Source organism: Dendropsophus ebraccatus, chromosome 12 (genome assembly GCF_027789765.1).
Source record: "Dendropsophus ebraccatus isolate aDenEbr1 chromosome 12, aDenEbr1.pat, whole genome shotgun sequence".
Taxonomy (NCBI): domain Eukaryota; kingdom Metazoa; phylum Chordata; class Amphibia; order Anura; family Hylidae; genus Dendropsophus; species Dendropsophus ebraccatus.
Genome location: NC_091465.1, coordinates 91,627,714 through 91,699,802, shown reverse-complemented (window position 1 = coordinate 91,699,802; position 72,089 = coordinate 91,627,714). Strand labels below are relative to the sequence as shown.

The 72,089-nt window shown below is 47.4% G+C and overlaps 1 protein-coding gene across 1 annotated transcript; it reads right to left on the bottom strand.

Annotated features, from left to right (window-relative positions):
- Positions 1-17,215: 17,215 nt before the first annotated feature.
- On the bottom strand, positions 17,216-62,995 carry TYROBP (transmembrane immune signaling adaptor TYROBP). The gene is made up of 5 exons (XM_069947754.1): positions 62,796-62,995; positions 27,107-27,127; positions 25,622-25,753; positions 19,935-19,987; positions 17,216-18,251 (listed from the first exon to the last, which is right to left on the bottom strand). Exons 1-5 carry the CDS (start codon positions 62,839-62,841, stop codon positions 18,195-18,197), a joined length of 309 nt encoding a protein of 102 aa, XP_069803855.1. The 5' UTR covers positions 62,842-62,995; the 3' UTR covers positions 17,216-18,194.
- Positions 62,996-72,089: the final 9,094 nt, after the last annotated feature.

Below are 72,089 nucleotides of genomic sequence, written 5' to 3'. Positions count from 1 at the left end.
CAGAAGATAGAGCGCGCGGGACCCGGGGAGGAGACAGAGCGGAGGACAAGCCCTGCAGCCAGGTAATGTATGATGATGCTGCTGCTGTTTCTTCTCAAATCCTCGGTCGCCCACCGTGCACCGCTATTCAACCGTAGCGATACGCGGTGGGGGAACAATGATTTTAGGTCTGGGTCTAAATGAACGATCAGCCGATCACACGATCATCTGCTGATCGTTCTCTCTATTTCACCGAACGATAATTGGCCGAATCGGGCCAAATGGGCCCGATCCGGCCGATTATCGTTACTGTGGAATAGGGCCCTTACACTGCCTTCCCATGGGAGTGTGCATGATGTGGATGATGGGAGTGTGCATGGTGTGGATGATGGGAGTGTGCATGGTGTGGATGATGGTCCCATCATCCCCACCATTCACACTCTCATCATCCACACCATGCACACTCCCATCATCCACACCATGCACACTCCCATCATCCAGACCATGCACACTCCCATCATCCACACCATGCACACTCCCATCATCCACACCATGCACACTCCCATCATCCACATCATGCACACTCCCATCATCCACACCATCCACACCATGCACACTCCCATCATCCACACCATGCACACTCCCATCATCCACACCATGCACACTCCCATCATCCACACCATGCACACTCCCATCATCCACACCATGCACACTCCCATCATCCACACCATGCACACTCCCATCATCCACACCATGCACACTCCCATCATCCACATCATCCGAACCATGCACACTCCCATCATCCACATCATGCACACTTCCATCATCCACACCATCCACACCATGCACACTCCCATCATCCACACCATGCACACTCCCATCATCCACACCATGCACACTCCCATCATCCACACCATGCACACTCCCATCATCCACACCATGCACACTCCCATCATCCACACCATGCACACTCCCATCATCCACACCATGCACACTCCCATCATCCACACCATGCACACTCCCATCATCCACACCATGCACACTCACATCATCCACATCATGCACACTCCCATCATCCACATCATGCACACTCCCATCATCCACATCATGCACACTCCCATCATCCACATCATGCACACTCCCATCATCCACATCATGCACACTCCCATCATCCACATCATGCACACTCCCATCATCCACACCATGCACACTCCCATCATCCACACCATGCACACTCCCATCATCCACACCATGCACACTTCCATCATCCACATCATGCACACTCCCATCATCCACATCATCCACACTCCCATCATCCACACCATGCACACTCCCATCATCCACACCATGCACACTCACATCATCCACATCATCCACACCATGCACACTCCCATCATCCACACCATGCACACTCCCATCATCCACATCATCCGAACCATGCATACTCCCATCATCCACATCATGCACACTCCCATCATCCACACCATGCACACTTCCATCATCCACATCATGCACACTCCCATCATCCACATCATGCACACTCCCATCATCCACATCATGCACACTCCCATCATCCACATCATGCACACTCCCATCATCCACACCATGCACACTCCCATCATCCACATCATCCGAACCATGCACTCCCATCATCCACATCATGCACACTCCCATCATCCACATCATGCACACTCCCATCATCCACACCATCCACACCATGCACACTCCCATCATCCACACCATGCACACTCCCATCATCCACACCATGCACACTCCCATCATCCACATCATGCACACTCCCATCATCCACATCATCCGAACCATGCACACTCCCATCATCCACATCATCCGAACCATGCACACTCCCATCATCCACATCATGCACACTCCCATCATCCACACCATCCACACCATGCACACTCCCATCATCCACATCATCCGAACCATGCACACTCCCATCATCCACATCATGCACACTTCCATCATCCACACCATCCACACCATGCACACTCCCATCATCCACACCATGCACACTCCCATCATCCACACCATGCACACTCCCATCATCCACACCATGCACACTCCCATCATCCACACCATGCACACTCACATCATCCACATCATGCACACTCCCATCATCCACATCATGCACACTCCCATCATCCACATCATGCACACTCCCATCATCCACATCATGCACACTCCCATCATCCACATCATGCACACTCCCATCATCCACATCATGCACACTCCCATCATCCACATCATGCACACTCCCATCATCCACATCATGCACACTCCCATCATCCACATCATGCACACTCCCATCATCCACATCATGCACACTCCCATCATCCACATCATGCACACTCCCATCATCCACATCATGCACACTCCCATCATCCACATCATGCACACTCCCATCATCCACATCATGCACACTCCCATCATCCACATCATGCACACTCCCATCATCCACATCATGCACACTCCCATCATCCACATCATGCACACTCCCATCATCCACATCATGCACACTCCCATCATCCACATCATGCACACTCCCATCATCCACATCATGCACACTCCCATCATCCACATCATGCACACTCCCATCATCCACACCATGCACACTCCCATCATCCACATCATGCACACTCCCATCATCCACATCATGCACACTCCCATCATCCACACCATGCACACTCCCATCATCCACACCATGCACACTCCCATCATCCACACCATGCACACTTCCATCATCCACATCATGCACACTCCCATCATCCACACCATGCACACTCCCATCATCCACATCATGCACACTCCCATCATCCACACCATGCACACTCCCATCATCCACACCATGCACACTCCCATCATCCACACCATGCACACTCCCATCATCCACACCATGCACACTCCCATCATCCACACCATGCACACTTCCATCATCCACACCATGCACACTCCCATCATCCACACCATGCACACTCCCATCATCCACATCATGCACACTCCCATCATCCACACCATGCACACTCCCATCATCCACACCATGCACACTCCCATCATCCACACCATGCACACTCACATCATCCACATCATGCACACTCCCATCATCCACATCATGCACACTCCCATCATCCACATCATGCACACTCCCATCATCCACATCATGCACACTCCCATCATCCACATCATGCACACTCCCATCATCCACATCATGCACACTTCCATCATCCACATCATGCACACTCCCATCATCCACATCATCCACACCATGCACACTCCCATCATCCACATCATGCACACTCCCATCATCCACATCATGCACACTCCCATCATCCACATCATGCACACTCCCATCATCCACATCATGCACACTCCCATCATCCACATCATGCACACTCCCATCATCCACATCATGCACACTCCCATCATCCACATCATGCACACTCCCATCATCCACACCATGCACACTCACATCATCCACATCATGCACACTCCCATCATCCACATCATGCACACTACCACTCACTTTCATTCATACAATTTGCAAAAAAAACAATCAGCTCATTTCACACATTCACAGAGGAACATAGACTTATACTTAAATCCTGAGTGACCTCCGCGAGGATCGGTGGCGGCCCGGAGGAATCGCACATTGTAGCCCGTCTCCGATGAGACATCTTCGCTGCGCCCGGTACATAGAGCCCACTATGCGTATATGAATATGCCTAGTGGGCGGAGTGGGCGGGACGCGGGGGGTGCTCGGGCCGGAGGGTGACGCCCCAAATACTCATAGGCAGAGAAATTAGGGAATTAATAAAGAATGCGGAGGAGAAGAGGAACGTTGCGGCAGCGGTGTACTCCTAAATTACCGAGCTGCTGCGGCATCCGAGCGGCTTCTCTGGGCAGAACCTGCAGTGCCGCATCAATGATAAACACACATCTCTTGGGGTGCCTTTACACAGACAGATTATCGAAGCCAAAGCCAGAAGTGGACTATAAACAGAGAACAGGTCATAAAGGAAAGACTGAGATTTCTCCTCTTATTAAATCCGTTCCTGGCTTTGGCTTCAATAATCTGTCAGATAAATCTCTCTGTGTAAACCCACAATAAGTTACCTGAGTGAGACCTGCGCCTGCTCCTGTAGTTTCCGCCATGATTTACACCTGTTTGCAAGTAAAGCATCATAAATCACTGCACCTGGCACCCTCCAACTGCAAAAGCTGCAAGCACTACAACTCCCAGCATGTACTGACAGGCCACAGCCCTCAGCATATGCTGGGAGCTGAAGTACAAATGATCAGACACCTCAAGGTCTTCTCCCCTCACAAACCACAACTCCCAGCATACCCTGAGCGCTTAATAGGTGCATGGCATTCTGGGAGTTGTAGTTGTTATTCACAAGGGAGCTGGGGTGACAGATACAGATCAGTCCAGGATGGGAGAATGGGAGCGGGTGAGCGGGTCTCCTCTCACTGGTTCCCTCTGTATGGGCCCTATTACACCAACACATTATCTGAGCGAAAGCCAGGAGTGGATTTGAGAAGAGGAGAAATCTCAGTCTTTCCTTTATTGCCTGTTCTCTGTTTATAGTCCCCTCCTGGCTTTGGCTCAAAAAAAAATCTGTCAGATAATCTGTTGGTGTAATAGAGCCCTAAGTGCCCCCCAGCCTCAGGCCTCCCAGGAGTCCAGGACACAGGTTCCTGATAGGGGGCGCTCTGCAGTCTAGGTCCCCCCCTGGGCCTCACACCTCACAGCAGTGACTGATAGCTGATTGATAATGAAACTGAAACATGCCCCCCTCCCCCACACCTATTAATAATGGTGTGATGTCCTACCACGGGTGTTACTGTTATATACACCCTTTGTAAAATTCTGTACTTATTGTACTTGGTGGTGGTGGTGGTGATGAAGGTAGAACTAAAGTTTCGCCACTAGATGTCACTGTGTTAGATATGTGTATTCAGAAGCTGCACAGCTGAAGTGTGTAAAGCAGTAGGGAAATTAGGGGCCCCCTGCTCCTAAGGGGCCCGCTCAGCTGTCAGATGCCGAGCCCGGCCAGGGCTGGATCTTCTCCCCGCTTCTTCCTCCTACACGCTGCTGCTGCTGGCCCCTCCCCCTCACTGGCTGCAGAGCGTTGTATGAGGGAGGGAGGACATCAGCTCCAGGGATCCTGACCTCTATGGCTGCCATGTGGAGAAGTCCAGCAGCAGCTCTGACACAGTGAGTGACCATCAGTGTCTGTCTGTCAGGCTGCTGGACTGTGGGAGTGAGGACTGTGTGACAGCGCGACTCCCCCCCCCCCCCCCCCCCCCATTGACCAGCAGGACCCCTATACATACGTATATAGCAGTGACCAGCAGGACCCATGTACATGACATGCTGAGTCTTCTAGTCCTCCTGTATATGACATGCTGAGCCCTCTAGTCCCCCTGTATATGACATGCTGAGCCCTCTAGTCCTCCTGTATATGACATGCTGAGCCCTCTAGTCCCCCTGTATATGACATGCTGAGCCCTCTAGTCCCCCTGTATATGACATGCTGAGCCTTCTAGTCTTCCTGTATATGACATGCTGAGTCTTCTAGTCCTCCTGTATATGACATGCTGATCCCTCTAGTCCTCCTGTATATGACATGCTGAGCCCTCTAGTCCTCCTGTATATGACATGCTGAGCCCTCTAGTCCTCCTGTATATGACATGCTGAGCCCTCTAGTCCTCCTGTATATGACATGCTGAGCCCTCTAGTCCTCCTGTATATGACATGCTGAGCCTTCTAGGCCTCCTGTATATGACATGCTGAGCCCTCTAGTCCCCCTGTATATGACATGCTGAGCCTTCTAGTCCTCCTGTATATGACATGCTGATCCTTCTAGTCCTCCTGTGTATGACATGCTGATCCTTCTAGTCCTCCTGTATATGACATGCTGATCCTTCTAGTCCTCCTGTATATGACATGCTGAGCCTTCTAGTCCTCCTGTGTATGACATGCTGATCCTTCTAGTTCCCCCCTGTATATGACATGCTGAGCCTTCTAGTCCTCCTGTATATGACATGCTGAGCCTTCTATTCCTCCTGTATATGACATGCTGAGCCTTCTAGTCCTCCTGTATATGACATGCTGAGCCTTCTAGTCCCCCTGTATATGACATGCTGAGCCTTCTAGTCCCCCCTGTACATGACATGCTGAGCCTTCTAGTCCTCCTGACGAGTGTCAGACGAAAACCCTCAGCACTCTGCTCATCCCAGGTAACAAGGTCTGGGGCCTGTGTCACCCATTAGTACGGTTCAGCCAAAGTTAGTGGGCATAGGGTTTAGTTAAAGGAGAAGTCCGACCAAAATTTTTATTAAAGTGTTGTATTGCCCCCAAAAAGTTATACAAATCACCAATATACACTTATTACGGGAAATGCTTATAAAGGGCTTTTTTTCCCTGCACTTACTACTGCATTAAGGCTTCACTTCCTGGATGACATGGTGATGTCACTTCCTGGATGACATGGTGATGTCACTTCCTGGATGACATGGTGATGTCACGACCCGACTCCCAGAGCTGTGCGGGCTGTGGCTGCTGGAGAGGATGATGGCAGAGGGACACTGAGGGACACAGGACACTGGAGGGACACTGCAGGGCTCCAGATGGCGACCAAAATGGTCGCCAATGCGACTGACATTTTGCAAATGGCGCCCAGATTTATTAATCTGGGCGCCATTTGCGACTGGCCCCGGCGGCGGCGCGCTGTCTCTTTAAGATGCGCGGCTGATGCGCGGCTGCCGGGGGTGTCCCGTCCTATCCCCGGCAGCGCGGCGCATCAGTGAGCTGCCTGGGGCCCTGACTTCCGGCACAGGAAGCGCACGTCAGAGACGCTTCCTGTGTCAGAAGTCACAGCCCCGGCGTACAGAGAGCTCACTGACGCGCCGCGCTGCCGGGGATAGGACGGGACACCCCCGGCAGCCGCGCATCAGCCGGGGACAGTGTCCGAAGAAGAAGAGGATCGCCGGGGGAGCGGGTTGTCAGGTGAGTTTGTGTGTTTGTTTTTTTTAAATATTGCTTAGCATAGAGGAAAGGGGGGGGCTTTATAATGGGGGCAAGAGAAGGGGGGCATCTATAATGGGGGGAGAAGAGGGGCCATCTTCAAGGGGGGGAGAGGGGGCCATCTATAAGGGGAGGGGGTATCTATAAGGGGGGGAGAAGAGGGGGCATCTATAATGGGGGGGGAGAGGGGGCATCTATAAGGGGAGGGGGTATCTATAAGGGGGGGAGAAGAGGGGGCATCTATAATGGGGGGGGGAGAGGGGGCATCTATAATGGGGGGGGAGAGGGGGCATCTATAATGGGGGGGAGGTGGGGGCATCTATAATGGGGTGGAGGAGGGGGCATCTATAATGGGGGGAGGGGGCCATCTATAAGTGTAGGGCAAACTGGCTGCAGACACTGGGAGATAGATATATGCACAATTATTATTATCAGGGCCCCTCAGGTGTCTGTATTGTAGGGGGTCACTTGCATTAGTCACTAGGTGAGAGATATATCTATCTATATACACATCTTGTGGGGGGTCACTATGGCTGCAGTCATAAGTCTAGCTCAGTATGTATAGACTGTTGCAAGCTTTTAAAGGGAACCTGTCTCCCCCGGTGACGGGGTGACAGGCTCCCAACCCCCGTTAGAACCCCCTATACTCACCTCATCGCGCCGGGTCCCGCTTCTGAAGATGGTCGGGTCACGGATATCTCAGCCGCTGCAACCTGACGCGCACACTGAGAGATGAGTCCAACGCTCATAGAGAATGACGGAGCACTGGACTCTCCCGTCATTCTCTATGAGTGTTGGACTCATCTCTCAGCGCACGCCGGGCTGCAGCGGCTGAGATCTCCGTGACCCCGACCATCTTCAGAAGCGGGACCCGGCGCGATGAGGTGAGTATAGGGGGGTTGGGAGCCTGTCACCCCGGCACGGGGGTCGACAGGTTCCCTTTAAGTTCAAGTTCAGAAGAGTAAGCCTCATTAAAAGGCTAGCCAAGTGAGGCTGAAGTACTGAGTCAGACTGGATATGGTTGTCAGACTGTATATGGTTGTCAAGTTGCAAGTTTCCATGTTGAACGTTTTCAAACTAAGAAAAGAGAGAATCTAAAGGAGGAGGAGGAGGAGGATGAGGAGGAGGAGGAGGCTGCCGCGGCCTCTGCACACAGTAAGTCCCATTTAATATAACATTAATTTTACATGGTTTAAAATGTTGGCGACCAAATATTCTATTTGGCGCCTAAATTTTTCAGGTTAGGAGCCAATGGCTCCCAGGTAAATTTTTTAGTCTGGAGCCCTGCACTGAGCATCCCTCTGCCATCATCCTCTCCAGCAGCCACAGCCCGCACAGCTCTGGGACTCGGGTCGTGACATCACCATGTTATCCAGGAAGTGAAGCCTTGATGCAGTAGTAAGTGCAGGGAAAAAAAGCCCGTTATAAGCATTTCCCGTAATAAGTGTATATTGGGGATTTGTATAACTTTTAGGGGGCAATACAATACTTCAATAAAATTTTTGGTCGGACTTCTCCTTTAAGACTATAGGAAAGTCAATACACAGGCACAGGTTATCTTCTTATTCTTCAAGTATTCTTCTCTACACTCCCACCTCCCGGCAGAGCACATTACTACTTGGGATGAGACTCTCACGGCACCCGCCTCTCTACTACGCTACCTCAGTACAACTCTACTACATCCTACTCCGCACTTATCCCACACATCTGGTGGTTTTACTTCTCAGTATTTATTGGAACTTTACCAAGTGTGTATATATATATATATATATATATATATATATATATATATATATATATATATATATATATATATCCGAGCTCATCTGTATCACCTGCTGCACATTTGCAGATAGTAACCAAGTCACCGTTATCCATGGAGTCTGTGATTATTCACCACCACCTGCACAGTATATACACCGTGGGACATCTCTCCTATCTGTGGGTGGGGGTCCGACTATCCGGGAGGGTCATTACACCGCTCTGACCACCTGTGACTATATCACCTGTTACTACACTATTCCAAGGGACCCGGCAGCAACCCGACAGGACACCGACCACAGGGGAGAAGGGTACAACTGGCCTTACACTATAACAGCAGGCGTGCCATCCCACCCGTGTGCCCACTAGGCACTGGCGTCACATGACAAAACCCTAAGGTCCGGCTGTATCTCGGCCATCCCCCACAGTAGTGGCGTCACACTTCCATCTAGCAAGTGACCGACCGTCCCACTGCTACAACATCATCCGGGGGTCACCACAAATATACGTAGCAAATACAAGTAGTGACACCTAGTGGGGAAAGCACAATAGTACAGCACCTCCCACTAGTGTGAACCTGAAGAAGTTACTTGCTCAGGTGCAGTAGACAGCACCCTGTGCTGGGACACACACACACATTATATATATATATATATATATATATATATATATATATATATATATATATATATATATTCCGTCAGGACTCATTCTCACCATCGCTGATGGTTTCTTCCTTAGAATGTTCTCAGTGTGGAAATCCCCTGGGGAAATGTTCCAACCACAAGTTTGATGTATTGCGGCACCACATGAAAGGAGCTCAGCGCCTCGGAGACGCTCAGCTGGAACTTTCACATAACAAAAGGCAAAAAAAAGTATTTATAAAAAAGAGGTGGAAGTGTACGAGAGGCATGGTGTGGGGGGTGGCAGAAGGGTCACTAGATGCCCCAGATTACAGGATAGGGGGGCAGGTTCTAGTCCCATCAGGGCATCTGCGGGAGCTGTGTATCCATGTATAGGGGGGCTGGGAGTCAGGACTGGGGGCCCCCACCATCTGTATGGAATGTGCACATTGTAATCTCCTGTCACCTATACCCCCTCATAGGTCACTTATGATCCTTACTGATGGTCTCCTGCAGAGGGGTACCGCACCCAGTATTACACACAGTCCTTTATTAGAGCCGTTCATATAATATCCAGCCATCTCTGCACAATGTGAGGACAGAAGATTATCAGAGGAAAGCAGCATCAGACAGTAGGGGTCCGATAAGTGTAAACCAGACCGATAATCATTTAACAAGGGCTGCACGGATATCGTTACCGATGTCCTTGCAGCCCTTGCTTAAACTGCATACATTACCCATCCATGGTCCAGGGCTCCCCTTGCCGTGCGCTTCTCCCCGTTCCCGGCCAGTAATTGGCTGAGCGGCCTGTCTCAGCTGACTCTGTCTCTGTCTCTGAAGCTGCGCCGCGGGAGACCCAGGGAGAAGGGGACCGCAAGGGGAGCCCTGGACCATGGATGGGTAATGTATACACTTTGCAAATCGTCATCCGCCGGCCGCACATTGCTATTACACGTAGGCGCCCGACAATTATAGGTCCAAACCTAAATCAACGATGATTGGCATCGGCTGATCATCGTGTTTATTACACGGAACATTAATCGGCCAGATAGGGCTGATTCGGCCAATTATCGTTCTGTGTAATAGGGCCCTAAAACATACATAAGTCCTGACCACATGAGCTTACAATCTATAGCAGGGGTCCTCAACTGGCTGACCGCTTAGGCCAGCTGTCCGGACCCCTGGTCAGACCTCCTAACCTCCCCGGATCCGATCCGGTCCGTCCCGGGGCAGTTAGGAGGTCCCGCTCCCCACCGCACTGTCCTTAGATGTCAGTACACCTGTGGGGCTGGGGGCAGTGCTGGTCCGGCCCCGGGCTGATACGCGCTCTCTGGGGACGTCCCGGGGATTCCCCAGCAGAGCGCGCATCAGTGACCTCAGTGTACGCCGTCGGCCTGCTCTACCGGAAGTACAGGTGAGGTCACTGGTGCGCGCTCTGCTGGGGAATCCCCGGGGCGTCCCCAGAGAGAGCATATCAGCCGAGGGCCGGACCAGGAGGAAAGAAGAAGACAGCCACAGCGGGGAACGAGGTGCTAGGTGAGTTGTGGTTTGTTTGTTTTTTTTTTTTTTTTGTCTGGGAGCCATCTATAAGGGTGTATATACTACTGGGGGCTATATACTACTGGGGGGTGCTCACAGGGAGCTATATACTACTGGGGGGAGCTCACAGGGGGCTATGTACTACAGGGGGGCTATATACTACTGGGGAGACCTCACAGGGGGGCTATATACTACTGGGGGAGCTCACAGGGGGCTATATACTACTGGGGGGCTATATAATACTGGGGGGAGCTCACAGGGGGCTATATACTACAGGGGGGCTATATACTACTGGGGAGACCTCACAGGGGGGCTATATACTACTGGGGGGAGCTCACGGGGGCTATAAACTACATGGGGGAGAGCACAGGGGGGCTATATACTACTGGGGGGAGCTCACATGGGGCTTTACACTACAGGGGGAGAGCACAGGGGGGCTATATACTACTGGGGGGGACCTCCCAGGGGGCTATATCCTACAGGGGGAGAGCACAGGGGGGCTATATACTACTGGGGGGACCTCACAGGGGGCTATATACTACTGGGGGGGCCTCACAGGGGGCTATATACTACAGGGGGAGAGCACAGGGGGCTATATACTACTGGGGGGAGCTCACAGGGGGGCTATATACTACTGGGGGAGCTCACAGGGGGCTATATACTACAGGGGAGAGCACAGGGGGGGGGCTATAAACTACTGGGGGGACCTCACAGGGGGCTATATACTACAGGGGAGAGCACAGGGGTGCTATATACTACTGGGGGGAGCTCACAGGGGGCTATATACTACTGGAGGACAGCGCACAGGGGGCTATATACTACAGGGAGAGAGCTCACAGGGGGGCTATATACTACTGGGGGAGCAACAGGGGGCTATATACTACTGGGGGAGAGCGCACAGGGGGGGGCTATATACTACTGGGGGAGCAACAGGGGGGGCTATATACTACCAGGGCAGTCACCCCTTTTGTACCTAATATCAAAGTGCTGGTGAGAGAGAAAAATGCCAGTTTTCCCAGTAATAAGCAGCAATTCTGTATGTAAATAGTTGAACGTTTGTGAAAAGTAACAAAATACGTTTCATACTGATGTTCAGCTCGGACCTTCACCTGACTATAGACCCCCGGTAAGTGGAGCGTCACCTGACAATAGACCCCGGTAAGTGGAGCGTCACCTGACAATAGACCCCGGTAAGTGGAGCGTCACCTGACAATAGACCCCGGTAAGTGGAGCGTCACCTGACAATAGACCCCGGTAAGTGGAGCGTCACCTGACAATAGACCCCGGTAAGTGGAGCGTCACCTGACAATAGACCCCGGTAAGTGGAGCGTCACCTGACAATAGACCCCGGTAAGTGGAGCGTCACCTGACAATAGACCCCGGTAAGTGGAGCGTCACCTGACAATAGACCCCGGTAAGTGGAGCGTCACCTGACTATAGACCCTGGTAAGTGGAGCCTCACCTGACAATAGACCCCGGTAAGTGGAGCCTCACTGAAAGTTGTGGAGTACCCCTGATCTATAGGGACAATGGTTGGGGGATGGGAAGTTGGAGGGGGTGGTGCCAGAAGAGAATCAGATTGCCTGAGGGAAGAGAGACTAAGGGTGGTATTACACGGCCGAGCAGGGCCCGATAATACCTGTAAACGAGCAGCGATCTGCTAGATCGTTGCTCGTTTACTGGGCCTAATACACGGCCCGATAATCGTTTGACAAGAGCTGCAAGGACATCGTTACCGATGTCCTTGCAGCCCTTGCTAAACTGGCATACATTACCCATCCACGTTCCAGGGCTGCTCCTGCCGTCCGCTTCTCCCGGGGTCCCGTGCGCGCTCTAGCTTCACAGTGGCCTGTCAGCTGGTAGGCCGCTCAGCCAATCACAGGCCGGGACCGCCGTGGCCTGTGATTGGCTGAGCGGCCTATCAGCTGACAGGCCACTGTGAAGCTAGAGCGCGCGCGGGACCCCGGGAGAAGCGAACGGCAGGAGCAGCCCTGGAACGTGGATGGGTAATGTATATCGTTAGTCGCCGGCCACGCACCGCTATTACACACAGCGGTGCGCGGTCGGCGCCCGACGAAAATAGGGTCTAACCTATATCAACGATCAGCCGATGTTCATTGTCATCGGCTGATCGTTGCATTTATTATACGGAGCGATAATCGGCCGAATTGGGCCAATTCGGCCGATTATCGTTCCGTGTAATAGTACCCTTAGGGCCCTATTCCACTGGACGATTATCATTAACAATCTCAAATGACCGCCATTGCGAAAGACCTGAAAACGTTCACTCATTTCCATGGAACGATAATCGTTACTTATGATCGTATTTGCGATCATTTTCTCTTCGCTGTTTCTTCGATATTGCGTTCGTATCTACTGCGAATGACCGAATGACGTCTGATTCAATGCGAACGACTTGCAAACGAGCAACCATAAAAATAAGTTCAGGTCTTATAAAGCGATCAACGATTTCTCGTTCAGTCGTTAATCGTTAACTGCATTTCAACCGAACGATTATCATTTAGATTCGAAAGATTTAACGATAATCTGTACGATAATCGTCTGGTGGAATAGAGCCCTAAGTCCTGAGGAGGAGAGGGAGGAGAGGATAGAAGAGCAGCGGATAGGAGAGAAGAGAGAAGGCAGGAGGAGAGAGGGGGGAAGAGAGGAGAGAAGGGAGGGGAGGGGAGGATAAAAGAGAAGGGAGGGGAGGGGGGGAAGAGAGGAGAGAAGGGAGGAGAGGATAAAAGAGAAGGGAGGATATGGGAGGGGAGGGGGGAGAGAGGAGAGGAGAGAAGGGAGAATGCGGGAGGAGAGAGGGGGGAAGAGAGGAGAGAAGAGAGAAGGCAGGAGGAGAGAGGGGGGAAGAGAGGAGAGAAGAGAGAAGGCAGGAGGAGAGAGGGGGGAAGAGAGGAGAAAAGGGAGGGGAGGAGAGGATAAAAGAGAAGGGAGGGGGGGAAGAGAGGAGAGAAGGGAGGAGAGGATAAAAGAGAAGGGAGGATATGGGAGGGGAGAGGGGGGGAAGAGAGGAGAGAGGGGGGAAGAAAGGAGAGAAGGGAGGATATGAGAGGGGGGAGAGAGGGGAGGAGAGAAGGGAGAATGCGGGAGGAGAGAGGGGGGAAGAGAAGAGAGGAGAGAAGGGGGAAGAGAGGAGAGAAGGGAGGAGAGGATAAAAGAGAAGGGAGGATATGGGAGGGGAGAGGGGGGGAGAGAGGGGGGAAGAAAGGAGAGAAGGGAGGATATGGGAGGGGAGAGAGGGGAGGAAAGGAGAGAAGGGAGGATATGGGAGGGGAGAGAGGGGAGGAGAGGAGAGAAGGGAGAATGTGGGAGGAGAGAGGGGGGAAGAGAGGAGAGAAGGGGGAAGGGAGGAGAGGATAAAAGAGAAGGGAGGATATGGGAGGGGAGAGGGGAGGATATGGGAGGGGAGAGGGGGGGAAGAAAGGAGAGAAGGGAGGATATGGGAGGGGAGGAGAGGGGGGAAGAGAGGAGAGAAGGGGGAAGAGAGGAGAGAAGGGGGAAGGGAGGAGAGGATAAAAGAGAAGGGAGGATATGGGAGGGGAGAGGGGGGGAGAGAGGGGGGAACAAAGGAGAGAAGGGAGGAGAGGAGACAAGGGAGAAGAGAGGAGAGGAGAGAAGGGGGAAGGGAGGAGAGGATAAAAGAGAAGGGAGGATATGGGAGGGGAGAGGGGGGAAGAGAGGAGAGAGGGGGGAAGAAAGGAGAGAAGGGAGGATATGGGAGGGGAGAGGGGGGGAGAGAGGAGAGGAGAGAAGGGAGAATGCAGGAGGAGAGAGGGGGGGAAGAGAGGAGAGAAGGGAGGGGGGAGAAAGGAGGAGAGGATAAAAGAGAATGGAGGATATGGGAGGGGAGAGGGGGGAAGAGAGGAGAGAGGTGGGAAGAAAGGAGAGAAGGGAGGAGAGGATAAAAGAAGAGAGGATATGGGAGGGGAGAGGGGGGAAGAGAGGAGAGAGGGGGGAAGAAAGGAGAGAAGGGAGGAGAGGATAAAAGAAGGGAGGATATGGGAGGGGAGAGGGGGGAAGAGAGGGGAGGAGAGGAGAGGAGAGAAGGGAGAATGTGGGAGGAGAGGGGGGAAGAGAGGAGAGAAGGGAGGAGAGGATAAAAGAGAATGGAGGATATGGGAGGGGAGAGGGAGGAAGGGAAGAGGTGAGGGGAGAAGGAGGGGAGGAGAGGAGGGAGAGTAGGAGAAAAAAGAAGATAGGATAGGGGAAGAGAGAATAGGAGAGTAGGAGGGGGGTAAGGGAGGAGAGGATAGGAGAATAGGATGGGGTAAGGAAGGAGAGGAGGGGGAGAGGATAGAAGAGAAGGGAGGATATGGGGGGGAGAGGGAGGAAGAGAGTAGAGAAGGGAGGAGGTGAGGGGAGAAGGAGGAGAGGAGGGAGAGGAGGAGAAAAGAGAAGGGAGGATAGGGGAAGAGAGAATAGGAGATGGGAGGGTAAGGGTGGAGAGGATAGGGAAGGAGGGGAAGAGAAGGGAGGAGAGGATACGAGAGTAGGATGGGGTAAGGGACTGAAAATAAAGACAAAAAGAGGCACAGGCGCCTGGTGTGATACCAGAGGTAAACGTGGAGAGTGTAGGGGTGGTATTGTGCTCACCTTAAAGCCACTTGGGCTAGTAGCGTATCACCCTAACTAGGGTGTATATCCAAGCCGGGGTCTCTCGCTTGCTAGCTGGATTCACAGGACTGCAAAAGCTGGTGGTACCTCTAAACGGGACGCTCCCAGGGGGGGGGGGGGCCCGTGTGTAAACAAGAGTAAAAAGAAAAATCCAAAAAAATGGTATCATTACCAGCGCTGTCACTGCCAGAAAATCCAATTCACCAGGAGAATGAAGAAAAACTTGTTTATTTGGTTGCACAATGTTAACATGTTTCGGGAGAGTATCCTCCCTTCCTCAGAACCAAAGTGCACTTTGGTTCTGAGGAAGGGAGGACACTCTCCTGAAACATGTTAACGTTGTGCAACAAAACAAACAAGTTTTTCTTAATTCGCCTGATGGGGTAAGGGAGGAGAGGAGGGGGGGGAGGAGAGAAGAGGAGGGAGAGTAGGAGAGAAGAGAAGGGAGGATGGGGGAGGGGAGAGGGGGGAAGAGAGGAGAGAAGGGAGGAGAGGATAGAAGAGAAGGGAAGATATGGGAGAGGAGAGGGGGGAGGATATGGGAGGGGAGAGGGGGGGAAGAGAGGAGAGAAGGGAAGAGGGGAGAAGATAAGGGAGAGTAGGAGAAAAGATAAGGGAGGATAGGGGGAAGAGAGAATAGGAGAGGGTAAGGGAGGAGAGAAAAAGAGAGTAGGATAGGGTAAGGGAGGAGAGAAGAGGAGGGAGAGTAGGAGAGAAGAGAAGGGAGGAGAGAGGGGATGAGTGAAGGGAGGATGGGGGAGAGGAGAGGAGAGAAGGGAGGAGAGGAGAGGATAGGAAAGAAGGGAAGGAGGGGAGAAGGGGGGAATATAATGAAATCACATGTGATACTACCTGATGGGTATAATGATGTCACCTGTGATACTACCTGATGGGTATAATGATATCACCTGTGATACTACCTGATGGGTATAATGATATCACCTGTGATACTACCTGATGGGTATAATTATACATCACCTGTCATACTACCTGATGGGTATAATTATACATCACCTGTCATACTACCTGATGGGTATAATTATACATCACCTGTCATACTACCTGATGGGTATAATTATACATCACCTGTCATACTACCTGATGGGTATAATTATACATCACCTGTCATACTACCTGATGGGTATAATTATACATCACCTGTCATACTACCTGATGGGTATAATTATACATCACCTGTCATACTACCTGATGGGTATAATGATATATCACCTGTCATACTACCTGATGGGTATAATTATACATCACCTGTCATACTACCTGATGGGTATAATTATACATCACCTGTCATACTACCTGATGGGTATAATTATACATCACCTGTCATACTACCTGATGATAACACCTGGTCTCCAGCTTTTGTTGGTTCTAGTGTTGAGCTGGATGCTGTGGTGCTCCCAAAATTTATAAAAGCTTCCTCTAATTTTTGTTTATTTTGCTTACACATCCCCTCATGGGACCAAACTTACAAAAATCAGAAGGAAAAAATGTGATATGTTACTGCAAGACAACTGTCCCCGTCCCCGCTGCCAGGCAGGGAGCACCTGATTGATTGCTTGAGTCTTCCATTGATTTTAATGGGGCTTCCTTTACTGTAATGAACAACAAAGATCACATGGCCAGCGATATTCTGAAGAGGAAAGATCCATCAGCCACACGAGAAGAAAGATGGGGAAGGGGCAGGTTTAGACCTTGGATTATGGCCCGGGGCACCAATTACCCCTCTGACAACAAAGAACCCCGGTATGAATGACATTGCAGCCAGTAATGGTGACATTGTGGCCGCATGGACTATGAGCCACGGGCTGCTTAACAGAGGAGATACTTGGATCTTGGTTTTACTGTCCTTGTAAATAAAACCGTAGAAAACAGTGAATGGGGCAGAAGAGCAGAAGAACCTTCTAGATCATCCTCACTCATTTCTTTTCAATTGGAAGGTTATATTTTGTGTGAAACATTGTAATGGAAGAGACTGAGGCCTCAAATGGTCCTCAGGAGGAGAAGGACTCTGGGGGACCCTCACATGGTCCTCAGGAGGAGGAGGAATCTGGGGGGCCCTCACATGGTCCTCAAGAAGAGAAGAATTCTGGGGAATCACATGGTCCTCAGGAGGAGAACCACTCTGGGGGACCCTCACATGGTCCTCAGGAGAAGGAGGACTCTGGGGGACCCTCACATGGTCCGCAGGAGGAGGAGGAATCTGGGGGGCCCTCACATGGTCCTCAAGAAGAGAAGAATTCTGGGGCATCACATGGTCCTCAGATGGAGAACCACTCTGGGGAGGGCTCACATGGTCCTCAGGAGAAGAAAGAATCTGGGGGGCCCTTACATGGTCCGCAGGAGAAGGAAGTCTCTGGAGCGCTCACATGGTCCTCAGGAGGAGAAGGAATCTGGGGGACTAACATGGTCCTAAGAAGGAGGAATCTGGGGGGCCCTCACATGGTCCTCAGGAGGAGAAAGACTCTTGGGGGCTCACATGGTCCTCAGGAGGAATCTGGGAGCTCACATGGTCCATAGCAGGAGAAGGACTCTGGGAGCTTCATATAGTGCCCAGGAGGAGAAGGACTCCGCGTCTCCTTAGAAGAGCCCAGCAGTTATTGGCGTAATGAATTTAGATCATTGTAGACGTGCAACTTTTGTCCATGCAGCTCCTGAGAAGAGGACAAAACATAGTCCTGCATTATATACGGCTACTCCAAAAATGGGGTCACCTACCTCCACCACACACACACCGTATACTTCATAAAGTAATAGGGGGGCACGTATATATTCAACTTTATGACTGCTTATTAGCTGTGTCCTGGGCTAGGAACCCAACTGTTCACACCAACACTACCTGGAATACCACCACCTCCTGACCACCACCACTACTACCCAAATACCACCACCACCTGAACCATCACCAGCACTTCCAGACCATCACCACCACTTCCAGACCATCTCCACCACTTCCAGACCATCTCCACCACTCTCAGACCATCTCCACCACTCTCAGACCATCTCCACCACTCTCAGACCATCACCACCACTCTCAGACCATCACCACCACTCTCAGACCATCACCTCTACCAGAATACCACAACTCCCAGCATACCACCACCATAACAATAGCAGAGTACCAATAGCATCACCACCACTTCCAGACCATCACCACCACTCTCAGACCATCACCACCACTCTCAGACCATCACCACCACTCTCAGACCATCACCACCACTCTCAGACCATCACCACCACTCTCAGACCATCACCACCACTCCCAGACCATCACCACCACTCCCAGACCATCACCACCACTCTCAGACCATCACCACCACTCTCAGACCATCACCTCTACCAGAATACCACAACTCCCAGCATACCACCACCATAACAATAGCAGAGTACCAATAGCATCACCACCACTCTCAGACCATCACCACCACTCTCAGACCATCACCACCACTCTCAGACCATCACCACCACTCTCAGACCATCACCACCACTCTCAGACCATCACCACCACTCTCAGACCATTACCACCACTCCCAGACCATCACCACCACTCCCAGACCATCACCACCACTCCCAGACCATCACCTCTACCAGAATACCACAACTCCCAGCATACCACCACCATAACAATAGCAGAGTACCAATAGCATCACCACCACTCTCAGACCATCACCACCACTCTCAGACCATCACCACCACTCTCAGACCATCACCACCACTCTCAGACCATCACCACCACTCTCAGACCATCACCACCACTCTCAGACCATTACCACCACTCCCAGACCATCACCACCACTCCCAGACCATCACCACCACTCCCAGACCATCACCTCTACCAGAATACCACAACTCCCAGCATACCACCACCATAACAATAGCAGAGTACCAATAGCATCACCACCACTTAAACCAGATTACACAACCACTCCCATATTACCATCACCACCCTTTGAAGTATCACCACCCTTCCACAGACTACCAGTACCAGGCCACCATTATCATCACCATCCCCAGACTACCAGCACTCCGCTACACCGAAACCATGACACCTCCCCCACTTCCTGGACCATCTCACTTAGAGTATCCACCCCCCCCCCCCCCAGACCAACACCATCAACACCGCAATCAGACCTCCAACACCATGCCGACAGATCACCACCACCACCAGGCTGCTATAAGCAATGCCGGGATTAACACCACTACCTACAGACTGCCACCATTGCTCTGCATAAAACCGCCATCAGCATCACCATCCCCAGACCATCGCCGGAGCACAGTGTCTCCCTCCCATTCAAATTTCATTTTATATTTCTTTTCTCAAAAAACAGCGAACTCACCTCATATGCGGATTCATTGGTTGGAGAAGTGTTCTTCAATTTCTGCAATTTATCTAAATATAAAGATATAATAGTTATATCCCTGTATATAGGGGCAGTATTATAGTAGTTATATCCCTGTATATAGGAGCAGTATTATAGTAGTTATATCCCTGTATATAGGGAGCAGTATTATAGTAGTTATATCCCTGTATATAGTAGCAGTATTATAGTAGTTATATTCCTGTATATAGGAGCAGTATTATAGTAGTTATATCCCTGTATATAGGAGCAGTATTATAGTAGTTATATCCCTGTATATAGGAGCAGTATTATAGTAGTTATATCCCTGTATATAGGGAGCAGTATTATAGTAGTTATATCCCTGTATATAGTAGCAGTATTATAGTAGTTATATTCCTGTATATAGGAGCAGTATTATAGTAGTTATATCCCTGTATATAGGAGCAGTATTATAGTAGTATATCCCTGTATATAGGGACAGTATTATAGTAGTTATATCTCTGTATATAGGATCAGTATTATAGTAGTTATATCCCTGTATATAGTAGCAGTATTATAGTAGTATATCCCTGTATATAGGGAGCAGTATTATAGTAGTTATATCCCTGTATATAGGGAGCAGTATTATAGTAGTATATTCCCGTATATAGGAGCAGTATTATAGTAGTTATATCCTGTATATAGGAGCAGTATTATAGTAGTTATATTCCTGCATATAGGAGCTGTATTATAGTAGTATATCCCTGTATATAGGGAGCAGTATTATAGTAGTTATATTCCTGTATATAGGAGCAGTATTATAGCAGTTATATTCCTGTATATAGGAGCAGTATTATAGTAGTATATCCCTGTATATAGGAGCAGTATTATAGTAGTTATATCCCTGTATATAGGGAGCAGTATTATAGTAGTTATATTCCTGTATATAGGAGCAGTATTATAGCAGTTATATTCCTGTATATAGGAGCAGTATTATAGTAGTATATCCCTGTATATAGGAGCAGTATTATAGTAGTTATATCCCTGTATATAGGAGCAGTATTATAGTAGTTATATTCCTGTATATAGGAGCAGTATTATAGTAGTTATATCCCTGTATATAGGAGCAGTATTATAGTAGTATATACCTGTATATAGGGACAGTATTATAGTAGTTATATCTCTGTATATAGGATCAGTATTATAGTAGTTATATCCCTGTATATAGTAGCAGTATTATAGTAGTTATATTCCTGTATATAGGAGCAGTATTATAGCAGTTATATTCCTGTATATAGGAGCAGTATTATAGTAGTATATTCCTGTATATAGTAGCAGTATTATAGTAGTTATATCCCTGTATATAGGAGCAGTATTATAGTAGTTATATTCCTGTATATAGGAGCAGTATTATAGTAGTATATCCCTGTATATAGGAGCAGTATTATAGTAGTATATTCCTGTATATAGGAGCAGTATTATAGTAGTATATTCCTGTATATAGGGGCAGTATTATAGTAGTATATTCCGGTATATAGGAGCAGTATTATAGTAGTTATATTCCTGTATATATGAGCAGTATTATAGTAGTTATATTCCTGTATATAGGAGCAGTATTATAGTAGTTATATCCCTGTATATAGAAGCAGTATTATAGTAGTTATATCCCTGTATATAGGAGCAGTATTATAGTAGTTATATTCCTGTATATAGGAGCAGTATTATAGTAGTATATTCCTGTATATAGGAGCAGTATTATAGTAGTTATATCCCTGTATATAGGAGCAGTATTATAGTAGTTATATCCCTGTATATAGGAGCAGTGTTATAGTAGTTATATTCCTGTATATAGGAGCAGTATTATAGTAGTTATATCCCTGTATATAGGAGCAGTATTATAGTAGTTATATCCCTGTATATAGGAGCAGTATTATAGTAGTTATATCCCTGTATATAGGAGCAGTATTATAGTAGTTATATCCCTGTATATAGGAGCAGTATTATAGTAGTTATATTCCTGTATATAGGAGCAGTATTATAGTAGTTATATTCCTGTATATAGGGAGCAGTATTATAGTAGTATATTCCTGTATATAGGGGCAGTATTATAGTAGTTATATTCCTGTATATAGGAGCAGTATTATAGTAGTGATATTCCTGTATATAGGAGCAGTATTATAGTAGTTATATTCCTGTATATAGGAGCAGTATTATAGTAGTTATACCTCTGTATATAGGGGGCAGTATTATAGTAGTTATATCTCTGTATATAGGGGCAGTATTATAGTAGTTATATTCCTGTATATAGGAGCTGTATTATAGTAGTATATTCCTGTATATAGGAGCAGTATTATAGTAGTATATTCCTGTATATAGGAGCAGTATTATAGTAGTATATTCCTGTATATAGGAGCAGTATTATAGTAGTATTTTCCTGTATATAGGAGCAGTATTATAGTAGTTATATTCCTGTATATAGGAGCAGTATTATAGTAGTATATCCCTGTATATAGGAGCAGTATTATAGTAGTATATCCCTGTATATAGGGAGCAGTATTATAGTAGTATATTCCTGTATATAGGGGGCAGTATTATAATAGTTATATTCCTGTATATAGGAGCAGTATTATAGTAGTATATTCTTGTATATAGGGGAAGTATTATAGTAGTTATATCCCTGTATATAGGAGCAGTATTATAGTAGTTATATTCCTGTATATAGGAGCAGTATTATAGTAGTTATATTCCTGTATATATGAGCAGTATTATAGTAGTTACATCCCTGTATATAGGAGCAGTATTATAGTAGTATATTCCTGTATATAGGAGCAGTATTATAGTAGTTATATTCCTGTATATAGGAGCAGTATTATAATAGTTATATATGCACAAGCCAAAAAGACAGAAATGGCTGCACATCGCACCCATGGCTGACATGAAAGCTTATTCAGCTACATTTAAAACCAACATCAGAAGTTAGTATATAATTTGGCCAAACCATATTGCCTCATGTACCACGTGCAGGTCTTCTGATACACATGAGTCCCTAACCAAAAAACATCACTGTGCCGGTCAGCGACCACAATCCCTGCAAAACGTGCGCAAGCAGAGAAGGGGGGCCACGGAATGGCCCTGCAACCCCATTGTCACAGGACCAGACCCTAAAGGGCCCCCCGGACCCCGCAGGCGCCACCGGCGGAAAAAGTGGACGCCAAGCAACACAAGTGTGAACGCACTCGTGCTTTGTAAGACCCATGTGATCCAAATTAGCAGGAAGCACCTGTGTACATAAGGGGAGGATCTCCTAGTATTCTCCCATTCTACCTGCAGAGGAATGGAGAGAGAGGTAAGAGCTTGTTCACACTTGTGTTGCTTGGCGTCCACTTTTTCCGCCGGTGGCGCCTGCGGGGTTCGGGGGGGCCCTTTTGGGTCTGGTCCTGTGACAATGGGGTTGCGGGGCCATTCTGTGGCCCCCCTTCTCTGCTTGCGCACGGTTTGCGGGGATTGTGGTCGCTGAGCGGCACAGTGATGTTTTTTGGTTAGGCACTCATGTGTATCAGAAGACCTGCACGTGGTACATGAGGCAATATGGTTTGGCCAAATTATATACTAACTTCTGATGTTGGTTTTAAATGTAGCTGAATAAGCTTTCATGTCAGCCATGGGTGCGATGTGCAGCCATTTCTGTCTTTTTGGCTTGTGCATATTATAGTAGTTATATTCCTGTATATAGGAGCAGTATTATAGTAGTTATATTCCTGTATATAGGAGCAGTATTATAGTAGTTATATCCCTGTATATAGGAGCAGTATTATAGTAGTATATCCCTGTATATAGGAGCAGTATTATAGTAGTTATATCCCTGTATATAGGGAGCAGTATTATACTAGTATATCCCTGTATATAGGAGCAGTATTATAGTAGTTATATTCCTGTATATAGGAGCAGTATTATAGTAGTTATATTCTTGTATATAGGAGCAGTATCATAGTAGTATATTCCTGTATATAGGAGCAGTATTATAGGAGTATATCCCTGTATATAGGAGCAGTATTATAGTAGTTATATTCCTGTATATAGGAGCAGTATTATAGTAGTATATTCCTGTATATAGGAGCAGTATTATAGTAGTTATATTCCTGTATATAGGAGCAGTATTATAGTAGTATATTCCTGTATATAGGAGCAGTATTATAGTAGTTATATTCCTGTATATAGGGATTAGTATTATAGTAGTTATATACCTGTATATAGGGGCAGTATTATAGTAGTATATTAGTGTATATAGGGGCAGTATTATAGTAGTTATATCCCTGTATATAGGGAGCAGTATTATAGTAGTTATATCCCTGTATATAGGGAGCAGTATTATACTAGTTATATCCCTGTATATAGGAGCAGTATTATAGTAGTATATCCCTGTATATAGGAGCAGTATTATAGTAGTTATATCCCTGTATATAGGAGTAGTATTATAGTAGTATATTTCTGTATATAGGAGCAGTATTATAGTAGTATATTCCTGTATATAGGAGCAGTATTATAGTAGTATATTCCTGTATATAGGAGCAGTATTATAGTAGTATATTCCTGTATATAGGGGCAGTATTATAGTAGTATATTCCTGTATATAGAAGCAGTATTATAGTAGTTATATTCCTGTATATAGGGAGCAGTATTATAGTAGTTATATTCCTGTATATAGGAGCAGTATTATAGTAGTGTATCCCTGTATATAGGAGCAGTATTATAGTAGTATATTCCTGTATATAGGGGCAGTATTATAGTAGTATATTCCTGTATATAGGAGCAGTATTATAGTAGTATATTCCTGTATATAGGAGCAGTATTATAGTAGTCAGGCTTGTGCTGATTAAATGAATTGCTTTCTCATTTACGCTGAGCACCACTATGATGCATGAATGTCACTGAGATTACTCAGTCAACAAAGACTACAACGCTCCTCATCTCACAAAGTCACTTAACCTGAATACACAAACAGCTCCATACAAATTACGGGTTACTGATAGTGCCAACACATCTATTTGCTTGTGCTTATAGTAGTTATATCCCTGTATATAGGAGCAGTATTATAGTAGTTATATTCCTGTATATAGGAGCAGTATTATAGTAGTATATTCCTGTATATAGGAGCAGTATTATAGTAGTTATATTCCTGTATATAGGGGCAGTATTATAGTAGTTATATCCCTGTATATAGGAGCAGTATTATAGTAGTTATATCCCTGTATATAGGAGCAGTATTATAATAGTTATATTCCTGTATATAGGAGCAGTATTATAGTAGTTATATTCCTGTATATAGGGAGCAGTATTATAGTAGTATATTCCTGTATATAGGAGCAGTATTATAGTAGTATATTCCTGTATATAGGAGCAGTATTATAGTAGTATATTCCTGTATATAGGAGCAGTATTATAGTAGTTATATTCCTGTGTATAGGAGCAGTATTATAATAGTTATATCCCTGTATATAGGAGCAGTATTATAGTAGTTATATCCCTGTATATAGGAGCAGTATTATAGTAGTATATCCCTGTATATAGGAGCAGTATTATAGTAGTATATTCCTGTATATAGGAGCAGTATTATAGTAGTTATATTCCTGTATATAGGGAGCAGTATTATAGTAGTTGCTGTTAGGATATTTATATGTTCTCAGATCTCTTGGCTGTTGACTTACCCTGGAATTTCTTCTTTTGGATCCGGTTAGATATCCAGAATGCCATTCCTGCGATCACCAGAGTGATCAGTGAGTCACAGATCACAATTCCTATTATTGTCCCAGTATTGAGTTGAAAACAACTTCCACATGCTGCAAATAATCAGAATAATCACATTCTATTAATCCACATCTATCCCAGCCAGTATAAAGGTCCAGCAGCGTACGGACTGTAATGTGGGGGGTGCCAACCATCTCAGATCCCAGCCAGTCGGTAACCCCGGAGTGTCATGGTATATATCCATACACTGTGAGCACTGACTGCAGGTTCTTATATATAGGACATCATTAGAGGTTATATACAGCTGCATTTTATACTGCCATGTTTTTCTTTTGTTTCTCCAAAGGTTGCACAGAATTGATTCCGACCAAAAAGAAAGGAAAAGTTGTGTATAATTATGACGCACATCAAACCACAAAATCTCCATAAATAAATACAATTAATCAAGAAACATATAAGCCGGCTAATGAATCCCTCCACCGAGATTAAAAACACTTAAAAATCCCTTTCCACAACATGGGAAGCTGTCAGTAAGGAGTTTCCCTTGAACCCTCAGTTACAATATACGTATACTCCTCCCTGTACAATCATGAGTCTATGAGATAACCAATGCTGAGTATACACCGTATACACTCTATACCCCGGGGCCCGGATACAGTGCTGCAGTGCTATATATACCGCTATACAACATACGTATGACGTATATACCGCTATACAACATAATGACGTATATACCGCTATACAACATAATGACGTATATACCGCTATACAACATAATGACGTATATACCGCTATACAACATAATGACGTATATACCGCTATACAACATACGTATGACGTATATACCGCTATACAACATAATGACGTATATACCGCTACACAACATAATGACGTATATACCGCTATACAACATAGTGACGTATCACAGAATCAATATCAAACAAGTGAGTCAAAAAAGAAATGATAAACGGATAAAGTGTAACCCAATGGTAATCCGGACCCCTAAGCAAGATGTACAGGGTAAGAGGGTCCAACCAGGTCCCACGAGTTACGCTCCCCTGACAAAGCACGGTATCCGGGCCCCGGGGTATAGAGTGTATACGGTGTATACTCAGCATTGGTTATCTCATAGACTCATGATTGTACAGGGAGGAGTATACGTATATTGTAACTGAGGGTTCAAGGGAAACTCCTTACTGACAGCTTCCCATGTTGTGGAAAGGGATTTTTAAGTGTTTTTAATCTCTGTGGAGGGATTCATTAGCCGGCTTATATGTTTCTTGATTGATTGTATTTATTTATGGAGATTTTGTGATTTGATGTGCGTCATAATTATACACAACTTCTTTTCCTTTCTGTATGTGTGGAAGCACCTACCTATCTCAGGCCGTACTTACCTTTTCTTTGGTTTTCTGACAGAATTAATTCCAAACATCATCACTTACCTTCCTGTCCTAATGCAGAACCTGGAAGAGAACAGAGATGGAGTTATAGAGCAAATAAGATGGAATATAGAGACAGATAGATAGATAGATAGATAGATAGATAGATAGATAGATAGATAGGAGATAGATAGGAGATAGATAGGAGATAGATAGATAGATGATAGATAGATAGATAGATAGATAGGAGATAGATAGATAGATAGATAGATAGGAGATAGATAGATAGGAGATAGATAGATAGATAGATAGATAGATAGATAGATAGATAGATAGATAGGAGATAGATAGGTAGATAGATAGATAGGAGATAGATAGATAGATAGATAGGAGATAGATAGATAGATGATAGATAGATAGGAGATAGATAGATAGATAGGAGATAGATAGATAGGAGATAGATAGATAGGAGATAGATAGATAGATAGGAGATAGATAGATAGATAGGAGATAGATAGATAGATAGGAGATAGATAGATAGATAGGAGATAGATAGATAGATAGATAGATAGGAGATAGATAGATAGATAGATAGATAGATAGATAGATAGATAGATAGATAGATAGATAGGAGATAGATAGGTAGATAGATAGATAGGAGATAGATAGGTAGATAGATAGATAGGAGATAGATAGATAGATAGATAGGAGATAGATAGGAGATAGATAGGAGATAGATAGATAGATAGGAGATAGATAGATAGGAGATAGATAGATAGGAGATAGATAGATAGATAGGAGATAGATAGGAGATAGATAGATAGGAGATAGATAGATAGATAGATAGGAGATAGATAGATAGGAGATAGATAGATAGATAGATAGATAGGAGATAGATAGATAGATAGGAGATAGATAGATAGATAGGAGATAGATAGATAGGAGATAGATAGATAGGAGATAGATAGATAGGAGATAGATAGATAGGAGATAGATAGATAGATAGATAGATAGATAGATAGATAGATAGGAGATAGATAGGAGATAAATAGGAGATAGATATAGATGAACGGCAAGAGGACAGCTTGTTTCCAGCAGGGCCGAGGAGTCAGACAGGGCTGCAGCCTGAGCCCAACGCTCTTCAACATCTACATCAATGAACTGGCTGCAGCTCTGGAGGACTCCTCAGCCCCCGGCCTCCTCCTGCATGACCGTGAGGTGAAGTTCCTGCTGTACGCTGATGACCTCCTGCTGCTGTCCCCCACAGAGAGCGGCCTCCAAGAAAGCCTGTCAGTCCTGGAGAAATTCAGCAATACATGGGCACTACCCATCAACTCTAAGAAGACCAAAGTCATGGTGTTCCAGAGGAAGGGTCAGAAAAAAGCCTCCATCTCGTCCTCCTTCACACTAAACGGGTCAGTACTGGAGAACACCAGCAGCTACACATACCTGGGCCTGGAGCTTAACCAATCAGGGAGCTTCAAGTCTGCCATAGAGGTCCTCAAAGGAAAAGCCAGCAGAACCTTCTATGCCATACGAAAGCGACTGTACCACCTCAAACCAACAGTGAGGGTCTGGCTAAAGATCTTTGATGGCGTCATTGCCCCAATCCTGCTTTATCGCAGTGAGGTTTGGGGTCCGGCCACTTACCCAGACCAGTCAAAATGGGATCCAAGCCCAACAGAGACCTTTCATCTGGAATTCTGCAAGTACCTCCTCCAGGTCCATCGCAGCACCTCCAACATGGCGTGTCGGGCAGAGTTGGGCAGGTTCCCACTATGGTTCCAGGTACAGAAGAGGGCGCTTTCATTCTGGGCGCACTTACAGAGAAGCAACCCAGACTCCTATCACCACAAAGCCTCCCTGAGCCATGGAGCCCAATGTGCCCCCCAACAGGGCATCCACCACCAGTCCTGCCAAACCCCACAACATGCCCTGACAAAAGCCCAAATAAAGGGGGCGATAGAGACATACCAGGGGCAATATACAGAGAGATACCAGGGGCAATATACAGAGAGATACCGGGGGCAACATACAGAGAGATACCGGGGGCAATATACATTGAGATACCAGGGTCAATACACAGAGAGATACCGGGGGCAACATACAGAGAGATACCGGGGGCAACATACAGAGAGATACCGGGGACAATAAAAAGAGAGATACCGGGGGCAATACAATGAGAGATACCCGGGGCAACATACAGAGAGATACCCGGGGCAACATACAGAGAGATACCAGGGGCAATATACAGAGAGATACCGGGGGCAACATACAGAGAGATACCGGGGGCAATACACAGAGAGATACCGGGGGCAATACACAGAGAGATACCGGGGGCAATACACAGAGAGATACCGGGGGCAATACACAGAGGAATGGAGGAGAGAAATAAGTAACTCCCAGAAACTCACCATCTACCAGTCACTACAGAGAGACTACACCATGGCGCCATACCTAGAGAGGCTGCACCACCCCAAACACAGGCAAACCCTTAGCCTCTATAGACTGAGCGCCCAAAGCCTGGAGATAGAGACAGGGTGGCACAGACAGACATACAAGCCGCGGGAGAGCCGACTGTGCCGGCACTGTGAGCAGGGAGACCTGGAGGATGAGGCCCACTTCTTGCTACACTGCAGCAAATACTCATCCCCCAGGGTCACCTACTTCCAGAGACTCTCCACCATCATCCACCAGGGACACCTACTTCCAGAGACTCTCCACCATCATCCACCAGGGTCACCTACTTCCAGAGACTCTCCACCATCATCCACCAGGGACACCTACTTCCAGAGACTCTCCACCATCATCCACCAGGGTCACCTACTTCCAGAGACTCTCCACCATCATCCACCACCGGGGTCACCTACTTCCAGAGACTCTCCACCATCATCCACCAGGGACACCTACTTCCAGAGACTCTCCATCATCATCCACCAGGGTCACCTACTTCCAGAGACTCTCCACCATCATCCACCACCGGGGTCACCTACTTCCAGAGACTCTCCACCATCATCCACCAGGGTCACCTACTTCCAGAGACTCTCCACCATCATCCACCAGGGACACCTACTTCCAAAGACTCTCCACCATGGACACCTACTTCCAGAGACTCTCCACCATCATCCACCAGGGTCACCTACTTCCAGAGACTCTCCACCATCATCCACCATGGTCACCTACTTCCAGAGACTCTCCCCCATCATCCACCAGGGTCACCTACTTCCACAGACTCTCCCCCATCATCCACCAGGGTCACCTACTTCCAGAGACTCTCCACCATCATCCACCATGGACACCTACTTCCAGAGACTCTCCGCCATCATCCACCAGGGTCACCTACTTCCAGAGACTCTCCGCCATCATCCACCAGGGACACCTACTTCCAGAGACTCTCCACCATCATCCACCAGGGACACCTACTTCCAGAGACTCTCCACCATCATCCACCATGGACAGCTACTTCCAGAGACTCTCCACCATCATCCACCAGGGTCACCTACTTCCAGAGACTCTCCACCATCATCCACCATGGACACCTACTTCCAGAGACTCTCCACCATCATCCACCAGGGTCACCTACTTCCAGAGACTCTCCACCATCATCCACCATGGTCACCTACTTCCAGAGACTCTCCACCATCATCCACCATGGTCACCTACTTCCAGAGACTCTCCACCATCATCCACCAGGGTCACCTACTTCCACAGACTCTCCCCCATCATCCACCAGGGTCACCTACTTCCAGAGACTCTCCACCATCATCCACCATGGACACCTACTTCCAGAGACTCTCCACCATCATCCACCATGGACACCTACTTCCAGAGACTCTCCACCATCATCCACCAGGGTCACCTACTTCCAGAGACTCTTCACCATCATCCACCAGGGTCACCTACTTCCAGAGACTCTCCACCATCATCCACCAGGGACACCTACTTCCAGAGACTCTTCACCATCATCCACCAGGGTCACCTACTTCCAGAGACTCTCCACCATCATCCACCAGGGTCACCTACTTCCAGAGACTCTCCACCATCATCCACCATGGTCACCTATTTCCAGAGACTCTCCACCATCATCCACCAGGGTCACCTACTTCCAGAGACTCTCCACCATCCCCCACCGGGGACACCTACTTCCAGAGACTCTCCACCATCATCCCGGACTTCACCTCCATAGATGAGGAGAGGAAACTCCACATTCTGCTGGGGGAAGAAGAGGCCACCATGGAAGTAACGGCCCAATATGTCTCCACCTGCCACCGGCTGAGAGGAAGATACCATGGACTGTTATACACCCTATTATCCCCCAATCCTGCCCCTCACCCCATATCCACCCTGCTCCCCACACGCCCCCCCCCCCCCCCTACTCCATCTATTATACTCTGTTGCTTTGGTAATACTAAATGTTTATTTTATTTTGGACCTGCCAATAAAGCTTTTTTGAATTTGATAGGAGAGAGATAGATAGATAGGAGATAGATAGATAGATAGATAGGAGATAGATAGAGATAGATAGAGATAGATAGGAGATAGATAGATAGGAGATAGATAGATAGATAGGAGATAGATAGGAGATAGATAGATAGATAGATAGATAGATAGATAGATAGATAGATAGGAGATAGATAGATAGGAGATAGATAGATAGATAGGAGATAGATAGATAGATAGATAGATAGATAGATAGATAGATAGGAGATAGATAGATAGGAGATAGATAGGAGATAGATAGATAGATAGATAGATAGGAGATAGATAGGAGATAGATAGATAGATAGGAGATAGATAGAGATAGATAGATAGATAGATAGATAGATAGGAGATAGATAGATAGGAGATAGATAGATAGGAGATAGATAGATAGATAGATAGGAGATAGATAGATAGGAGATAGATAGATTAGAGATAGATAGAGATAGATAGAGATAGATAGAGATAGATAGATAGGAGATAGATAGGAGATAGATAGATATATAGATAGGAGATAGGAGATAGATAGATAGATAGGAGATAGATAGATAGGAGATAGATAGATAGGAGATAGATAGGAGATAGATAGATATATAGATAGGAGATAGATAGAGATAGATAGGAGATAGATAGATAGATAGATAGATAGATAGATAGGAGATAGATAGAGATAGCTAGAGATAGATAGAGATAGATAGATAGGAGATAGATAGATAGATAGATAGATAGGAGATAGATAGATAGATAGATAGATAGATAGATAGATAGGAGAGAGATAGATAGGAGATAGATAGATAGGAGATAGATAGATAGATAGATAGATAGATAGATAGATAGATAGATAGATAGGAGATAGATAGATAGATAGGAGATAGATAGATAGATAGGAGATAGATAGATAGATAGATAGGAGATAGATAGATAGATAGATAGATAGATAGATAGATAGATAGATAGGAGATAGATAGGAGATAGATAGATAGATAGATAGATAGATAGATAGATAGATAGGAGATAGATAGGAGATAGATAGATAGATAGGAGATAGATAGATAGATTGATAGATAGATAGATAGATAGGAGAGAGATAGATAGATAGATAGGAGATAGATAGGAGATAGATAGGAGATAGATAGGAGATAGATAGATAGATAGATAGATAGGAGATAGATAGGAGATAGATAGATAGATAGGAGATAGATAGGAGATAGATAGATAGATAGATAGATAGGAGATAGATAGGAGATAGATAGATAGATAGATAGATAGATAGATAGATAGATAGGAGATAGATAGGAGATAGATAGATAGGAGATAGATAGGAGATAGATAGATAGATAGATAGGAGATAGATAGGAGATAGATAGATAGATAGATAGATAGATAGGAGATAGATAGGAGATAGATAGATAGATAGGAGATAGATAGATAGATAGATAGGAGATAGGTAGATATGCCTCCCTATCTCTCCCTATCTCTCCCTGCCTCTCCCTATCTCTCCCTATCTCTTGATTTCTCAGCCTCTTTCCCTATGTATCAGCTTATCTTCTATATCCAGCTTTCCCTGGATCTTGCTATTTTTTTTTTTCATCCTCTCTCCTGCTTCTCTCACCAACACTTTCTATTCCTTCTCTATGTCTTCATGTATCTAGTTGTTTGGCTATCTACCTATCTATCTATCTATCTCTTTTCCCTCTCTATCTGATACGGAGCTCCTCTCTCTCTGAAGCTGTGGCCACACACTGAGAAGCTGCTGGGACGCTCAGGCACTTCCTGGTGCTGTGGGGTGATGTCACACATCTTGATGTTCACAGAAAACCAGGATACAAGGGATTATAGGAGTAATAATCCCTTGTATCCTGGTCTATTCTGTGAAAAAAGTACAGTTTTGCGTCACAGTTGTTATTTTAACCAGATTCGTAACGAACTTTCTCAAAGTACCAAACCAAACTTTTTGCAAAGTTCGTAACGAATCTGGTTCGTTACGGTTCGGTTCGCTCATCCCTAATAGTAACTATAGAATGGTCGGACCGCACCCCAATTGCAGTGAAAATTTCAGACCTTCACTCGCCTAACACAAACACAGTCTGGCGACTGAACAATTATGTTCTTTGCAACCCTACTTATAAAGCACACATACTAGAAACACTTCAAGAGTACTTCTCTATCATTGACAATGGACAAATAACAGATACCATCCTGTGGTGTGCCCATAAGGCACTAATACGGGGACATTTTATACAACCATCCTCGTTTGACAAACGACAAAGACAACAACAAATCCTAGAGCTACAACATAAACTTGCAGAACTCCGCAGACTTAACACAACACGACCCCGAGAGGGCATTAGAGATAGTACTTGTTACGCAGAAACTCCATGAACACAATGCCTGTAAATTTGAACTTGCTCTAAGCAGAATCAGGTTGCAGCACTATTGGTATGGAAACAGACCTTCGGCTCTATTAGCAAAACAATTAAACAAATGGCTAAATCCCAAATTCAATTTGTATATGATGCACTATTAACAATAAGGTCCCTAAAAGCAAACAAATCCCGAGGCCCAGATGGACTAACCAATGACTATTACAAGGTTCACAGCGGCAGGACCAAGTGGGGTTTGTTACGGGGCGCCAAACCTGTGACGGAACCCGACGGTTCATAGACCCCTATAGCGGTAACAGAGGTCCGGCGAACGCCTTCTCTGCTCCTTACCCTGGATGCGGAGAAGGCGTTCGACCGGGTCCATTGGAAAAACTTGGAGGCAACGCTGAAAAAATTTGGGATTACTGGTCCACTTCTCAAGTCCCCAATAATATTCGTGCTTGCAATAGAACCCCTAGCAAAAATAATCAGAGAGGCCACATCCTTAAAGGGCATACAAGTGGGCACAAAGGGACAGCGCATTGGGTTGTTTGCGGACAATATAATTCTTGCCATCCCAACTGGAAACATCATTACAATCAGTGATGCAAATTCTTAATGAATTCGGGAACATAAGCTACTACAAAGTCAATTCCTCTAAATCACAAATATTAAGCCTGGGCCTACACCAACCTCTAGTGCTGCAACTAAAACAAAACTTCCCCTTCTAATGGTCAGACAAGGCTATCCCATACTTAGGTATCACGCTCACGTACCCCATACGAAAACTAGCAGTGACTAATTCCAACAACTTATTAAGAACAATACAAACCGACATAACCAAATACACTTCTCTACCAATCTCTTGGGTTATACGAATATCTACTATCAAAATGATGATTCTTGGTGATTGTTGATTGTTGGGAGATTACTATAGCTCCTTATATGCCCCCCCCCCCCCCCTCGGATCCGGGACCCCTGTCTACTTTTCTGCGCGACATTCGGCTGCCCTCCTTGTCAGAGGAACAACAAGAAATCGCAGAAATCACTGAGGCGGAGGTGCGCTCGGTCATCAAGTCGCCCATAATGGGAAGGCTCCCGGACCTGATGGGTTCAGTGGGGAATTTTATAAATCCCTAGTAGATCAAGTCACCCCAGCCCTGGTCAGTCATTTTAATGCCATGTTTGAAACAGGGAACATCCCGGCTGGAGCCAAATTAGCGTATATCAAAGTCCTACCTAAGCCGGGCAAGGATCCTTTACACCCGGGATCTTAGCGTCCCATTTCCCTGATCAATCAGGACATTAAAGATCCTTGCTGATAGGCTAGCGGTTCATTTACCGGAGATAATAAGCGATAATCAAGTGGGCTTTGTCAGGAATAGGGCAGCGGTGATTAATATCCGTAAAGTGTTGGCGGTACTAGATAGGGTCCGACACCGTCCTCACCCAGAAGAAACCCCAGCATTGTTAACCCTGGATGCCGAAAAGGCTTTTGATGTAAGATGGGACTGGCTGTGGGCGGTGTTAGACAAAGTTGGGATACTAGGTAGATGGCAGACCTTTCTCAGGGGCCTATATAGAGATCCCATAGCCAGGGTCCACACAGCGGGGATACTATCGGCCCCGATTCCCCTAGCTAGGGGCACCCGGCAAGAGTGCCCACTCTCACCCTTGCTATTCGATCTCGCGATCGAACCTCTTGCCAGGCACCTATCTGAATCGGATTTGTATGAAGGAATCAGGGTGGGGGACCAAGAAGTGCGCTTAACACTTTTTGCTGATGATGTACTCTTATTTATAAATAATCCCCATATTGGCGTTCCAAAGATCTTAGCCTTTTTAGAGGATTACGGTAAACTCACCGGGTATAAAGTAAATCCTGGGAAGAGTGAGATCATACCTGTAGGATTATCGCCCCCCTCTTGGCAGAGGTCTATAGCTTCACTGGAGGTCAGAGTGACTACTAGCCACATCACATATTTAGGAATCAAGGTGGGACGGACTCCGGACACCCTTTATTCCCTGAATTATCCACCCCCTTATAGATAAAATTCTTCTTGAGCTGAAAAGGTGGTCGCAACTGCCATTAGCCTTCTTGGGCAGATGTCACTTAATTAAGATGGTGAGCTTTTCTATCCGCTTCAAACACTACCATTACTGTTAAAGCACACAGATGTTACTAAACTAAGGCAAGCATTTTCTAAAGTCATATGGGCGGGCAAACGCCCGAGGCTCGCTTTCCCCAAGCTGGCATTATGCAAACCAGAAGGGGGATTAAATTTCCCGAACATCAGGGGATACAATGTAGTGTGCCTATTTCGGCACGTCATAGACTGGATCCACGGATCGTCCTTCCATTCTAATGTTTCTATAGAGAAGGCCTTTGCCCACCCATGGAACCTTACTGCTATTTTGCATTCCTCCCTGTCGCGCTTGCCAGCCTTTATTAAAAGCTCTGTCCTTATGCGTGACACCATCATGGCCTGGAGGGAGGTGCGCAAATTGTCACACTTACCCTTTCTACTATCTAAGTGCATGCCGCTGTTTGGCAATCCTGACACACCATGGAGTTGTCACCCCTCCTGGGAACCGCTTTGGGTGGCTAAGGGGATAACCACTGTAGGGTCCCTAATCAATACTGAGACTAAAAAATGGCTCCCCCCGTCTGATATCATGGTTCGATTCTCTCTCCCGGCTACTCATTTCCTCTTTGTTCAGCAAGTCTACTCCTTTTGCTCGTCACGGTTGCGTGACCTAAACTCCGAAGCACTCCCCCACACATTAGATGGTATCATAGGGGAAGCTGCACGCAAGGTGTCTATATCAGAACTGTATAATGCCTTGAGGGCCACATTCCTGAAAATTGATCCCAAGTCTATTTTCCCTACTTGGGCTCGATGGACTAATGACCCTCAAAATCAGGACTGCATTCTTAAGGGGTGGACGGTGGTGCGTGCATGTATCCTAAACGAGAGATGGAGGGAAACATCATTGTGCCCTTTATGGGTTTAATATTCGGCCCTCACCCAACTTCCCAGATCGGATAACCGCATGCCCAAAATGCAAGGAATCACTAACTAATTTATGGCATGGAGTATGGGAGTGTTCACACACTAAAGCTTACTGGCGTTCTGTAGCTTCTTACATTGACACTCACTGGCGGATCACCTTCCCAGACACGCCGCAGGCGTTCCTCTTTCATCAACTACGACCCCCTGATGATGAGTCTCCTGCGACAAAAATCCCTGAAATGATCCACATAGCCTTACATGTGGCCCTCCGGTGTCTGTTTCATGAATGGCTGGCGGAGAAGGTGCCGGAGATGTCCATGATTGTGTCTCAATTAAAACTGCTTTTTAATGTTGATAGGATCTATGCAGAACAACATAAACGTACGGGCACAAAAAGGTTCTTTAAGAGATGGAAATCCTTTCTGGAACCGCACGAGATGAGAGATATTGTCTTTCCATTCAGATGCACTGATTGGTATTGTAGAAGCGACCTGGCAGGTACACTGGGATCCCTCCGCCTTTCACCGTCAGCCATGAGGGGTCGTACTGATTTTACCAACATTTAATGTGACATATTAGCGAGAGGATCTGTAGGGAAGATGGGGGTGAGGAAAGGGGGGATGGGTAAGGATGGGAGGGAAGGGAGGGAGATGTCTTGGTATAGAACCAGCAAGGTGAGACATGTGATCTCCAGAAAAGAGGCCAATGTCTATTAATATTAATATTGCTTTTTGTATTCACAATCAGTGACTTTATTTGTACATTCTTCAATGGTAATATGGTGTATACCCCATTATTGTTGGTCCTATGTTTGGACCTTTGTATTGTTGGTTTGTTCTGTTTTAAAAAAAACTGATAAAAGATTGAATAAACATATATTTAAAAAAAAAAAAAAAATGATGATTTTTCCTAAAATAATCTACTTTTTTAGAAACCTACCTATACACCTATTAGTGACCCTTTTAAAAAACATACAAAGGCGATAATTGGGTATGTGTGGTTAGGGCAACGTGCTAGAGTATCCTATAGGATCCTTTGTTTGCCAGTCAAGATGGGAGGTTTGGGGTGCCCAGACTATTATTGCCCAGACGTTACCATTATTACGCATCTATAATGGACCAGACAAAACAATGGTGCACAGTGGGTTCAACTAAACAGTGGGTGGAATTAGAATCAGCTCTTGTACCAGGAAAAAAAATGTACCGGCATTGTTATGGGCCTCGAGATTGTCACCTGTGAGACAAAGCAATCTGCCACCACCAGTAATGGAGGGAATTTCCATATGTAACAAAGATATAGTTAAAAATCTGTTAATACCTACACGGGCATCTCTAATCCCTCTACCGACCCTAGAAAGAATCATACCCGACCACAATAGCGGACTTATACACCAACAACACTCTGATACCATTTGCAGATCTGGTCAAACAGTACAACACCTCTAAGAAAGACTTTTACAAATACTTGCAGCTCAGGCACTGCTTGACCGATGGGAAATTTGAGGTATTCCTCAAGGACACAACAGGGAAACTTAGAGGCCTTGCTTTAACACATCAATCCCCATCAGCACAGAATATGGAGTTCCCTTTCATTGAAAATGGGAAGTGGACCTTAAGAGATCATTCTCCGCACAACGATGGTCGACTCTATTTGATCTCCTTTCCAAAGTTTCACACTGCATCAGCCACTTAGAAGCCTCCAGAAAATTACTTTACCGGTGGTACATGACGCCTTACCCCACATCATCGCCATTGTGCTGGAGGTACGGGCATAGGAACTCTACTACACGTATGGTGGGACTGCCCGCTGATTACGCCGTTTTGGAACAAGATTCATGACTTTTTAGAGGCAATTCTGCAATACCCACTACCTTGGGGACCGAGCATGGCACTGCTCTCCCTAGATAATGATCATGTCCCACATGAGGACTTGACAATACTGATTCACACCCTAATGACAGCAATGAATGCGATTGCTCTAAAGAGGAAATCAGCAGCACTTCCTGAAATTAGGGAAAGGTTCAATACAATTACAGAATGGAAAGGTCTATAGCTTTAAGGAACAATAACCTTCCGCGAATGGAAACATTGTGGTACAAATGGACTGAGTTGGGTCTAGATGCTTGAGGCTGTCAGTTCAGCTTTTTCTTAAATAACCTTGGTTGGCTGATTCTTACTAAGCACTAAGGAGCTAGGTGGCATTACTTAATGGATAACTAAACCATACTACAAGCAATGTATTCTTTTATTGCAGGACTGTACGTTGCGGAATCTAACGTCGTTAAACTACATGTTTGTGTTTAGGCCGATTATTTCTCGGCCATGTTTGTAAATTTTATATGAAAAATTTGTAATAAAAACTTTAAATCAAACAAAAAAAATAAAAAATTTTAACCCGAGGGTCACAGGAAAGACAGCCTAGCATAAAGTCAGCCATGTGCGCCAGGGTCCCAACACACAAGATTTCCCTCTCCTAAATAGGCTGACTGTCAATTTCCTCCTCCTCCTCCTCCTCCACTAATTCCTCCTCTTCAGGCCATACACGCTCTACAGCTAAGGATTGAGCATGGGTTCCCTCTTCAGTCGCGGCACCAGTCTGCTCCTCTATCTCCTCTTCCTCCTCTTCTACTGGCCCTGAAACTGACGTCAGGGTGGTCTGGCTATCTATCAGCGGATGTTCTTCCCCCGTCTCCTGAGAAGAAGGCAAAGTGTCAGACTTCAGCCTGAGCAGGGAGGTTTGAAGCAGACCCAGCAGCGGGATGGTGAGACTGATGATGGCGGCATCGCCGCTGACCATTTGTGTTGACTCCTCAAAGGGGCGCAGTACCTGACAGATAGCAGACATCCACATCCACTCCTCATTGTAGATTTGAGGAAGCTGACTGACCTGACTACCGCTTTGCACCGAGGTTGACATCTGGCATTCCACATTGGCTCTGCGTTGCTGGTAAACCCTGGCTGCCATCTGGAAGGTGGAATTCCACTCGTGGGCACGTCGCACAGCAGTCTGTGAGCCGGCAGTTGCAAGCGCCTTGGCACTGCCCTAAGGGGCGCAGCATCCGTGGTTGACTTGTGGAAATGCGCACAGATGCGCCGCACCTTGGTGAGCAAGTCAGCCAAATTGTGGTAGGTCTTAAGGAACCGCTGCACCACTAGTTTAAAGACGTGGGCCAGGCATAGTACATGTGTGAGGCTGCCGAGTTGCAGAGCCGCCACCAGGTTCCGCCCATTGTCACACACAACCATGCCTGGTTTTAGGTTCCACAGCGCGAGCCAAAGATCGGTCTGCGCCGTGATGCCCTGCAACAGCTCCTGGGCCGTGTGCCTCTTGTCGCCTAAGCTCAGCAGTTTCAACACCGCATGTTGGCGCTTACCCACCGCAGTGCTGATGCAGCTAGCGCTACGAAATGGAGGCGACGTGCTCATGGAGGGTAATAGAGAGGAGGAGGAAGAAGAGGAGGAGGAGAAAGAGGTTTTGGAGGAGGGAGATGTATAGAAATTATGAGAGACCGCGACCAAGGTAGGCCTAGAAATGAGCGAACCGGTTCGACTGCTATGGGATCCGGTTCGGATTTTTCCAAAAGTCCGAGTCTGGTCGGGTTTGGATTTTTGGAAATCCGCTCCAGATTATTTTTTTTTTCTTGCTTTCTAAAATGGCAGCCGCCAATTTAGAAAGCAGGAAGTGTTATGGGCGGGAAAAGCGCTTTCCCATGATGCCCGGAACACATCCAATCAGCAGGGATCTTGCACTAGCCCACCCCCTGTGTGACGTCGGTATAGCTTTAAGGGGACGATGCAGTCTGCAAAGAGAGAGGAAGGAGACTGTTAGCAGTGCACAGAGCTCGTCAGTGACAAAACGCTGCTGCTGCTGTACTGACTACTGAGAAGATATTGTACAAAAGCAAACACCAAAAGGTTATTAGGAAAGCGGAGAGGAGAAACATATAGTGATTGAGACAGAAAAATAGAGAGGGCAAAAGATAGATAGATTAGGCATAGGAGAGCAAAGGGTGCACAGAAGAAAAACGTGCTATACAGATATATAAGTACTATACTGTCACCCTTGTGAGAGTGTATATGACATAGGTGTTATCCTAAGACACAAATATACCTTGTGCATTTGTGTAGAATAAAACTCTAAATAAAAGTGCTATACAGATATACAAGTACTATAGTTGGACCCTTTTTCCTGCATAGACAATGTAATGGGGAATATTGAAGTTTAAAAAAAAATAATAATTGACTTTGAGATATTGAAAAGATAATGATGTTACTGACATGTAGAGCCCTAAATTCAACCAAATACACTACCCCCGTATTATATAGATGATTTAAACTATGAAATCTGAAGAAATCCGAAATTTGGTCGAAACAAACTTTTCCAAAAAATCCAGAAGTCCAGTCGGAACGAAATTTTAAAAAGTTCACTCATCTCTAGGTAGGCCCCGCAATCCCCGGTGTGGGCAGCACATGAGCGGAACCAGGGTCAGACTCTGTCCCAGCCTCCACCAAGTTGACCCAATGTGCCGTCAGGGAGATATAGTGTCCCTGCCCGCCAGCACTTGTCTGTGGTTAGGTGGACCTTGTCGCTGACCGCACAATGATGTTATTCGACATGTGCTGGTGTAGGGCTGGGATGGCACACCGTGAAAAGTAGTGGTGGCTGGGGACAGAGTACTGAGGGACAGCCACCGCCATGAGGTTCCTAAAAGCCTCTGTCTCTACCAGCCGATAGGGCAGCATCTCCAAGCTCAGCAGTTTGCCTATGTGCACATTTAGGGCTTGTGCATGCGGGTGAGTGGCCGTGTATTTGCGCTTCCGTTCAAAGGTCTACTGCAGGGACAGGTGAACGCTGCGCTTGGACACCTTGCTGGAGGGTGTGGAGCGGAGTGGAGGTGAAGGGGTGCGTGTAGGGCGGGAGGCGCTCATTCCTGGGGCCTGGGCGGGGGGACTGACAGAGCCAGCACCTGACACAGGGGAGGAGCAGGGGTGCGACTTGCAGTCACTGAACGGCCTTGGTTCCATTGAGTGGGGTGTTTAGCACTCATATGCCTGTGCATGCTGGTAGTGGTTAGGCTGGAAGTGGTGGTTCCCCTACTGATCCTGGCGTGGCACACGTTGCACACTACAGTCCGTCGGTCATCCGCAGTTTCTTCCTCCAGACTTGGGAACATCTAGGCCTGGCCACGGGAGTTTGACTCTGTGAAACAGTTGCTGATCTAATCACTCTGCCCCTGCTTCTCCCTCTGCCCCTGCCTCTCCCTCTGCCCCTGCCTCTCCCTCTTCCAACCGGTCCTGCGGGTGAACTTGCCTCCCCTCAGAAGCACGGTCTACACTAGGCTTATCCTCCCAGCTCGGGTCAGTCACCTCGTCCTCATCCACCAGCTCCTCACTCTCCTCCTCACTTAGAGTTACATCCATGACAACAACCTCACTGTCTGACAACCGGGTCTCATCATCATCATCAGACACCTCTTCCAACCCCGCTTGCAGGTCCTCACTCTCATCACCCACTGACTGCCTGAGCTGCATAGTTTGGGCATCAGGACAGATCGACTGCTCCGGTTGCTCTGACTCAGGGAAGGGTCCAGAAAAGAGTTCCTGGGAGCCTGGTGGTGGTGGTGGATGGAGGGGCCAGGCTGTGGGGAAGGAGGCGGAGCTGGTGGTGGTGGTGGTGGATGGAGGGGCCAGGCTGTGGGGAAGGAGGCGGAGCTAATGGAGCAAGGGTTCCTCTCCCTTGGGTAGCGTGGGCGGACTGCGTGGAAGACTGGGTGGTGGATAAGTTACAGGACACATTATCCGCTATACACGTCATGACCTGTTCACACTGCTGCAGTTTCAATAGCGGTGTACCCTAAGTTGCGAGAGGAAGCTAGGGAGTGAATGTCTGCATTGTGCCACTCAGGGCCGTTTCTAGGGCTGGGCGAGCCAGGCCACCGCACGGGGCGCCCACAGCTAGGGGGCGCCCTGCGGCATCTGACAGTACCCGGCCCGCAGCCCCTGCATCCTCAGGGCTTGCCGGGGACCTGGAATCTAAGCATACCTCCCAACTGTCCCGGATTCCGTGGGACAGTCCCGTTTTCGGGGTGCTGTCCCGCATTATATGTGGCCTTACCAGAAAAACAATAAACCAGTAACTCACCTGTCCGCCGGTCCCAGCAGCTCCTCTCCCGGCAGAGCGCGCACTCGTGTCAGTGACTCTGTACCCCGCTGCCCGCCCCAGAGGATGACGGGAGTGCGCGCTCTGCCGGGAGAGGAGCTGCTGGGACCGGTGGACAGGTGAGTTACTGGTTTATTGTTTTTCTAGTCGGGCCACACTAATGGGGGATTGGCTACTATGTGGGGCGCTATATGGGGGCATTGGCTACTATGTGGGGCGCTATATTAGGGTTTGGATACTATGTGGGGCATATATGGGGGCATTGGCTACTATGTGGGGCACTATATGGGGGGATTGGCTACTATGTGGGGCACTATATGGGGGGATTGGCTACTATGTGGGGCACTATATGGGGGGATTGGCTACTATGTGGGGCACTATATGGGGGATTGGCTACTATCTGGGCACTATATGGGGGGTTTGGCTACTATGTGGGGCGCTATATGGGGGGATTGGCTACTATGTGGGGCATATATGGGGGCATTGGCTACTATGTGGGGCACTATATGGGGGATTGGCTACTATGTGGGCACCATATGGGGATTGGCTACTATGTGGGGCACTCTATGGGGGATTGGCTAGTATGTGGACACCATATGGGGGATTGGCTACTATGTGGGGCACTATATGGGGGATTGGCTACTATGTGGACACCATATGGGGGATTGGCTACTATGTGGGGCACTATATGGAGGCATTGGCTACTATGTGGGGCACTATATGGGGGATTGGCTACTATGTGGGGCATATATGGGGGCATTGGCTACTATGTGGGGCATATATGGGGGCATTGGCTACTATGTGGGCACCATATGGGGGGTTGGCTACTATGTGAGCACCATATGGGGGATTGGCTACTATGTGGGGAACAATATGGGGGATTGGCTACTATGTGGGGCACTATATGGGGGCATTGGCTACTATGTGGGGAACAATATGGGGGATTGGCTACTATGTGGGGCACTATATGGGGGCATTGGCTACTATGTGGGGAACAATATGGGGGATTGGCTACTATGTGGGCACTATATGGAGGGATTGGCTACTATGTGGGCACTATATGGAGGGATTGGCTACTATGTGGGCACTATATGGAGGGATTGGCTACTATGTGGGGCACTATATGGGGGATTGGCTACTATGTGGGCACTATATGGAGGGATTGGCTACTATGTGGGGCACTATATGGGGGATTGGCTACTATGTGGGCACTATATGGGGGCATTGGCTACTATGTGGGGAACAATATGGGGGATTGGCTACTATGTGGGGCACTATATGGGGGGATTGGATACTATGTGGGGCACTATATGGGGCATTGGCTACTATGTGGGTTACTATATGGGGGATTGGATAATATGTGGGGCATATATGGGGGCATTGGCTACTATGTGGGGCATATATGGGGGGATTGGCTACTATGTGGGGCACTATATGGGGGATTGGATACTATGTGGGGCACTATATGGGGGATTGGATACTATGTGGGGCACTATATGGGGGATTGGATACTATATGGGGGATTGGATACTATGTGGGGCACTATATGGGGCATTGGATACTATGTGGGGCACTATATGGGGGGATTGGATACTATGTGGGGCACTATATGGGGGATTGGATACTATGTGGGGCACTATATGGGGGGATTGGATACTATGTGGGGCATTATATGGGGGGATTGGATACTATGTGGGGCACTATATGGGGGATTGGCTACTATGTGGGGCACTATATGGGGCATTGGATACTATGTGGGGCACTATATGGGGGATTGGATACTATGTGGGGCACTATATGGGCATTGGCTACTATGTGGGGCACTATATGGGGGATTGGCTACTATATGGGGCATATATGGGGGCATTGGCTACTATGTGGGGCACTATATGGGGCATTGGATACTATGTGGGGCACTATATGGGGGATTGGCTACTATATGGGGCATATATGGGGGCATTGGCTACTATGTGGGGCACTATATGGGGGCATTGGATACTATGTGGGGCACTATATGGGGGATTGGATACTATGTGGGGCACTATATGGGGGATTGGATACTATGTGGGGCATTATAATGGGGGATTGGATACTATGTGGGGCACTATATGGGGGATTGGATACTATGTGGGGCACTATATGGGGGATTGGATACTATGTGGGGCACTATATGGGGGATTGGATACTATGTGGGGCATTATAATGGGGATAGTGATGTCACGATAACAGAATTTTGAGTTCGATACTCAATACGAGTTCGATACTTACTAAAATATTTAAAAACAAAACGATAGAAATATTATTCCCCCTAGACAGCGAATATAATAAACCTGAAATGTTTTCTATACTCTTCAGGCCGCACTATTACAGAGATACCAATTTATGGACTTTTTTTTAATTTTATTACGTTAAAAATAAAGGTTTACGTTTTTTAAATAATTGTGTACAGAGTACAGTGATCACTTAGACAGCTCCGCTATACCGCATACAGCGATCATGGACAGCTCTGCTATACACTGCCCACTCGGCTCTGCTATGCACTGCTCACTCGGCTCTGCTATGCACTGCCCACTCGGCTCTGCTATGCACTGCCCACTCGGCTCTGCTATGCACTGCCCACTCGGCTCTGCTATGCACTGCCCACTCGGCTCTGCTATGCACTGCCCACTCGGCTCTGCTATGCACTGCCCACTCGGCTCTGCTATGCACTGCCTACTCGGCTCTGCTATGCACTACTTATACTTATGCTGATGTCGGCACCTCACAGCCCCCGCACCTCCCCCACCTGCAAGCCGGCTGGATCCTCACATGTGTCCTCTCTCCCGGACCTCCCGCTCTCCCTCTCCGTCCTCTTCTCCCTCTCCGTCCCTCAGCTGCAGGCTGACAGGTGAGTATCTGGTGGGGGAATCCTGCACAGAGGGAGCCCCGATATGTCCCGATAATCCCGCCGCCCCCCCCCCCCCCCCCCGGTGCCAAAGTTTACATGTCATCCAGCTCTCCCAGCATCCTGTGTGTCAGTGTAATGGAGGTCACCCAGCTCTCCCAGTATCCTGTATGTCAGTGTAATGGAGGTCACCCAGCTTTCCCAGTATCCTGTATGTCTGTGTGTAATGGAGGTCACCCAGCTTTCCCAGTATCCTGTATGTCAGGGTAATGGAGGTCACACAGCTTTCCCAGTATCCTGTATGTCAGTGTATAATAGGTCACCCAGCTCTCCCAGCATCCTGTATGTCAGTGTATAATGGAGGTCACCCAGCTCTCCCAGTATCCTGTATGTCAGTGTAATGGAGGTCACCCAGCTCTCCCAGCATCCTGAATGTCAGTGTATAATGGAGGTCACCCAGCTCTCCCAGTATCCTGTATGTCAGTGTAATGGAGGTCACCCAGCTTTCCCAGTATCCTGTATGTCAGTGTGTAATGGAGGTCACCATCTCTCCCAGCATCCTGTATGTCAGTGTATAATGGAGGTCACCCAGCTCTCCCAGTATCGTGTATGTCAGTGTAATGGAGGTCACCCAGCTTTCCCAGTATCCTGTATGTCAGTGTATAATGGAGGTCACCATCTCTCCCAGTATCCTGTATGTCAGTGTATAATAGAGGTCACCCAGCTCTCCCAGTATCCTGTATGTCAGTGTATAATGGAGGTCACCAGCTTTCCCAGTATCCTGTATGTCAGTGTGTAATGGAGGTCACCATCTCTCCCAGCATCCTGTATGTCAGTGTAATGGAGGTCACCCAGCTTTCCCAGTATCCTGTATGTCAGTGTGTAATGGAGGTCACCATCTCTCCCAGCATCCTGTATGTCAGTGTATAATGGAGGTCACCAGCTTTCCCAGCATCCTGTATGTCAGTGTGTAATGGAGGTCACCATCTCTCCCAGTATCCTGTATGTCAGTATAATGGAGGTCACCAGCTTTCCCAGCATCCTGTATGTCAGTGTATAATGGAGGTCACCAGCTTTCCCAGCATCCTGTATGTCAGTATAATGGAGGTCACCCAGCTCTCCCAGCATCCTGTATGTCAGTGTGTAATGGAGGTCACCCAGCTCTCCCAGCATCCTGTATGTCAGTGTATAATGGAGGTCACCAGCTTTCCCAGCATCCTGTATGTCAGTGTATAATGGAGGTCACCCAGCTCTCCCAGCATCCTGTATGTCAGTGTATAATGGAGGTCACCCAGCTCTCCCAGCATCCTGTATGTCAGTATAATGGAGGTCACCAGCTTTCCCAGCATCCTGTATGTCAGTATAATGGAGGTCACCCAGCTCTCCCAGCATCCTGTATGTCAGTGTGTAATGGAGGTCACCCAGCTCTCCCAGCATTCTGTATGTCAGTGTATAATGGAGGTCACAAGCTTTCCCAGCATCCTGTATGTCAGTGTATAATGGAGGTCACCCAGCTCTCCCAGCATCCTGTATGTCAGTGTATAATGGAGGTCACCCAGCTCTCCCAGCATCCTGTATGTCAGTATAATGGAGGTCACCAGCTTTCCCAGCATACAGTTTGGGACCTTATAAGTGGGAAAAGGGGAAGTTGCTGGAAGTGCGGAGCCTGAGATGTCTGTCTGGCAGGTCCTAAAGAGATGAATTGTAGCTGCAAGAAACCGTCATGGAGGCCGGGGCCGGATGCAGAGGAAAAGGGACCCGTCAGATCAAAGAAGACGTCACCTGGGAGTCCCTGTATAATGATTTTGTATTCAGTGGAACATTATTTGGCAGGGGTGCAACACCGATCTATGCCGCAATACACACACTGCTTCTTTCTAATAACCCGAATCTTGATAAAAGCCCCCCCCCAGGGCTGAACTGAGTGAGGGGGGGGGGGCGCTTTTATCAAGATCCACCCTGTTGCCAAAATGACCTAGAAACTGCCCTGGTGCCACTGCTCCCTCCTCAACAGGTGCTGGTGTGTCACCCTGCCCTGAACCACGGCCTCTGCCCGCTGCATTGCTTGGAACCCCACCCCCTCGTCCTCGATCCTTACCCCTGGGCTTCACCGTTTTATGGACACTGCGCAGTTAAAGGAAACCTGTCACCCCCTGTGCTGGGCAGACAGGCTCCCGACCCCCCGTTAGAGCCCCCTATACTCACCTGATCCCGCCAAGTCCCGCGTCCTGAGCCGGTCGGGTCACGGAGATATCAGCGCCCGAAGCCCGGCGCGTCCGCTGACATGAGAGTCAGATGCCCATAGAGAAATAATGGGGAGTCCAATGCTCCGTCAGGTCCTCTTTAAGACTGAAATAGCTGGACTAAAGATCACAGCAAGCGAAGAAAATATATTACTCAGACTACTTTTGGAGGTAGTCGTATAGAGTCTGTGTGTAAGTGGTGCTATGTGGTGTATGCCACCCTCTTACACAGGACAATAAGCAGTGAGCTTGGATATGGCTACACTATATAATAAAGCAACCCTGATGGCTGGCTGCAGATGAGAAAATATACTGGTCACACTAGTATTCAGAGGTTGTCCTATAGTCTATGTGTAAGTGGTGGTATATGGTGTATGCCACCTGTTACACAGGACAATAAGCAGTGAGCTTGGATATGGCTACACTATATAATAAAGCAACCCTGATGGCTGGCTGCAGATGAGAAAATATACTGGTCACACTAGTATTCAGAGGTTGTCCTATAGTCTATGTGTAAGTGGTGGTATATGGTGTATGCCACCTGTTACACAGGACAATAAGCAGTGAGCTTGGATATGGCTACACTATATAATAAAGCAACCCTGATGGCTGGCTGCAGATGAGAAAATATACTGGTCACACTAGTATTCGGAGGTTGTCCTATAGTCTATGTGTAAGTGGTGGTATATGGTGTATGCCACCTGTTACACAGGACGATGAGCAGTGAGGTTCTATGCAGCTGTACTACAAATCACAGCAATATAATGTAGTACAGCAGCAGCACCAGCCACAAAATCATATAAAAGTACTGAGGACTACTTTGGGGTGTGTATGCAACACCTAATGTCCCCTTTCTGCCAGCAGCCGATCACCACAGTGTGCTGCTGAAATCGTGGTAGCTGCACTGCAAGTCCCAGCCAGCAGTCTGGAGTACTCCCAAAAAATTAAGATTTAAGCCCTTACAAGGGCTGTTTGGTTCTTTCTCTAGTTTTTTCTGCCTACTGGAACGCTAATTCCCTCCCTAACGCTCTCCCTGACAGACAGCAGCTCTCTCCCTAATCGCTTGCAGCTTACATGTGAGCCGAAGCCCCCCGGGCGAGATTTTTATATGGCAGGGTCATCTGATCTGGCCAACCAATCGCTGCTATCGACATGTATGGGTCCCACGTCATCACAGGATGTACCAAAGAGTCTCCTGCATGTTGATTGGCTGAGAAATAGCGCCCAAACTTACAGGAAATGGATGATGCCATTTTCTCGAGTTTTGCGAGAAGCTCGTCCAAGTAACGAGTACCATCAAGTACCCTAATACTCCATCCAGTACCCTAATACTCGAACCAGCACCAAGCTCGGACCAGCATGCTCGCTGATCACTAGTCCCTTGGGATCCTGTCACGGTAGTCCTGCGTGAAAAAAAAATTACCCACCCAGACTATTGGTACCGCCACCCACAGAAAGGGGAAAATGACCTAAGGTGTGTAGGTGCTGGTGTAATAAGGACTGAGTCCCAGTAGAATGAATAGAACAGCTTTACTGAACAGTCTCTTAGAAATACAGAACACTATGATGATAAATAGCTTATCTGGATGCAGAATGGTGTTCACTGGATCTATGCTGGAAGACACTTGCTGATATAAGAGAGGTAGCTGTAGCGGTGCTTGTGTAGTTTAGAGTTGAGCATTGAAGAGAAAAGGAGTTTGTCAAAGGAGTCCCCACCCAAAGTAGTTGTGTGTGCTCTGCCGGAACTTTAGAGAGATACTTGAGAGATACTTGTGCCTGTGTTTAGACTGTGTTGTCTGATCACCTTTTTCACTACAGTGTCGGGGGACCCGTCCTTATAGGGTGACACAAGCCCCAGTCGTTGTTACCAGGGTTTAGCTAAGTGTCTGAAATTATCCGGTGTCACCTGCGCAGCAAGATAGAGTACATAGACCTTTGCTCTATTCGAGTCAGTTCCCCTTGTAGCCTAGGATACTGCCCTGCACTTTGTGGAGTGGTTCTCATCGTGGACTGTGTTATTCCCCAACTTTTCCTCCTTGTAGTATCTAGAACAGCATAGTGAGAGCAGTAGATAGACTGAAGAAGTGGAGTGTGCCTAGTTGCTTCATACGCGTGTGTCTCAACATTACTTCACACTAGACCACACTGAACTGATTTCCTGTCCACACGGGGCTAACCAGCTATACCCCCCCCCCCCAGCAGCAACTATTGTATCAGTCATTGGTGTATACACTGCACCTGCCCTGCTATACCCCCGCCCCCTAGCAGCCACCATTGTATCAGTCATTGGTGTATACACTGCACCTGTCAGGGTATACCCCCCCACACACACATACACAGCCACCATTGTATCAGTCATCGGTGTATACACTGCACCTGTCCTGCTATACCCCCCCCCCCCCTAGCAGCCACCATTCTATCAGTCATCGGTGTATACACTGCACCTGTCCTGCTATACCCCCCCCTAGCAGCCACCATTCTATCAGTCATCGGTGTATACACTGCACCTGTCCTGCTATACCCCCCCCTAGCAGCCACCATTGTATCAGTCATCGGTGTATACACTGCACTTGTCAGGGTATACCCCCCCACACACACATACACAGCCACCATTCTATCAGTCATCGGTGTATACACTGCACCTGTCCTGCTATACCCCCACCCTTGCAGCCACCATTGTATCAGTCATCGGTGTATACACTGCACCTGTCCTGCTATACCCCCGCCCCCCTAGCAGCCACCATTGTATCAGTCATCGGTGTATACACTGCACCTGTCCTGCTATACCCCCGCCCTTGCAGCCACCATTGTATCAGTCATCGGTGTATACACTGCACCTGTCCTGCTATACCCCCCCCCCCCCCAGCAGCCACCATTGTATCAGTCATCGGTGTATACACTGCACTTGTCCTGCTATACCCCCCCCCCCAGCAGCCACCATTGTATCAGCCATCGGTGTATACACTGCACCTGTCCTGCTATACCCCCCCCCCCAGCAGCCACCATTGTATCAGCCATCGGTGTATACACTGCACCTGTCCTGCTATACCCCCGCCCTTGCAGCAACCATTGTATCAGCCATCGGTGTATACACTGCACTTGTCCTGCTATACCCCCCCCCCCCCCCCCCCCAGCAGCAACCATTGTATCAGTCACCGGTGTATACACTGCACCTGTCCTGTTATACCCCCCCCCCCCAGCAGCCACCATTGTATCAGTCATCGGTGTATACACTGCACTTGTCCTGCTATGCCCCCCCCCCCCCTAGCAGCCACCATTGTATCAGTCATCGGTGTATACACTGCACTTGTCCTGCTATACCCCCCCCCCCCCCCCCCCCCCCACACACATACACAGCCACCATTGTATCAGTCATCGGTGTATACACTGCACCTGTCCTGCTATACCCCCCCCCCCCCAGCAGCCACCATTGTATCAGTCATCGGTGTATACACTGCACTTGTCCTGTTATACCCCCCCCCCCCAGCAGCCACCATTGTATCAGTCATCGGTGTATACACTGCACTTGTCCTGCTATACCCCCCCCCCACACACATACACAGCCACCATTGTATCAGTCATCGGTGTATACACTGCACTTGTCCTGTTATACCCCCACCCTTGCAGCCACCATTGTATCAGTCATCGGTGTATACACTGCACTTGTCCTGTTATACCCCCACCCTTGCAGCCACCATTGTATCAGTCATCGGTGTATACACTGCACTTGTCCTGTTATACCCCCCCCCCCCCCCTTGCAGCCACCATTGTATCAGTCATCGGTGTATACACTGCACCTGTCCTGCTATACCCCCCCACACACACATACACAGCCACCATTCTATCAGTCATCGGTGTATACACTGCACCTGTCCTGCTATACCCCCCCCTCCCCCCAGCAGCCACCATTGTATCAGTCATCGGTGTATACACTGCACCTGTCCTGCTATACCCCCCCCCCCCCCCTAGCAGCCACCATTGTATCAGTCATCGGTGTATACACTGCACTTGTCAGGGTATACCCCCCCCCACACACATACACAGCCACCATTGTATCAGTCATCGGTGTATACACTGCACCTGTCCTGCTATACCCCCCCCCCAGCAGCCACCATTGTATCAGTCATTGGTGTATACACTGCACTTGTCCTGCTATACCCCCCCCCTCCCCCCAGCAGCCACCATTGTATCAGTCATCGGTGTATATACTGCACTTGTCAGGGTATACCCCCCCCCACACACATACACAGCCACCATTGTATCAGTCATCGGTGTATACACTGCACCTGTCCTGCTATACCCCCCCCCCAGCAGCCACCATTGTATCAGTCATCGGTGTATACACTGCACCTGTCCTGCTATACCCCCCCACACACACATACACAGCCACCATTGTATCAGTCATCGGTGTATACACTGCACCTGTCCTGCTATACCCCCGCCCCCCCAGCAGCCACCATTGTATCAGTCATCGGTGTAGACACTGCACCTGTCAGTGGTTTGATGTCGTGGCCGGTCCCGCTCGCAGAGCTCACACATTTGCTGTCATCTGACTTCCCCTGCCGGTGTGTTCTGTGTGAGAAGAAGCTGAACAGGAAGCGTTACCCCTGGGAGCGACATGTGGTGTCCAGCCCTGTGGTTATCTGCTGACCCAGATATATCGCACCAGGTCCGTGCACCCCAGACACTAGATGACTCTCCTACTAGCCTGATATAACACATGTTAAGGCTATGTTCACACTACGTATATTTCAGTCAGTATTGTGGTCCTCATATTGCAACCAAAACCAGGAATGGATTAAAAACACAGAAAGGCTCTGTTCACATAATGGTGTAATTGAGTGGATGGCCGCCATATAATGGCAAATATTTGCTGTTATCTTAACACAACGGATGTTGTATTGAAATAATGGCCGTTATTTACTGTTATATGACGGCCATCCACTCAATTTCACCATTGTGTGATCAGAGCCTTTCTGTGTTTTTAATCCACTCCTGGTTTTGGTTGCAATATGAGGACCACAATACTGACTGTAATATACGTAGTGTGAACCCAGCCTAAAGGGGAACTCCACCCACAATGTATGGTGAGCTCATCTTCTGCCTTATGACCCTGGGATTCCCGCACTTCTTACTATCATAGAACTGCAGTGTAATATAGGATGGCAGTCACTTCAGTCACGTCTAGGGGAATGTGTGTAATTTGGATATATGTGTGTGTGTGTATATATATATATGCGATGCCCTGGCCCCTAGGGGCCACTTCCGCAGTGCAGATGTTGTGAGGGTGCAGGAACCAGGGCAGCTGTAGGATATAGTGTGGTCACGGTGTAGGCACGAGGGTGATACAGCTGAGAAGCTGGCTCCTGACCCTGCGGGAATACTGGGCATGCGATTCTTCGTTGTCCTTAGTCAGGGCACCAATTATCTCACCAATGCCAAGGGTCAGAAACAACGGTAGTTGTATATTTATTGTAACGGTGGTAACTAGTAGCAACAGTCTCTCCGGATGCAACCGGGAATAAGGCAGAGTAATGGGTGATGCTGCAATAGGCTGTGAGAGTAACGTGCTGGATGATGGGAGTAGTAGTGATACTGAGGATAAGATGCTGGGTGGAATGGAACTGAGATGAATACTTGCTGTTGATGATTAGAGAAGATGATGATGAGAGGAATGACTGAAGAACGGCACCCAGATCTGGAGAATAGATGAGAATCTTGAGGACTTGAGAACAGAGCACAGCCAGGAACACTTCTGGTAATGCTGCAGCAGATACCGCAGGGCTGCGGCCTTGTGACACAGGAGCAACAGCAACACACAACCTATCCCCCCTGTGGTAGGAGATAGACTGAGGTAGAACAGAAAGTCACATGGTAACCCCAGCCAAAGCTCGATGGCCATTGGGGTTACCATGGAGGCAGGGGCAGTCACGTGACATCCAGCCATTGCATCATCACACCATTAGGCACATACAGAGAAATATACATGAGAAGTACCATACTTGAACACTAGGAGGCGACATGATACCTTTAGGCACTGATACCTGAATATACATACAATAAATGAATGGAATAGCAGACCTGAATACTGAGAAGGGGGACACAATACACGCAGTTTGCAGTGGGCCATAGCTTTCCAGAACAGAACTGGTTATAATAAAAGTGTGAGGATAAGAAGGCCTGTTCTGGGACACTGTATGTGTATATATATATATATATTTGTTCTAGTCACTGACAGACAGCAGGTACTGAGGGGTATGTAAGGGTAAATGTGATATCTGCTGTCTCACTGTGCCATCGGCCTGTGTAGAGTCAGTAGGTCTGGTCACCCCCCTTTCCCGGGCCAATCAGCTTCTACCAACTGTCTCCTCATTCCCCAGAGCCAATCAGAGCTCAAGTTACCTCAGGCCTCTCTCTGCCAATGGGAAACACTTCCTGCAATGTGTATATAGGGGGATAGTGCAGGTCTGGTCCTTCTTTCAGACTTTTTGTGTTTTCAGCGAGAATTATCTGCCCTGTATAACAGCTAGTCACTGCTCATGCCTGTCCTGTATAACAGGTAGTCACTGCTCATGCCTGTCCTGTATAACAGGTAGTCACTGCTCATGCCTGTCCTGTCCTGTATAACAGCTAGTCACTGCTCATGCCTGTCCTGTCCTGTATAACAGCTAGTCACTGCTCATGCCTGTCCTGTCCTGTATAACAGCTAGTCACTGCTCATGCCTGTCCTGTCCTATATAACAGCTAGTCACTGCTCATGCCTGTCCTGTCCTGTATAACAGCTAGTCACTGCTCATGCCTGTCCTGTCCTGTATAACAGCTAGTCACTGCTCATGCCTGTCCTGTATAACAGGTAGTCACTGCTCATGCCTGTCCTGTCCTGTATAACAGCTAGTCACTGCTCATGCCTGTCCTGTCCTATATAACAGCTAGTCACTGCTCATGCCTGTCCTGTCCTGTATAACAGCTAGTCACTGCTCATGCCTGTCCTGTCCTGTATAACAGCTAGTCACTGCTCATGCCTGTCCTGTCCTCTATAACAGCTAGTCACTGCTCATGCCTGTCCTGTCCTGTATAACAGCTAGTCACTGCTCATGCCTGTCCTGTCCTGTATAACAGCTAGTCACTGCTCATGCCTGTCCTGTCCTATATAACAGCTAGTCACTGCTCATGCCTGTCCTGTATAACAGGTAGTCACTGCTCATGCCTGTCCTGTCCTGTATAACAGCTAGTCACTGCTCATGCCTGTCCTGTCCTATATAACAGCTAGTCACTGCTCATGCCTGTCCTGTATAACAGGTAGTCACTGCTCATGCCTGTCCTGTCCTGTATAACAGCTAGTCACTGCTCATGCCTGTCCTGTCCTATATAACAGCTAGTCACTGCTCATGCCTGTCCTGTCCTGTATAACAGCTAGTCACTGCTCATGCCTGTCCTGTCCTGTATAACAGCTAGTCACTGCTCATGCCTGTCCTGTCCTATATAACAGCTAGTCACTGCTCATGCCTGTCCTGTCCTGTATAACAGCTAGTCACTGCTCATGCCTGTCCTGTCCTATATAACAGCTAGTCACTGCTCATGCCTGTCCTGTCCTGTATAACAGCTAGTCACTGCTCATGCCTGTCCTGTCCTATATAACAGCTAGTCACTGCTCATGCCTGTCCTGTCCTGTATACCAGCTAGTCACTGCTCATGCCTGTCCTGTCCTGTATAACAGCTAGTCACTGCTCATGCCTGTCCTGTCCTATATAACAGCTAGTCACTGCTCATGCCTGTCCTGTCCTGTATAACAGCTAGTCACTGCTCATGCCTGTCCTGTCCTATATAACAGCTAGTCACTGCTCATGCCTGTCCTGTCCTGTATAACAGCTAGTCACTGCTCATGCCTGTCCTGTATACCAGCTAGTCACTGCTCATGCCTGTCCTGTCCTGTATAACAGCTAGTCACTGCTCATGCCTGTCCTGTCCAATATAACAGCTAGTCACTGCTCATGCCTGTCCTGTCCTGTATAACAGGTAGTCACTGCTCATGCCTGTCCTGTCCTATATAACAGCTAGTCACTGCTCATGCCTGTCCTGTCCTGTATAACAGCTAGTCACTGCTCATGCCTGTCCTGTATAACAGCTAGTCACTGCTCATGCCTGTCCTGTCCTATATAACAGCTAGTCACTGCTCATGCCTGTCCTGTATAACAGCTAGTCACTGCTCATGCCTGTCCTGTCCTATATAACAGCTAGTCACTGCTCATGCCTGTCCTGTCCTGTATAACAGCTAGTCACTGCTCATGCCTGTCCTGTATAACAGCTAGTCACTGCTCATGCCTGTCCTGTCCTATATAACAGCTAGTCACTGCTCATGCCTGTCCTGTATAACAGCTAGTCACTGCTCATGCCTGTCCTGTCCTGTATAACAGCTAGTCACTGCTCATGCCTGTCCTGTCCTGTATAACAGCTAGTCACTGCTCATGCCTGTTCTGTCCTTTATAACAGCTAGTCACTGCTCATGCCTGTCCTGTCCTGTATAACAGCTAGTCACTGCTCATGCCTGTCCTGTCCTGTATAACAGCTAGTCACTGCTCATGCCTGTCCTGTCCTGTATAACAGCTAGTCACTGCTCATGCCTGTCCTGTCCTATATAACAGCTAGTCACTGCTCATGCCTGTCCTGTATAACAGCTAGTCACTGCTCTTGCCTGTCCTGTCCTGTATAACAGCTAGTCACTGCTCATGCCTGTCCTTTCCTGTATAACAGCTAGTCACTGCTCATGCCTTTCCTGTCCTGTATAACAGCTAGTCACTGCTCATGCCTGTCCTGTCCTATATAACAGCTAGTCACTGCTCATGCCTGTCCTGTATAACAGCTAGTCACTGCTCATGCCTGTCCTGTATAACAGCTAGTCACTGCTCATGCCTGTCCTGTCCTGTATAACAGCTAGTCACTGCTCATGCCTGTCCTGTATAACAGCTAGTCACTGCTCATGCCTGTCCTGTATAACAGCTAGTCACTGCTCATGCCTGTCCTGTCCTATATAACAGCTAGTCACTGCTCATGCCTGTCCTGTCCTGTATAACAGCTAGTCACTGCTCATGCCTGTCCTGTATAACAGCTAGTCACTGCTCATGCCTGTCCTGTCCTATATAACAGCTAGTCACTGCTCATGCCTGTCCTGTCCTGTATAACAGCTAGTCACTGCTCATGCCTGTCCTGTCCTGTATAACAGCTAGTCACTGCTCATGTCTGTCCTGTATAACAGCTAGTCACTGCTCATGCCTGTCCTGTCCTGTATAACAGCTAGTCACTGCTCATGCCTGCCCTGTCCTATATAACAGCTAGTCACTGCTCATGCCTGTCCTGTATAACAGCTAGTCACTGCTCATGCCTGTCCTGTCCTATATAACAGCTAGTCACTGCTCATGCCTGTCCTGTCCTGTATAACAGCTAGTCACTGCTCATGCCTGTCCTGTATAACAGCTAGTCACTGCTCATGCCTGTCCTGTCCTATATAACAGCTAGTCACTGCTCATGCCTGTCCTGTCCTGTATAACAGCTAGTCACTGCTCATGCCTGTCCTGTCCTATATAACAGCTAGTCACTGCTCATGCCTGTCCTGTATACCAGCTAGTCACTGCTCATGCCTGTCCTGTCCTGTATAACAGCTAGTCACTGCTCATGCCTGTCCTGTCCTATATAACAGCTAGTCACTGCTCATGCCTGTCCTGTCCTATATAACAGCTAGTCACTGCTCATGCCTGTCCTGCCCTGTATAACAGCTAGTCACTGCTCATGCCTGTCCTGTCCTATATAACAGCTAGTCACTGCTCATGCCTGTCCTGTCTTGTATAACAGCTAGTCACTGCTCATGCCTGTCCTGTCCTATATAACAGCTAGTCACTGCTCATGCCTGTCCTGTCCTGTATAACAGCTAGTCACTGCTCATGCCTGTCCTGCCCTGTATAACAGCTAGTCACTGCTCATGCCTGTCCTGTCCTATATAACAGCTAGTCACTGCTCATGCCTGTCCTGTATACCAGCTAGTCACTGCTCATGCCTGTCCTGTCCTGTATAACAGCTAGTCACTGCTCATGCCTGTCCTGTCCTGTATAACAGCTAGTCACTGCTCATGCCTGTCCTGTCCTATATAACAGCTAGTCACTGCTCATGCCTGTCCTGTCCTATATAACAGCTAGTCACTGCTCATGCCTGTCCTGTATAACAGCTAGTCACTGCTCATGCCTGTCCTGTCCTGTATACCAGCTAGTCACTGCTCATGCCTGTCCTGTCCTATATAACAGCTAGTCACTGCTCATGCCTGTCCTGTCCTGTATAACAGCTAGTCACTGCTCATGCCTGTCCTGTCCTATATAACAGCTAGTCACTGCTCATGCCTGTCCTGTCCTGTATAACAGCTAGTCACTGCTCATGCCTGTCCTGTCCTGTATAACAGCTAGTCACTGCTCATGCCTGTCCTGTCCTGTATAACAGCTAGTCACTGCTCATGCCTGTCCTGTCCTGTATAACAGCTAGTCACTGCTCATGCCTGTCCTGTATAACAGCTAGTCACTGCTCATGCCTGTCCTGTATAACAGCTAGTCACTGCTCATGCCTGTCCTGTCCTATATAACAGCTAGTCACTGCTCATGCCTGTCCTGTCCTGTATAACAGCTAGTCACTGCTCATGCCTGTCCTGTCCTATATAACAGCTAGTCACTGCTCATGCCTGTCCTGTATAACAGCTAGTCACTGCTCATGCCTGTCCTGTCCTGTATACCAGCTAGTCACTGCTCATGCCTGTCCTGTCCTATATAACAGCTAGTCACTGCTCATGCCTGTCCTGTCCTGTATAACAGCTAGTCACTGCTCATGCCTGTCCTGTCCTGTATAACAGCTAGTCACTGCTCATGCCTGTCCTGTATACCAGCTAGTCACTGCTCATGCCTGTCCTGTCCTGTATAACAGCTAGTCACTGCTCATGCCTGTCCTGTATAACAGCTAGTCACTGCTCATGCCTGTCCTGTATAACAGCTAGTCACTGCTCATGCCTGTCCTGTCCTATATAACAGCTAGTCACTGCTCATGCCTGTCCTGTCCTGTATAACAGCTAGTCACTGCTCATGCCTGTCCTGTCCTATATAACAGCTAGTCACTGCTCATGCCTGTCCCGTGTACTGCTCTATGCCCCCCACATGTAGTGACAATTACCATCTATGGGCAGGTACTCTTACCTTGTGGGGTTGGGCAGTGTATCCTCCTGACCTGTGACTGGTTGCTATGGGAGCTGTGATTGGTTAGTATGTTAGCTCGTACTGGTTGCTATGGGAGCTATGATTGGTTAGTATGTTAGCTGTTACTGGTTGCTATGGGAGCTGTGATTGGTTGCTATGGGAGCTGTGATTGGTTAGTATATTAGCTAATACTGGTTGCTATTGGAGCTGTGATTGGTTGCTATGGGAGGTGTGATTGGTTAGTATGTTAGCTAATACTGGTTGCTATGGGAGCTGTGATTGGTTAGTATGTTAGCTGGTACTGGTTGCTATGGGAGCTTTGACTGGTTGCTACAGAGATTCTTCCCCTTCATATTCATATTTAGGTGATGGGGCCCGGTCTTCGAGGATCGGGCCGGTCTGGTGACTCTGGGGATTTCACAAGATTTTGTTGCGTAATTTCTCTAACGTTGTAGATTAGGGAAGTGAGAGGACGATGCAGAACGTCCATTATTTCCTCACCAGGATCCGCCTTCCCTATGGTGGATACACTCCGCAGTAAGAAGTACCCAACAAGCAGCTGCCCCCTCACAACCTCCAGGCTTGAACTTGTCCCAAGATGTTCATCCACGGCTGCCTCACCCCAAAATGGTGGACAACAAGGACCTTCTGAGCAGGGGCCTAACTAGGACTTATGGGGCCTCATACCCTGCTTCCCCGAATATAAGGCATCGCCGAGGATTTACAGGATAGTTTAAAATAAGACGCCCCCCCCCCGAAACTACTACACAGTATATACATATATAGTAAATGTTCTCCCTTTTGTAAATTCTTCTATATAGAAATATAACGCCCAGCGCAGCTACCGGAGCGAAAATTAATAAAAGACACGGTCTAATTTTCACGGAAATGCGATAGCAAAACAATATAGGCCCCATGGATGCTAGTGTCTGCGTATGAAACCCTACCCCCATCCCGAGGCGCACTATCCGCAGCACGTTATCTGTAGTGCACTATCCGCAGCACGTTATCTGCAGCACATTATTCACAGCACATTATCTGCAGCACACTATCCACAGCATATTATATGCGGGAAATTATCTGCAGCACACTATCCACAGCACGTTATCTGCAGCACATTATCCACAGCACATTATCCACAGCACGTTATCCGCAGCACGTTATCTGCAGCACATTATCTGCAGCACGTTATCTGCAGCACATTATCCACAGCACGTTATCCGCAGCACATTATCTGCAGCACATTATCTGCAGCACATTATCTGCAGCACATTATCTGCAGCACATTATCTGCAGCACGTTATCTGCAGCACATTATCTGCAGCACGTTATCTGCAGCACATTATCCACAGCACATTATCCACAGCACGTTATCTGCAGCACGTTATCTGCAGCACATTATCTGCAGCACGTTATCTGCAGCACATTATCCACAGCACGTTATCTGCAGCACGTTATCTGCAGCACATTATCCACAGCACGTTATCTGCAGCACGTTATCTGCAGCACGTTATCTGCAGCACGTTATCTGCAGCACGTTATCTGCAGCACACTATCCGCAGCACATTATCTACAGCACGTTATCTGCAGCACATTATTCACAGCACGTTATCTGCAGCACGTTATCTGCAGCACATTATCCACAGCACGTTATCTGCAGCACGTAATCTGCAGCACATTATCCACAGCACGTTATCTGCAGCACGTTTTCTGAAACACATTGTTCCACATTTACTAAAGCTTCTTACATGCATGCTATAATGTACTGGAGTTATCAGCCAGACTCCCCCACAGCACCTATAGCCCCCCCAGTCTTGTCTCTATAATACTATACACTTCTGGGTCTGCTATAAGAGGGAACAGAAGGATGGATAGATAGAAGGATGGATAGATAGATAGATAGATAGATAGATAGATAGATAGATAGATAGATAGATAGATAGATAGGAGATAGATAGGAGATAGATAGGAGATAGGAGATAGATAGATAGGAGATAGATAGATAGGAGATAGATAGATAGATAGATAGATAGATAGATAGATAGATAGATAGATAGGAGATAGATAGATAGGAGATAGATAGATAGGAGATAGATAGGAGATAGATAGATAGATAGATAGATAGGAGATAGATAGGAGATAGATAGATAGATAGATAGATAGATAGATAGATAGATAGATAGATAGATAGGAGATAGATAGGAGATAGATAGGAGATAGGAGATAGATAGATAGGAGATAGATAGATAGATAGGAGATAGATAGATAGATAGATAGATAGATAGATAGATAGATAGGAGATAGATAGATAGATAGATAGATAGATAGGAGATAGATAGGAGATAGATAGATAGATAGATAGATAGATAGATAGATAGATAGGAGATAGATAGATAGGAGATAGATAGATAGATAGATAGATAGATAGATAGGAGATAGATAGATAGATAGATAGATATATAACAAGAATCTCCACGGCACTCCAAAGTGATCAAAAAAAATTGTGATTTATTCCATGGTGAAACAGCACAGCAAAGTGTCAAATAGCGACGTTTCAACAACCTCCGTCGTCTTTTTCACGCTTGAAAAAGACGACGGAGGTCGTTGAAACGTCGCTATTTGACACTTTGCTGTGCTGTTTCACCATGGAATAAATCACAATTTTTTTTGATCACTTTGGAGTGCCGTGGAGATTCTTGTTATATACCTAGCCAAGTCGTGGTCTCGACTGTCCGCTGGCACCCAACACACCGTGGAAAAGGTGGTGCCGCTCCAAGATTCGATATATCTAGATAGATAGATAGATAGATCGATAGATAGGAGATAGATAGATAGATAGATAGATAGATAGATAGATAGATAGATAGATAGGAGATAGATAGATAGATAGATAGATAGATAGGAGATAGATAGATAGATAGGAGATAGATAGATAGATAGATAGATAGGAGATAGATAGATAGGAGATAGATAGATAGATAGATAGGAGATAGATAGATAGGAGATAGATAGGAGATAGATAGATAGATAGATAGATAGATAGATAGATAGATAGGAGATAGATAGATAGATAGATAGATAGATAGATAGATAGATAGATAGATAGATAGGAGATAGATAGATAGATAGATGGTAGATAGATAGGAGATAGATAGATAGATAGATAGGAGATAGATAGTAGATAGATAGATAGATAGATAGATAGATAGATAGATAGATAGATAGATAGGAGATAGATAGGAGATAGATAGATAGATAGATAGATAGATAGATAGATAGGAGATAGATAGATAGATAGATAGATAGGAGATAGATAGATAGATAGATAGATAGATAGATAGATAGATAGATAGATAGATAGGAGATAGATAGATGACATATCACTTACTGGATATTAGGAGGGTCAGGCAAATGACGGGGAGCGGCCAGGTCATGGCTCCTCAGGTATGATAAGTGTTGGGTGGTCTTGTTGGGGTCTCTGGAATGGTATTGCCCAGTTGTCACCCACCATGAAGTGCTGGTTGATGGATCTGCCTGGTGTCCTCTTCCTCCGCTCTAGAGTTCAGTCCTCATTGTGAAACAGATCTGTGTCCTTCTCTAAGAGGAAGTGAGAGCGTTCACGACGAGCCCGGTCCGTGCACCAGGTCATCAGGCCAGAAGAGGAGGCAGGGAAACCACACACCAAGCCTCGTCACCAACTCAGCTACCGGTGCAGGATGGGTATCGTCCAGGCTAGAAGCCAGGAGGCCATGCTCTACAGGCCCCGATATGGCGCCATATTATCAGCGGTGTCTGTAGATGTATCCGCCATATTATCAGCGGTGTCTGTAGATGTATCCGCCATATTATCAGCGGTGTCTGTAGATGTATCCGCCATATTATCAGCAGTGTCTGTAGATGTATCCGCCATATTATCAGTGGTGTCTGTAGATGTACAGTATCTGCCATATTATCAGCAGTGTCTGTAGATGTACAGTATCTGCCATATTATCAGCAGTGTCTGTAGATGTATCCGCCATATTATCAGCAGTGTCTGTAGATGTATCCGCCATATTATCAGCAGTGTCTGTAGATGTATCCGCCATATTGTCAGCAATCACTGTAGATGTATCCGCCATATTATCAGCATTGTCTGTAGATGTATCCGCCATATTATCAGCGGTGTCTGTAGATGTATCTGCCATATTATCAGCAGTGTCTGTAGATGTATCCGCCATATTATCAGCGGTGTCTGTAGATGTATCCGCCATATTATCAGCAGTGTCTGTAGATGTATCCGCCATATTATCAGCGGTGTCTGTAGATGTATCCGCCATATTATCAGCAGTGTCTGTAGATGTATCCGCCATATTATCAGCGGTGTCTGTAGATGTATCCGCCATGTTATCAGCAGTGTCTGTAGATGTATCCGCCATATTATCAGCAGTGTCTGTAGATGTACCCGCCATATTATCAGCAGTGTCTGTAGATGTATCCGCCATATTATCAGCAGTGTCTGTAGATGTATCCGCCATATTTTCAGCGGTGTCTGTAGATGTATCCGCCATATTATCAACAGTCACTGTAGATGTATCCGCCATATTATCAGCAGTGTCTGTAGATGTATCCGCCATATTGTCAGCAATCACTGTAGATGTATCCGCCATATTATCAGCGGTGTCTGTAGATGTATCCGCCATATTATCAGCGGTGTCTGTAGATGTACCCGCCATATTATCAGCGGTGTCTGTAGATGTATCCGCCATATTATCAGCGGTGTCTCTAGATTTATCCACATGCTCTGTGGTGTGGCAGAGAATATAGAGAGCATGCTCTGTGGCAGAGAGTATAGAGAGTCTGCTCTGTGGCAGAGAGTATAGAGAGTCTGCTCTGTGGCAGGGAGTAGAGAGAGCCTGCTCTGTGGCAGAGAATATAGAGAGCATGCTCTGTGGCAGAGAATATAGAGAGCATGCTCTGTGGCAGAGAATATAGAGAGCATGCTCTGTGGCAGAGAATATAGAGAGCATGCTCTGTGGCAGGGAGTTTAGAGCGCATGCTATGCATGGAGTAGGGGGTGTTATTTCTTTAATAATGATTTGCTTCTTTTCACTGTGATGGCGTCTTCTGATGAGGAGGAGGTGACAGCTGACCGGTCCTCAGAGTACACAGAGTATTGTCAGTGCTCAGTGGTTGACATACATGATTTTGTAATTTTTTTGATCGCCATGACACAACACCCAAATCTGCTGACTGTAAGCATGGACGTGCATGGTAGTGGGCGTCCTCTGTGACACAGCGATCCCCACTTCCTCCTCTAACTTCCCTAAGTAAGGGCCCGTTCCCACTTAGTAAAAGAGGCGGGAGGAGGGGAGGAGAGGAGGGAAGGGGAGGAGGGAGAAGGGAGAGGTAGGAGGGAGGAGAGGGAGGAGTGGAGGAGAGGGAGGAGGGAAGGAAAAGAGGGAGAGGGGAGGAGGAAGGGGGAGGAGAGGGAGGAGGGAGGAGAGGAGAGGGAGGAGGGAGGAGGGAGGAGAGGAGGAGGGGAAAAGGGAGAGGGAAGAGGGAGGAGGGGAGAGGGAGGAAAGAGGAGGGGAGAAGGAGGAGAGGAGGGGAGAAGGAGGAGAGGAGGGAAGAGGGAGAGGAGGGAAAGGAAGAGGGAGGAGGGAGAGGGGAGGAGGGAGAGGGGACAGGGAGGAAAGAGGGGGGGAGGAGGGGAGAGGGAGGAGAGGAGGGAAAGGAAGAGGGAGGAGGGAGAGGGAGGAGGGAGGAAAGAGGGGGGGAGGAGGGGAGAGGGAGGAGAGGAGGGAAAGGAAGAGGGAGGAGGGAGAGGGGAGAGGGAGGAGGGAGGAAAGAGGGGGGGGGGGGGAGGAGGGGAGAGGGAGGAGAGGAGGGAAAGGAAGATGAGGAGGGGAGAGGTAAGAAGGGAGGAGGAGAGGGAAGAGGGAGATGGAAGAGGGGAGGAGGGAGAGTGAGAGGGAGTGGAAGCGGAGGATGGGAGGAGGGAGAGGGAGGAGAAGAGGAGGGGAAGAGGGAGGAGGGGGGGAGGAGGGAGATGGAAGAGGGAGGAGGGGAGGAGGGAGATGGAAGAGGGAGGAAGAGAGGAGGGAAGAGGGATAGGGAGAGGAGAGGGAAGAGGAGGAGAGGGAAGAGGGGAGGAGGGAGGAGAGGAGGAGGGGAAGAGGGGAAGAGGGAGGAGGGGGGGAGGAGGAGGGGGGAGGAGGGAGATGGAATAGGGAGGAGGGGAGGAGGGAAGAGGGATAGGGAGAGGAGAGGGAAGAGGAGGAGAGGGAAGAGGGGAGGAGGGAGGAGAGGAGGAGGGGAAGAGGGGAAGAGGGAGGAGGGGGGGAGGAGGAGGGGGGGAGGAGGGAGATGGAATAGGGAGGAGGGGAGAGGGATAGGGAAGAGGAGGAGAGGGAAGAGGAGACCAAGGGGGAGATTTATCAAAGGGTGTAAAATTTAGACTGGTGCAAATTGCCCACAGCGACCAATCACAGCTCAGCTCCCACAGCAACCAATCACAGCTCAGCTCCAACAGCGACCAATCACAGCCAACCTCTCACAGCAACCAATCACAGCTCAGCTCCCACAGCAACCAATCACAGCTCAGCTCCCACAGCAACCAATCCCAATCACAGCTCAGCTCCCACAGCAACCAATCCCAGCTCAGCTCCCACAGCAACCAATCACAGCTCAGCTCCAACAGCAACCAATCACAGCTCCCACAGCAACCAATCATAGCTCAGCTTTCAGCTCTGGTTAAAGGAAAGCCAAGCTGTGATTGGTTGCTGTGAGAGCTGAGCTGTGATTGGTTGCTGTGGGAGCTGAGCTGTGATTGGTTGCTGTGGGAGCTGAGCTGTGATTGGTTGCTGTGGGCGCTGAGCTGTGATTGGTTGCTGTGGGCGCTGAGCTGTGATTGGTTGCTGTGGGAGCTGAGCTGTGATTGGTTGCTGTGGGCAGTTTGCACCAGTCTAAATTTTACACCCTTTGATAAATCTCCCTCCAAGTGTCCAGTTTAACAAGTAACTGGGAGCCTATAGGAAGTCACTGGGATCAGAGAAGACACCGTCCGAATTACTCATTCACTGGTACTGTACACTCCTGTAAACTGCTATAGAGTTACTGGGATCAGTGAATACTCCATTTGCCTTCCATAATCCACACTCACACTCACACTGTGTTATACAAGTTGGGTTTCATTAGCAATTAAAATAAATTTTTAGAGCACAGTGGGAGGGGGGGGGGGGGGGGTCAGGGATTATGGAAGGCGCACGCTCAGTCCACTAATGAAAATGATTGCATACAAATAGAGATGAGCAAATAGTATTCGGTGGAATAGTACGCTATTCGAGGTGTTCGACTGTGGTCGAATATCCGCGCTAAAACGCAGTTAAAATTCGATTGGCCCTCCCACATTCCCTGGCGCTTTTTTCCAGCCAATAAACATGCAGGGGGGAGGGGCGGTCAGTAGGAGTAGGCAGGACTTTAAAAAAACTCTGTGATTGGCTGGCTAAACCATGTGATCTCTATGTGAATAGAAAGAATAGTGATTTGAGATTTGTGTCACTTGCTGGTTGGAACTAGAGAGGAACAGACTGTAAAGCAGGGAGAGGAAGGTTTTAGGTGACATTAGGTAGGAAGGGACCCTCAAAAGCCTTTGTTAGGGTTAAAACTATAGAAAAACAGACATTTACAAGCTGTTGTGAGACAGGCAGTGTGTATACACTGTATAAGCTGTTGTGAGACAGGCAGTGTGTATACACTGTATAAGCTGTTGTGAGACAGGCAGTGTGTATACTGTATAAGCTGTTGTGAGACAGGCAGTGTGTATACACTGTATAAGCTGTTGTGAGACAGGCAGTGTGTATACATTGTATAAGCTGTTGTGAGACAGGCAGTGTGTATACTGTATAAGCAGTTGTGAGACAGGCAGTGTGTATACTGTATAAGCTGTTGTGAGACAGGCAGTGTGTATACACTGTATAAGCTGTTGTGAGACAGGCAGTGTATATACTGTATAAGCAGTTGTGAGACAGGCAGTGTGTATACACTGTATAAGCTGTTGTGAGACAGGCAGTGTATATACTGTATAAGCAGTTGTGAGACAGGCAGTGTGTATACACTGTATAAGCTATTGTGAGACAGGCAGTGTGTATACACTGTATAAGCTGTTGTGAGACAGGCAGTGTGTATACACTGTATAAGTAGTTGGGAGACAGGCAGTGTGTATACACTGTATAAGCTGTTGTGAGACAGGCAGTGTGTATACACTGTATAAGCTGTTGTGAGACAGGCAGTGTGTATACACTGTATAAGCTGTTGTGAGACAGGCAGTGTATATACTGTATAAGCAGTTGTGAGACAGGCAGTGTGTATACACTGTATAAGCTATTGTGAGACAGGCAGTGTGTATACACTGTATAAGCTGTTGTGAGACAGGCAGTGTGTATACACTGTATAAGTAGTTGGGAGACAGGCAGTGTGTATACACTGTATAAGCTGTTGTGAGACAGGCAGTGTGTATACACTGTATAAGCTGTTGTGAGACAGGCAGTGTGTATACTGTATAAGCAGTTGTGAGACAGGCAGTGTGTATATACTGTATAAGCAGTTGTGAGACAGGCAGTGTGTATACACTGTATAAGCTGCTGTGACACAGGCAGTGTGTATACACTGTATAAACTGTTGTGAGACAGGCAGTGTGTATACACTGTATAAGCAGTTGTGAGACAGGCAGTGTATACACTGTATAAGCTGTTGTGAGACAGGCAGTGTGTATACACTGTATAAGCAGTTATGAGACAGGCAGTGTGTATACTGTATAAGCTGTTGTGAGACAGGCAGTGTGTATACACTGTATAAGCTGCTGTGACACAGGCAGTGTGTATACACTGTATAAGCTGTTGTGAGACAGGCAGTGTGTATACACTGTATAAGCAGTTGTGAGACAGGCAGTGTATACACTGTATAAGCTGTTGTGAGACAGGCAGTGTGTATACTGTATAAGCTGTTGTGAGACAGGCAGTGTGTATACTGTATAAGCTGTTGTGACACAGGCAGTGTGTATACACTGTATAAGCTGCTGTGACACAGGCAGTGTGTATACACTGTATAAGCTGCTGTGAGACAGGCAGTGTGTATATACACTGTATAAGCTGTTGTGAGACAGGCAGTGTGTATACACTGTATAAGCTGTTGTGAGACAGGCAGTGTGTATACACTGTATAAGTAGTTGGGAGACAGGCAGTGTGTATACACTGTATAAGCTGTTGTGAGACAGGCAGTGTGTATACACTGTATAAGCTGTTGTGAGACAGGCAGTGTGTATACACTGTATAAGCTGTTGTGAGACAGGCAGTGTGTATACACTGTATAAGCTGTTGTGAGACAGGCAGTGTGTATACTGTATAAGCAGTTGTGAGACAGGCAGTGTGTATATACTGTATAAGCAGTTGTGAGACAGGCAGTGTGTATACACTGTATAAGCTGCTGTGACACAGGCAGTGTGTATACACTGTATAAGCTGTTGTGAGACAGGCAGTGTGTATACACTGTATAAGCAGTTGTGAGACAGGCAGTGTATACACTGTATAAGCTGTTGTGAGACAGGCAGTGTGTATACTGTATAAGCTGTTGTGAGACAGGCAGTGTGTATACTGTATAAGCTGTTGTGACACAGGCAGTGTGTATACACTGTATAAGCTGCTGTGACACAGGCAGTGTGTATACACTGTATAAGCTGTTGTGAGACAGGCAGTGTGTATACACTGTATAAGCTGTTGTGAGACAGGCAGTGTGTATATACACTGTATAAGCTGTTGTGAGACAGGCAGTGTGTATACTGTATAAGCTGTTGTGAGACAGGCAGTGTGTATACTGTATAAGCTGTTGTGAGACAGGCAGTGTGTATACACTGTATAAGCTGTTGTGAGACAGGCAGTGTATACACTGTATAAGCTGCTGTGACACAGGCAGTGTGTATACACTGTATAAGCTGTTGTGAGACAGGCAGTGTGTATACACTGTATAAGCTGTTGTGAGACAGGCAGTGTGTATACACTGTATAAGCAGTTGTGAGACAGGCAGTGTGTATACACTGTATAAGCTGTTGTGAGACAGGCAGTGTGTATACTGTATAAGCTGCTGTGACACAGGCAGTGTGTATACACTGTATAAGCTGTTGTGAGACAGGCAGTGTGTATACACTGTATAAGCTGTTGTGAGACAGGCAGTGTATACACTGTATAAGCTGCTGTGACACAGGCAGTGTGTATACACTGTATAAGCTGTTGTGAGACAGGCAGTGTGTATATACTGTATAAGCTGTTGTGACACAGGCAGTGTGTATATACTGTATAAGCTGTTGTGAGACAGGCAGTGTGTATACACTGTATAAGCAGTTGTGAGACAGGCAGTGTGTATACACTGTATAAGCTGTTGTGAGACAGGCAGTGTGTATACACTGTATAAGCTGTTGTGAGACAGGCAGTGTGTATACACTGTATAAGCTGTTGTGACACAGGCAGTGTGTATACACTGTATAAGCTATTGTGAGACAGGCAGTATGTATATACTGTATAAGCTGTTGTGAGACAGGCAGTGTATACACTGTATAAGCTGTTGTGAGACAGGCAGTGTGTATACACTGTATAAGCTGTTGTGAGACAGGCAGTGTGTATATACACTGTATAAGCTGTTGTGAGACAGGCAGTGTGTATACTATGTATAGGCTGTTGTGAGACAGGCAGTGTGTATACACTGTATAAGCTGTTGTGAGACAGGCAGTGTGTATACACTGTATAAGCTGTTGTGAGACAGGCAGTGTGTATACACTGTATAAGCTGTTGTGAGACAGGCAGTGTGTATACACTGTATAAGCTGTTGTGAGACAGGCAGTGTGTATACACTGTATAAGCTGTTGTGAGACAGGCAGTGTGTATACACTGTATAAGCTGTTGTGAGACAGGCAGTGTGTATACTGTATAAGCTGTTGTGAGACAGGCAGTGTGTATACACTGTATAAGCTGTTGTGAGACAGGCAGTGTGTATACTGTATAAGCTGTTGTGAGACAGGCAGTGTGTATACTGTATAAGCTGTTGTGAGACAGGCAGTGTGTATACACTGTATAAGCTGTTGTGAGACAGGCAGTGTGTATACACTGTATAAGCTGTTGTGAGACAGGCAGTGTGTATACACTGTATAAGCTGTTGTGAGACAGGCAGTGTGTATACACTGTATAAGCTGTTGTGAGACAGGCAGTGTGTATACACTGTATAAGCTGTTGTGAGACAGGCAGTGTGTATACACTGTATAAGCTGTTGTGAGACAGGCAGTGTGTATACACTGTATAAGTAGTTGGGAGACAGGCAGTGTGTATACACTGTATAAGCTGTTGTGAGACAGGCAGTGTGTATACACTGTATAAGCAGTTGTGAGACAGGCAGTGTGTATACACTGTATAAGCTGTTGTGAGACAGGCAGTGTGTATACTGTATAAGCTGTTGTGAGACAGGCAGTGTATATACTGTATAAGCTGTTGTGAGACAGGCACTGATAGTGTATACGCTGTATAAGCTGTTGTGAGACAGGCAGTGTATACACTGAATAAGCAGTTGTGAGATAGGCAGTGATAGTGTATACGCATATATACAGTAATTGTGGGATAATACCTTTTATTTTGCTACCACAAATTTGCGCAGTCTGCGTCCACTCAAGGCGCCGATCAGCCCTTTATTTCTATTGTTGTAAAAACAATTCTATATCAAGTATACGGCTGTATACTGTTAGTGTGGGATAAATTAAAAACTATCTGGTACAGCTAAATTGTATACTATTGAAAAAAGTTAAATGGCTACTACAATGCGTAGGGCAAAGCGAAGAGGACAGGGATGCGGAAATGCTGCTGGGGCTTCAAGCTGCAGTGAAGTGTTTGGGGATACAGCGCGTGCTTCAGAGGGACGTCCAGTATTGCACGCATCCACCATCCCTGGCTTTATAGGACAGTTGGGCAGGGGGCGGGGTACACAACTGTCAAGGCCCGATCAGCGTGACCAAGTGTTACGATGGATGGCGGAGAGTGCTTCCAGTCATTTATCCACTCACTCCGGTCTTGAGGCTAGCCAATATTCTGACACTCATGTCTCCAAACCTGCATCATTAGTCCATCATAGTCATCCCACCATTGCCCACTCCAAGGAGCTCTTTTCGGGGCCTTTTCCCCAATTAGTCAGTGTTGAATACTTGATGAATCCCAGGAGCTACCTGAGGATTATATCTGAACCAGCGACCTCAAGTCGTGAGTAGTGACGATGAGGAGACCCAATTGCCATTAAGCCAAACAGTTAACATGGCCAGTGTGCAGGAGAAGCAGCAGAGTGAGGAGATGAGGAGTCACCAGGGCCGAAGCTTTCCCTCGAAGCAGCCAGTCACGTCAAGCTCCCTCCTTGAGGTCACGCAGTTCTTTGGTGTGGAGGTTTTTTAATGTTTGCGTGTATGACAAGCTGAGCGCGCTATGTGCGCTATGTCACTCCAAACTGAGTAGAGGCTCGGAGAAGAGCAACTTACCACCTCAGCCATGCGGCGTCACCTGGAAGCAAAGCCCTGGGCTCAGTGGGAAAGAGCAAACGCAGGAGAACCTGCGCCCGGCGTTGCCACTGCTGACTCTTCCCCTGTTTTCGCTGCTACAGTCCAGACCACCAGCCAGGACAC

Coding starts and splice junctions, on each gene's coding strand:
- TYROBP (XM_069947754.1), bottom strand. CDS start 62,841: ATGACCTGGCCGCTCCCCGTCATTTGCCTGACCCTCCTAATATCCA. Junction 19,988..25,621: donor CCAAAAGAAGAAATTCCAGG/GTAAGTCAACAG, acceptor CTTTATATTTAG/ATAAATTGCAGAAATTGAAG. Junction 18,252..19,934: donor CCAATGAATCCGCATATGAG/GTGAGTTCGCTG, acceptor TCCTCTTCTCAG/GAGCTGCATGGACAAAAGTT.